Raw genomic sequence first — 72,089 nt, forward strand, 5'->3', positions numbered from 1 at the left:
ACCAATATATCATTATTTCTTAAGCGCCATTATAGCAGTTTTAGGTGGAATGCAAATAAATGCCAAAGTAATCCTCCTCCCTTGCCAGTAGCCCCTTAGCACTACAAATCTGCCATTATTATCTTTTTTATCTTCATCTATCACTATTGGAGCTTTTCTTGCAATTAATTTAAGTACTCCTCTTTTCCTTTTTTCCTAGGTATTCAGCTGAATAACCATTATGAAAACCTTTCTTTTTCAAATTCACATGTTAATTTATTTCTAAGTATGTCTCCTGTAACATAGCTATTTGCATTTTATATTTTTAATATAGTTCATTACTCTTTCTTTTTTGTATTTATCAGTGAGGTCATTTACATTTAAAGACAATATAGAAAGCATCATTGTATTAAAAAGTTATTATTCCCACCTTTTATATGTGACATCTTTTTTGATAAATATGTAGTTCCAGCTTTTGTGATACATGCATACACTGTTTGGTAAGTTGAACTTTTATACAGTTGTTTCTTTTCATATCCGTTGCAGCCTATATCACCTTATAAAATGTTTTTGTTTTATTGAAAGCCCTCAAACAAAAAACAAACACACCCACAATACCCCCTAAAACCTATTCAATGAATACTAACACAAAAAACTATGTACACCTTCAAATACTGAAGTTTTACCCTCATAATAGCAAAAAAGTCCCAAACTGACAGCCACACTTACAGACTTGAGTTAACCTAAAAGAAATGTTATCCATGCTAAATCGCATGGTGCAGCCTGTGCTTCAACTAAATGCTTATTGGTTTTGTTTTATCGTTATACCTCTCCCAGCTGGGAAAACCCCAAATGCATTCAGAGAGCATTAACTACCTTGGGAAAGCCCCTAAATGCTTTCAGAGAACATTATCTACCTTCGGAAAACCCCTGAATGCTTTCAGAGAACATTATCTACCTTTGGTAAAACCCTGAATGCCTTCAGAGAACATCATCTCCTAGCCAATTTCTCTCTCTCTCTCTCTCTCAGCTAATCACTCTCCACTAGACTGTAAGCAGTTTCTCTTTACCAGATTGCCTCCATGCAGACATGAGAACCAGGCAGCCAGTTTCTCTTTATCAGACGGTTTCCATGGAAACGTGAAGACCAGCTGCAGAATTGTTACTGAGCATACTTGTATTTGGTAGAAAAAAAGCCTCATAATATTCAATGTTCTTTTTCATTTACTTGCTCTCCCTTAAAACCTGTTACTCAATCTAAGATCTCAAACCCAAACCCAAAAGCACTCGCATGTACGGCAAGTGCACAGCTCAAAACAGTTAAACCAAATGAAAAAAAAACAAAAAAAAAGAGCCAGCACAAATCCTGTTCTGAAAATAAGTGTATTTAAAAGATACACATTATATTGGTAATGGAAACAAACTGCACAAACTGGTTTCAGCTTAACAGCCTTCCTCAGTGTGACAAAAATAAACAAGCACCATTACATTCAAATACAGCCCATTAATATATAAGGTAGTGAATAGGACAGAGACCAATCAGAACAATAAACAAATAAAGCAATCAAAAATGCTCATTTAAACTGGGAGGAAAAAGCCCTCCCAGTTTAACAATTCACTTTTTTTCTTTAATATTCAAAACCTGATGTAATCCAGCTAAATCATTTTTTTTTTGCACAATGCAATCAATAATAGTAAATCTAAAAAAACATGTCTGATGGTTATAGATATGCTTGTATAGGGCACTGATTTGTTTGTGTGTCCTGATATCGCTCAAGTGTTCACTGATTCTAAGCCTGAAAGGCGTATAAGTTTGTCCCACATAAAAAGCTTGACAGAAGCAGCTAGCTAGATAAATCACCCATGTTGAGCTGCAATTGCCAAACAATTTATATCATAAACATTAGAAGTATTTTTACTAGTGAAACAAGTAGTTTTATGTATATGTGAACAACTTGAGCAATGACCACAAGGATGGCAACCTACCAACTTGTGCCCAATGATGTTCCTTTGTATCAATGTTTTCTCATACCGGGCCCTTTTGTAGTGGCTAAACAGAATACCCAAAGATCTGCCCTTACGAAAGGAAAAAGAACATTTATCGCCCAAAATAGCCATAAAAGGACCCTCACCCTCTAAAATGTTCCAGTGTCTTGAAACTATATCCATAAATGATTTAGTGTTTTCAATCTAAGATCTTTAATCTAGTCATTCCGCTATGCAAGAATGAGAAAAAGCACATTTTTTTCTTTTATCATGCTTTTTAACCAGGCTTTTTTCCTTACATTGCATTATCTACATTTCTTAAAATTGAACAAGAAGAAAGAGAAAAGAAAGGAGAAAGAAAAGAAAAAAAAAGAACAGTAGCACCTGTTTCTGTACATTAACTTTTACTCTCTAAATCATTTTAGAATATTGCATGTTTCCTATTTTTTCTGCACTCCTGCCTTCTTGCTGTGTCTGCTAGTTGGTTTTGTTTACTTAGATAAAATGCTGCATTGTAGGGTGTTTCACAATTTAAGTTGGTTATTTTCCTGCACTTCAAGTTCAGTTTATGATTAAGAGCCTGGAAGGGTTAGTGCTGCTCTCTGGTAGCAGCCGAGGGTAACCTAATCAACTTTTGTGTTATAAATCATTTTTAGGAGCCTTTGACTATGCTACATTTTATTGTCCAGGGGGCATTTTACTGTTTTACTGGTTGTTTCGAGCCTTTACAAAGGTGTCACAGTTGAGCAAAGCTTAGCTCTGTGCAGCTGGTTTTAGTAGTGCCCTATACAAAAGCAGACACCTAGAGTTTAAATTTCTAATATACAACTGTTTCTCCAATTTACTAAATCCCTAGATGCAAACTGAGCATCTACTTTGTACACTGACCCCTCACCTCCCAGTTTTAGACAGTCTTTATAGTATCTTTACTTCTACAGTAATCAAGCAAATCAGCTGTGATCTACCCTTGTACTATCCCCTGTAGAGTAACAAACTAGGATCCAAAGCCATGGACATGCTTTCTTGCTATCATCACAGCTAGCCTGGTGGATATGAGCACCTTTAGGCAATTCAGTTGCCTGATGTTTACTGACAACCAGTTAATCCTCAAACACACACACACACATAAGGTATGAGAGAGATTTGGTTAGCCAATATCATTGGAGGTAAGGCTCTCACCTACAAGGACTTACACTATCAAACAGGTTCTTCGTATCACACACACACACACACACACACACACACACACACACACACACACACACACACACACACACACACACACACATACACTACCAACCTCACATAATACAGTTCAGTCAAATAAACCCACATATGCTAGGCTCTTAAATGTAGTATCCCCAAAGCACAAAGACAGTACAGTTGTGTAAGTAAACTTACTATAACAGCAGATTTTCAAATGGTCACTGCTGCAGCACCCTCACCTATTTGGGTTATAGCCTGCTATGGATATAACAGCCGTCTAGCTTCACTGCACCTTCCACATGCCAAAATCATTAGTATCCTCGAGCCAAGCTGACTAAAAATACAGGTCTGGGTGCCAAACCCTTCAGAGCGCACATGCCAACAGACAGAAGGAGGTTGAGCCCTGAAAGGATATTGCTATGAACAACAAAAAATAAATTTCCACACACCGGCATAACAAACACACCAAAAAACATGTGGGATAAAGACAGGGAGCAACTGCTGTAGCAGTGACCATTCAAACACTTACTGCTATGGTACATTTATTTACACAACTGTACTATCTTCATTATACTGATCACTGCTGCCGTAGCCATAGCTATATGGGAACATAATCCTAGCTTACTACATTTGAGAAGTGGAAGGGGAGATGGATCCAGGAGCCCCTGGAGAATGGTCCTAGCAAAGCCTGGTCTAGACCTAGGGAAGAAGTCAAGCTTGTAGGATCAAGTTGCTGAAGTTTACAACAGTTCTAGAATCCAGTCCTTTTCAAAAAGTTATAGCTGAAGCCAAGGCCCTGGTAGAATGGACCTTGAACTTACCTGGAATAGTTTTGTTGTGGTGAGAACAACAAAAGGTAATAGCCTAAGACAACCATTTGGCAGTAGTCTGTTTTGACACATGTTGTCCCTTCTTCTTACCCTGAGAAAAAACGAAAAACTGATCCGAAGATCTGAAATATTTAGTTCTGTCAAAATGGTACCTGAGTTGTCTGTGGAAATCCAAGGTATGAAGTATCCTTTCTCCCTTGTTTTTAGGTTCAGGAAATAAAATGAAGAGATGGATAGTTTGGCTTAAAGTACACTTGGATACTACTTTAGGCATAAAAGACAGATTAATTCTCAAAGAAACACTGTCTCTGTGGAAAATGAGATAGGGTTGACTTACCATAACAGCTTGCAACTCAGATACTCTTCTTGCAGAGGTCAGAGCAATCAGTAAAGCAGTTTTTCATATTAAGAACCTCATGTCAGCAAGACTATCTGATTCAAATGGACATGTACATCCTCCAAAGCTGACAGAACTGGAGGAATGATGAAGGTTATGGGAATTCCTTCTGTAACAGCTCTTAGTATTTTTTTGAGTGACTGAGAAACCTTAGTGTTCTCCCACTCTAAACACTGACATATGGAAATAGTCTCAGTGAAAGAAACCTCCCTATAGGAAGAATCAGAAACTGAGCTCACCACTGAGTCTGAATCAGAAATCTGAGAAAACCCTTTATCTGTCTTTGTATCTTCCCGTCTAGATTCAGAATCTTGAATATTTTGCATCCCTCTTTCCTTTACTGGAAACCACCTTATAAGAAGGGACAATAGCTTCAATTAAACCCTGAGCCAGACCCAGTAAACTACTTCAGTCTATGGAAATTTGAGGAGGGGCAGCTACATATTTAGATTTATGTTTCATTTTGATATGAAAAATGGGATGAATGGTGTTATTAATGGCAGCAGTAGCTTCCCCAAGGATAGAAACAACATTCTGACCAAAGAGGGATGCCTTTTCTGTTACCCCTCCCAAGACCAACATGAGTGGCTTTCCCTTACGAACTAAGGGGACCTCAAAATCCTCAGAGGATGTGGCTGGCTAACCACAGGACAATAGTGGTTTCAGGTGCTACATCAGAGGGATCTGGGGTAACCGATGAGTGATCTAACAGACCAGCTTTCACCAAAGCATTGTCACCAATCTGTAAATTAGGTGAATTTCTAACCTGCTGTGGTGGCAAAGGCTGGTCGCTTAACTTTTTCTTTTTGTGGCTGGAAAATGGACCGACCATAGGACTGAAAGTTCATTCCAAGGTCAAGCCAAAAACTGAGTCTCTTTCCTGGGAAAAACAAGCAGCATAAGCAAGTAAATATTTAAAGTCATTAAAATTCACTATGATGTATATTGATATTGCAGGAATTACTGCACTTGAGCTGAAAGACAGCTTGTCTTACATTCAGAGGGTTCCTTTGCCCTCTGTTGGAAGCAGAGAGCTAAATTCAACCAGTCCAAGGTGAGAACTACCAGTCAATATTTTTTTGTGTATTTATCTGATTGGCCTGAAGCTTTAATTTTAGAAAAGTCTTTCATCCTGCTGGTATATGCACAAAATTGGTTCCCAGTGCTTGCATATAAACAAATCTCTCTGGTTTCAAATCCTCTATAGGAAACTCTCTCCAAAGTCTTCCACTCTTCACAGCTGCTTGAAGAGCTGCTAGTTTGTGCAAAGGATGGTACCACTGCAGGTCATCTGATAGTATACTACTAAACACTCTCACTTTGACTTTTAAGTAACTCTCTCTTACTCCTTCACATCTACAAATTGTGTTTCCTTGCTTTACATAGCATAGGCTAGATTCAGACCTGCTGAATCTAGACTGTTTGATATCACTGTGCTCTTAAACCATCCATCTTACATTGAGAGGGCCTCCATGCACCCTTGTGGCAGGTGTGTGAAGCACAGGACCCATCTGAGTTGGGGATTGCTGCAGAAAGACTCAGTTTGGGGATTCCCCATTGGTATTTGTGTTAAAACTGTTTAAATTTGCCTATATATAAGCCTTGCTTTTGTGCGGGTTTGCGCTCAATTTACCAGAGCTGCTCAATGTTTGGAAACTTTAGACAGAGATCCGGAGTGCATCTGCACTGAAATCCCAGCCAGGCCATTTCCTTCCTTAGTATGACATTCAGAAAAATCCTGCCGCAATGGACAGGGAGTTTCCCATCATTACTCCTCCCAGTTTGATTGATATGGGCATCTTCGGGCAAAGTAGCAATTGTCTCATGTATACTGACAACCATTTACTCTTAAAGCAAACTAAGACCCTATGTGACAGATGCAAATACAGCGTGGAACTGGAGTCAATTCTCTCACGTAAAAACAAACTAGACATCAAAAGTTTACCAGCACACATGCTTCACCTCTCACGCAAACCTCACCTCTCACACAAAATAAGGTCATGACTCATAAACCCACATATGGGGAGGTACTCATTAAAAGTCTACAAAAAGAACAGAGACCTCCCAAAAGCACAACATCCACACTCACCACTAAGCAAAAAGAAACCACTACACATGTCAATACACACCTGTGTCTCAACAAATAAGCCTCTAAGGCAAAACACATCAAATGTCTTAGTCATAGGCGACTCCATAGTGAGACACACAGATGTCCCCTCACCAGACTAGACAAGGAGAAGATCACAGTCAGCTGCCTATCAGATGCCAGGATCCGATAAATCATGCATGCACTCAAGTCACCCAACAAGTACCATTATGACTCTGCCATAGTCCATGTTGTAATGAATGACTTGAGATATACCTCTCTGGATTATATGAAGAGAGACATGATGGAACTCTATGAGTATGTGTCCCAAACAGGTATATCCCTAGCCCTAAGCAGTATCCTCCCCTCACCCAGGATGATAACATAATATAAACAAAAAATGATTAACTTCAACAACTGGCACATCTTCTGGTGTCAGTCCAGGGGATCCAGCACCTGTCAGCCTGGAAGGATATGGTAGACAGACCTTGCTGCTTTGCTAGAGATGGTCTGCACCTGTCCCCCCTAAACATTCGGATAGTGGCAAAGGCCCTTGCCTCCCCCATAGTGCCTTTTTTAGGCAATGTCAAAACAATAAATTTTCCAATGTAATAAAATTGAATTGAGGTAAACTCAGGGTCATATTGATTAATGCTATAGGAGTTTAAACATGAAACTGCACTCCCTGGAAGCACTCCTCACCTTAAAGGATGCTGACGTCTGTGCAGTTACCGAGACATGGTTCAAAGCCACTGAGAACACCCCTGCCATGCAAGGCTACAATGCTTTCATACATTCAGACCTCAAAATGAGCATGAAGGAACCAAAGGTGGAGGTATATCCATCTTCATTAAAACCAAATACCCTTCAAGACAGGTCTAACAGCATGACTCTTTTGAACTACTCCATGTCCAATTAACTGTTGGGAAACTACCACACCACATCATTGCTTGCTATAGATCCCCCACCATGAACCTGGATAAACACACCACCAACCTCAATTTACTGGAATCCCTCCCCATATAGCCCAACAGCTTAGTCATGGGAGATTTCAACTATCCTTCCATAGACTGGAGGACATACAAAAGCAAACACATGCTCACCCAGAGGTTCCTGGACTTTAACACAAATGCTCTGGAAAAGATAGTCTGCACCCCTGCTAGGGGCTCTAATGTTCTGGGCATAGTACTCACCAACATCAGGGACCACTGTACTTCCTCATATTTTATGCCCTCCCTGGTTAGGTCAGACCACAAATCAGTCTCATTTGAAGTAACTACTGGAACTAACCCTCACAGGAACAAAAGGTATAAAAAACTTTACCAAAGCTTACTACACTGTACTAAGCAATGGTATAAAAAGCTTCATACCATCCGCAATTGCAGACATCAATGATCACTATGCAGAAGTGTATGCAAATGCCTTGTACAAACACTTAAGCAACTGCATGAACTCTGCTGTATCTGACCAGATCAAAACCAGGTCTTCCCATAGATACAAGCCATGGTAGTGGACTTCAAGTTTAAACAGCTTATATAACAAGAGGAAGAAGCTGTTGTCCAAAAGCAAGAGGGATATCACTCTGCAGAAGAAGAGTTCCTTCATAAATCTTAAATAAGAAAATCAGAAATCTTGTAAAGTCTTGTAAAACAAATTATGAAACTAAAATCACAACCCTAGCCAAGGATAACATAAGGCATTCTTTAACTACATCTGAAGTCTAAAATGGAATGCCCAGCTATGTGCCGAACTGGTTGTAGATGGGATCACTCATGCTACACTGGAAAATGTCACTAACTCCTAGTTGGCAGATTCAGTGCAAATTTCAACTCCCTATCCCCAGCTACCATATCCCAAAGCATACCTGAGACCAACTGTCTGTCTAGCATCTCTAGAGAATAGGTAATCTCTGTACTTGCCAAGGTCAAAACCACGGCCTCAGTGGGACCAGATAATATCCCAGGTTGTTTACTAAACAATCTAAAACAAGACTTAGTGGACCCACTTGGAATTCTCTTTAATCATAGCTTGAAATCTGGCTATGTTCCTGGATCATAGAGAACAGCAACAGCAATCCCCCTGCACAAAGGGGGCCATCAACTGACCCTGGAAATTACAGACCTGTAAGTCTAATCAGCCTCATCTGCAAGGCCATGGAAAGCATTATCGTGGACCTTATCAACAGGGACATAGGTGATCTCCAAATGCTGGACCCAACCCTGTTTGGCTTCATTAATGGTAAATCATGCGTATTAAACCTGGTGAACTTCTTTCAGAAAGTCACCAAAGCCATGGACGAAGGTAAGACACTGCACAATGCCTATCTCGACCTTGCCAAGGCTTTTCACACAGTTCCCCACTCTAGCATCATTGAGAAACTCTCCCAGACAGGGATTCACCCTTACATTACTAAATGGGTAGCCAATTGGCTCACTGGCAAAACACATTCTGTCAAAATTGGTCACTTCACCTCCAGTAGTAGACCTGTCAACAGGGTGTACCACAGGGGTCTGTGCTGGGGTCCTTACTGTTTGGAATCTATTTCTTAGAAGTCCAGGCCAAAGTAGATGGCCTTTGGCTCATGAAGTTCACTGATGATTGCAAACTGGGAGCAGTCATTGAATCCCTGAGTCCCCAATGATGTCAACATATTACAATAAGGGTTAACACAAACAAATAATTGGTGCCAAAGCCATGGTCTAAAACTAAATGCAAAAAATGCATTATTATTCTTTCTGGCAAAATGGAATTTCCTACAAATTACAATATTGTCAGCACCCCCCTGAGTTCCAACCCAGTGGTGCGAGACATGGAAACACAGGTTAATAGCAATCTAAACTTTGACCACCAATTTTCCACAGTGCTAAGGAAAGCCTTCTAAGTAGCACACCTCATAAGCAAGGGCAAAGCATCCAGGTGAAGTGATGTTATAACTCCACTGTACTTGACCCTCATCACATCACTAATAGAATATAAGGCACCCTTTTGCATGTATCTCACCAGACACCTGCAGCAGCTGGAGTGTCCTCAGAGGTTTCTCACTAAGAAAATACAGGGACTCCAAACCATGACTTACTTGGATAGAGTGAAAGCCCTGTCATTTTACTCTGCATCTTATAGGCTGCTGATTGCCTATCAGGCAATCTCCAACCCTGCCTTAATGGAAATGCTGCACATCCACAAGTCAAATAGAACAAGAGTCATTCACTCTAGGGATTTCAACCTAACTTGAGATATTAACAGAACATGTTGGAGAAACAGATATGTCTCTCAGAGACTGCTGCTTCTCTGGAATAGATTTCCTATTCATGTAAAATAGAGCTCCTCACTGATCCTATTCAAATGCAACCTAGATAACCATATGGGAGACCACAAATTTGGCCCTGGGGTGGCACCCATGTCCCACATGGACAGGGCTAACCAGTGTTGACCACAAACCCTTTCTGTGCATAAATTTGTTCTGTGAACTACCCAAAAAGGACAGAGATACTTGGGATTAACATGGCTAGGCTTGTAAATGCTCAAGGGCTGCTAACCTAGCAACCCCACTATGAACCTACAAACCTATGAACCTATCTCAGCAAAACACAACAAAAAGCACTTTAAAACACTTTGACATTCCCAAAAAGTAAAATGGATTTCAACTACTTTAAACAAACTTAAACTGCCAGGAAAAAATGTGCTCCCACTTAAAAGTGGTTATGTCTGTGGCAGTCCACTGAAATGCAAAATCCTTGCTTAAAAATAACTTTATAAGAATGAAAGTACATTAAAACAATACATTTTTGATGTGGAAGTTTTTTTCCCCCCAAAAAACTTATCTGCCCGGCAATGAAACAGCACAATCCGATTGTTGATCCTCAAAAGCCCACACAGGAGAGCTCTCTTTAATGGCAGAAAAGCTATTAAGGGATTTTAGTCAGCTCAACTTGAGCTAACTAATGATCTGGTTATGTGGAAGGTGCCCTGAAGCTTTGGGAGCTGGCTGGCTGTTAAATCCTTTGCAGGATATGACCCATATAACTAAGGCCACTGTAACAGTGATCTATATGATGAGCATTTACCAGACACTGCATGCACAAACTAAAGTCCTCAGCAACCTCAAGAATACTCCCAAAAACACCACCCAAGAAGACACATACCGCCGCAACCCATGGTGTCTCCACCTCTAGACCTATAAGGCACACTACTATACAGTCCAGTATTCTGGTCACAGGGCACTCCAAAGTGTGATCAACATAGAAGTCCCACTTACCAGGCTAAACAAGGAGAGAGTCACGGTCAGCTGCCTATCAGAGGCTAGGATCCATCTTATCACTTTTCCACTCAGGTCATTTAATTCCCCAAGTACAATTATTACTCTGCCATAGTCCACATGGCTGATAACGATCTAAGATGTACATTCCTGGACTATATGAAGAGAGACATTATAGTGCTCTCTGACTGTGTGTTCCAGGCTGGTATGAGCCTAGCATTAAGCATCATTCTACATTCACCAAGGATGAAGACACAATATGACCAGAAGATGATCAACTTTAACAATAGGCTTAGCTACTGGTGTCATTCCAGGGGGGTGCAATATTTGTCAGCATGGGAAGACATGGTTGACAGACCACATTTCTTTGCCAATGATATTCTGCACCTATCTCCTCTAGGCTTTCAAATATTACCTAAAATATTATCCTCCCCATGGTGGCTTTTTTAGGCAATGCTAAACTGGCAAACCTGACATAGTAAATGGAATCTAAAGGTCTTACTGCTTAATGCCAGGAGTCTTAGCAAGAAAACTCCACTACCTCTAAGCTGTCCACACTCTGAAGAATGCAGACATCTTTGCAATTACTAAGACATGGTTTAAAGCCATGGACTAAAGGTGGAGATGTCTCAATATTCATCAAAAACAAGTTCACCTCATGGCTGATCAAACATGATATGATGATTTTGATGATGATGGTGATCCACTTGAGCTTCTCAATTTACAAGTCACTATAGGCAAAGTCCCATACCATATCTTTGCAAGCTACAGGTTCCCCTCTATGGCCCAGGAAACCCATAACTCATACTTAAACATATTGGTGACACTCATTATTCAACTCAGTATCATGTTTATGGGTGACCTTAACTACCCACTATAAACTTCCATTCATCCATTACCCCTAACATGCAGGCTGAAAGATTCCTCAACTTTGTAAACACAAACATCCTATATCAGATACTCTAGACTCCCATTGGGGGTGCAAACATACTGGAATTGGTCCTCACAAACATAAGAGAATGCTGCAGCCCCCACCACTCTTTGGTCCATAAAACTGTCTCCTTCAAAATAAAAATAAAACCCATGACACCAGCTAACCTGTAGCAGCTAGGAACTATTCCTAGACAAACTTCATATTATTAACTGATAACCTGACAAAATTTCAACCCCCATGAAATCCTGAAACACAGCTGCCTATGCAATATTGTTCATAGAAACTCTCATCATTCATGTTAACAGAAACATTGAGGCACATGCTTCCACCAGAAATAAGCTCAGAACAAACTCAAAAAACAAGCCAGCCTGCTTAAATCCTAACATAAATAGGCTGAAAATCATAGCAAAAGTTAGGAAATGCAATGCACAACGGGATAAAACTTTCTCATCAATCTAAATAAAAAACTCAGAGGGCAAATTAAGTCTACCAAATGCAAGTTTGAGGCTTCCTTTAGCTATGTCCACAACCTCAAAGGCAGTGCACAGCAGTGTACAGAATAGTACAATTTTAAGCTTAAAATAATACCACTGAACCCTAGTGGATTTTTCCCTGAAGTTTTCTCCTGGCCACAGTACAGGCAGCACAGGTTTGAGGACCTTAACAGATACCCTGCAACTCTATCTGTCCGGAAGCCACCATTTTAAACTTAAAATAATACCACTGAAGTATGTGTCCCAGTAAATAACTACTACAAAAGCTAATCTTTTAATTAATGCTAGACTTTATAAGCACAACAAGAATTTACAGTGTTTTTTTTTGCTAGTCACCACAAAAAGCAGACGCCAGCAGCTCCTATCCTTTCTCTTTGGTTACCCACTATCCTCATACTGTTTCTGTGTATATTCTCTGTTCTGAACTTTACCCTTCCCTGAATTCATTTCTAGCCTCACTCAAAATTGTCTTTCCTACTGCACCTGCCCTATTTTACTGTCTTCAGACTCTTACATATTAATGTTTTTTATGTTTTGCCCTGCTTTTAGCTGCTAGTAATACCTCTCTCTCCCTCTGCAAAGCCACTCTCTATTGTAGCTTATTTTAACCATATAGTACTGGGTTTCCTTCAAGTAAATCTACTTGTGTAGCTTGAGGCCAGTGTCCTTTTGTAAGCTTACTTCTACTCATATTTTATTTATTTTTATTTTATTTCTGGTGACTATACCTTTAGAAACTTTATATCCTTGTCTCTCAAGCTAGTTTTTCACTATCTTTTCTGATTGTTTCTATGACTTCATCTTAACCAGGGTGTTAGCCCTGCTCCGTTTGCACTCGCTATGCTTGGGCTCACTTCACTCCCCTATCCTACCCCCATTCCCACCCACCCCTTTTCAATTACCTTTATACCTAACTGTCCCTCCCCTTCCTGTCCCACTAGCCACTACAATTCCACTTCCTGCCTATTGCCACAACCACCTTACTAATCTGTCAATCTTGTCAACACCACTTCATCTATACCACTGTCTCTCTACCTACTCTATCTGACCATATTTTATTCCATGTATTATTTTCTAATATCTTTTACACTACTCCTTATTCTCTCTGTCTCCACCTCTTACCACTCCAATCGCTCTGACCCACTCCTATGTTCACCGACTTCTCACTCATACAACGTATATCCAACTACATCTTTTACTATCTCCCCTAATCTCTTTACTACCTCTATCTCAAGTCTATATAAACTATCCATAATACAGGTTTTTAAACATTCCCACAAAGCTAAGTCAAAACTATACAAACTCCATCTAGCATCTACTACACACTATCTCCTCACTAAAAACCTACTTTGTTCTGGAGATATCCATCCCAACCCTGGCCCCTCTTCTCTCCCCAAAACTATCTCTACACTGCCCCCATCTTACTCCTTTAACAGTCACCAACCTCAGTCACAACAATCATCTCCATCCAAATACTTAACTATTTACTCATTGAATATTCAGAGTCTAGCAAATAAAGTCACTGAGCTGCACTCATGGATAGCTCTCAATACCCCTCACATCCTTTCCCTATCTGAAACCTGGCTCAAGCCACACATCTCAAATAGTGAAGTACTCCCACCAGGTTATAATATCTTCCGATCTGATAGACCTGTAAAAAAAAGGTGGTGGCATGGCCATCCTCTACTCAAACATTCTTAACCTCTCTTCATACCTTTCCCCAATTCCTGACTTCCTCCCAGCTGAAATCATCATCCTTAACTGCCATCTGAATCCCCACAAAAAACTTGCCTCTATCTACCTTCCTCCTGGTAACAATCTGCCCATTCTTGAAAACATCCTATCCTGGTTCTCCCACAACATACCATATGAGACACTTATCCTTGGTGATGTCAACATTGATTGGTCCAAACTCACAACTGACTCCCCCCAACTCAGTATCCACCTACACGGCTTCCACCAACTTATAACATCTCCCACTCGCTTCCATAAAAATTTGTCTTCCAGCTCCATCATAGACTGGATCCTTACAAATTCCCCCCACCAATACCACAATCCCACCACCTTACCTGACTCCCTCAGTGATCATCTCCCTACCACCATCTTAAGAAACTACTCCCATATTCCTAAACCCCACCTTATCAAAGACTGTCGAAAACTATCGACTTTCAATTCATCCCAATTTAACTCCATTCTCCACAACATAGATTGGTGCATTCTAAAACACCTCCCCCTAAACGATGCTGTAAGCACTTTCAATAGCATCTTCATGAATACTCTAAACTCCTTAGCTCCCTCTAGGAAGATCAGAATAAAATCAAACCATGCTCCCGGGCTCCCCAAAGAGACTAGGTCCCTTATGAAACAAAGAGATCATGCTTGGAAAACCTGGACTAAAACTAAACAACCACCTTTTCTTCAAAAATACAGGCAACTGAGGAACCTTGCAAAAAAACATACAACTAATGACAAAAAGTTATATTATAGCTCTGCTCAGCTTAACAACAAATCCAATCCTCAAAAATTTTGGTCAGCTCTCAACAACATCCTCTATCATGGAAAGCCCTCTAATCCCTCCCATACCCTAACTCTTCTTCTCAGGAAACAGGTACCCTCCTCAATAAACACTTTATCTCTTCCATCCAAAATCTGGTAACCTCTAAGCCAAACTCTACTTCGACACCCACCTCTCCAAGTCCCACTAACACAACTTTGTTTTTTCTAGAGCCAGTTCTCATTACTTACATCAAATCTCTACTACTCAAGCTAAAACCTTGCTCTCCTTCCACTGACAATCTATCTCTTACATTCCTCAAACTTGCTGCTGACTCAATTGCCTATCCTGCATCTATAATAATTAATCGATCTATTCTGGAATCAACTGTCCCCACCCTTTGGAAATCTTTCTTCACTATCCCTCTTCATAAAGGTGGAAACTCCACTGACCCCTCAAACTACTGACCCATTGTCATTCTGTCCCCCCTCTCCAAGATATTAGAAAAATTTATTCACTCACAGCTTCTCAATCACCTCCTCACACACCACTTACTTACCCCTACCCAACATGGATTTTGTCCTCACCACAGCACCACCACTGCCCTCCTCTCCTTCAATCATATCATTGCAGATGCCCTAGACAACAATAAACTCATTTCCTGTCTCTTCCTAGATCTCTTCAAAGCCTTCGATACTGTCTCATCCTCTACTACTATCCAAACTTGCAAATCTCCACCTATCCCCCTCCGCACTTGCCTGGTTTAATAGTTACCTATCTGGCAGGGAACAATCTGTCAAATGGCTCTCATTCTCCTCACCTTTCCTTCCCATCTCCACTGGTGTTCCCCAAGGCTCCATCTTGGGCCCCCTTTTGTTTAACATCTTCACCAATGATTTTTACACCTCATGCAAAGAATCCTCCCTTATTCAGTATGCCGATGACTCCACACTTATATCCATCTCAAATAACATTCCTGAACTACACTCCCTGACCCAACAGGCCCTACTATCCACTGAACAATGGCTCTCTCACAACCTATTGATCCTAAATCCCAAAAAGACCAAACTCCTACTTTTCCTTCCCCATTCTCTTTCGCATCACAAAACCTCCTTTTTTATTACATCTTCTAACAATACAAATATCCAACCTGACACCCACACAAAACTCCTAGGGGTCATTATCGATGTGAACTCAAGTTCAACCTACTCACACTCCAATGTATCAAAATAACAAACCAGAAACTAGGTCTGCTATATCAGAACAAAAAATTCCTAACCCCTGAATCTAGACTTACCCTGGGCCAGGCACTCCTCCTCCCTTCCCTCTTATACGCCACCCCAGTTCTTACCAATATCCAGGCCTCCACTCTAAACAAACTGCAACAGACTTACCATAAAATAGCCAGATTCATTACTAACTCCCCATACAACTCACACCACTGCATTTCTTTAAACTCTCTTCAATGGCTTGAACTTCCCCAGTTTCTGCTATCTTATCAATTTCATATGCTACACTCTATTCTTTATAAACCCTCCTTCTGTCCATCTCTATCTTCCTTAGTCTCCAACTACATCCCATCCCAGACCCTCCGTACTTCTAACCAACAATTACTTGATATCTACCAGCCAAAAAGGTCAGTAGGCAAACTACTCTACAAACACTCCCTTGCCCATGCTTGGAACAAACTTCCCCTTGACTTTCGTTCAATCTCCCACACCTCACACTTTAAAAATGAACTAAAAAGCTTATTTTCTCAATTCCAGAACCTGCCCTTGCCATGACCTACCTAGTCTTCCTTCCCTTTATGTACCCTCAAAAGGACCATACTTAGTACCTCATTACACCTCTCTCTCCAATGTGTCTACTATGCATTTGCACAATTTTATACAAACAAAAATGTTCATTGTTGACCTATTGAACTATATCAATGTAAAATTGTTACTTAGCTTCTTTTTAATGCAACTTTAACTTTATGCATGTATCCCAACATATGTGAATCATTTTGCTATAACTGCTATTATATCAATATTGTTTAAAATTGTACTTGTTTTAAAATGTATTACTAGAGCTTTTCTCCTCGGGTCTCCACTGAAAATGGGCCACAAGCCCAGTTGGACAAACCCAGTTAACAAATGTCAATAAATAAATAAATAAATAAATAAATAAATAAATAAATAAATAAATAGTAAATAGAGCCACCTACATGGAGTCAAAAGATACAGCAAATCCACCGGCTGGCAAATTCAGCTCCAGTTTTACCCCCTCTCCCCCAATTATCCGTCAATTAATACCATCAAACATAACCTCTCCAACTATCACTAGGGAACAGATCAATGGTACTGATAATATTCCAAAATGCCTCTCAGTTTAATTTCTCCAAGTCTTTTGGGTTTCTAATACCATGATGGGAATGGACCCCATTTTTAAACCAAAGTATGATTAAAGTTTGTGAAATCAGTATTGTTTTGATCTTTGACATTAGCCAGAAAAGTAATCTTTGCACCACATGCAATGTGCCCAGAACTGACTCCTTATGCAATTCATATCGAGTTACATGTATTGGTAGCATATCTAAATGCAACTGTAAATTCTTTTTATAAGACCTGTTGCTCCTAGTACTATTTGAACTGTCTGCATATCCTTCTTCCATATTGCCCTTGTTTCTGTCAGCAAATCCTGGTATTTTATGACTTTGTGCCTCTCTGCACATAAGACACTGTAATCACGGGGTGTAGCAATTTCAATTATCAACGCTACTTATGATTTCTTTTCATGGACTACTATATCTGGTTTTCTCACTTCTATTTTTTTGAACTGTTGGTAATGGATGACCCCACGTGATATAAACTTCATTCTACATAATGTTTTGTAGATCACGTTTCCAATGCTTCTCAGCTACTTCAATATTGTAACGTTTGCATAATCCCCAATGCAACAGTCTTGCCACAGTATTATGTCATTCGGTATATAGGCCCTCTGCCATTAGTTTTATCACATCCAGCAACAAGATGTTTGACTGCTTCCAGTTCTGTTTTATAGAACCTGCATTTGTGTTTCTCCCACATGTTCAGTGGACTATGTAAAACAACGTGTGAGTAGTCAACTAACCTGGGCAGCCAATATTAACCTTTAACATTTTGGTTTAAATTTACCTCTTCTTAAGCATTCTTGCATCAAATCTAGGAATTTTCTGTATTTGCAACTATATTTATGACTTTTCTACATTTCTTGCCTTTTCATCTGATCCTTTTTCTTACATTCTTTCTTTTGTTTTTTGGGACATTCATTTGCTGCTTGATTTGTGTCTACTACTGGTTTGAGTTCCATTCCCCCTTGACACTGATATACTTCTGCTGAACTGAGCAAGGGCGTCATCCTAGACTTGTTCTGTTCTTCATATTTTAAAACTTTCACTATGTTTGGATCTGGTGAGGTCAGCAGATATGTAAAAGGTCCTACGATTACAGATCGATACATGAAAAAATTTTCTAGAAGGTCCATACCTCCTTCAAAACAAGGAATATATATAATCTTGGTATGCACTGATTTTTATATACCATTTGATAAGCGTGAAGCATTTTTCTTGTTTTCCTGTCCTACTGAGCCAATATCTTTTGGGACCAGTCAGTCACCCCAAAACTGTAAGTTATAACAGGAAGAGCAAAGTGGTGTAGTTTTATAAATCATCCAAAAAAAAAAAAAAAAGAAGTTGAGAAGTCTTTACACATTGTTGTTTTCTGGGAGCCAAATAGCAAGAGCCAAACCTAATCTGCTAAGTAGACAGCTTAACGGATTCAGGGCAAGACAAAAGAGTGCCAATGTCAAAGAGACATCCTGGAATATCCCCCTTTGAATTTTTATCCCTGGAAGAATAAATTGTCCTTTATTATGGCTTAACTGCAAAGTGGTTTGCCACTGTTTAATGGTCATTGCAATGAAACTGATCAATGAAGGGTGTATCTTGTACATCTGTAAGCACTCATTTATCCATGAATGTGGGATGCTGTCAAATGTTTTTTTGTAACCTATCCATGCCATACTTTCTTCCCCTTTTTACAATTCTTCATTATGACTTTATTTAACAACAAATGGTCCTTTGTTCCATATGGCTTTCTTTTGTTACCCTTTTGTTCTATTGCCATGATTGAGTTTTTTTCTAAATGAGTATAAACTCTGTTGGCGTCAATTCCACTATATAGTTTATACATCGTCAAAAGGCAATTTATGGTCTATATTTTTTAGGATAGCTTGCAAGTTCACTGTTAAGGAGCAATATCAGTTTTCCTGTTGTTAACCAGTCTGGTGTCTGCTCAGGGTGTGCATATAAATAGTGCTTACTTAGGGCTAAATCTTCATGTAAAGAAGTTAATACTTTTAGCCAGACATTAGGTACTGCATCTGGGCCTGTGATTTTCCAGTTAGGTGTTTTTCTTAATTTTGTTTCAATTTCTCTGGCCGTTACTTCATCCAAATTCATATCCTATACATTTGAACTTGTTACTATTTCTTTTACTTCTATCCACTCAACATCTTTGTTATGTTCTATAGGGTCTTCAAAGACATTTCTCCAAAATGTGTCTTCTTTTTTGGTGGTGTTTCTATTCCTTTTGTTTTGTTTCCCAGTTCTCTATAAAAATTCATTGGGTCATTTTATTGTTTATTTTACATTTGCTGGCCAGGTTAGTCTGACTGAGCTGAGTAGCCCATTTTCAGCAGAGACCTGGGGAGAAAAGCTCCACATTAAATACAATTTGTTATGCAGAAAAATAATAGATAAAAAACAGTAAGTATTATACAATATATACATACAATGTGGGTATAGTTATACACAAGTAGTTGGCAAAGTGGTTCTGAATAAAAGGAAATAATACAAATGCAATACATTTTTTGATAAACAGCAAACAATTACAAAATATCTGTAGTCATTTAAGCATAAATGACTTCAGCAGAGGAGAATGAGAGAATGGAGAGGTGAAATGATAAGATTATAATTTTAGATAATTGCTCAGAATAAGGAGGCATGAGAGATCATGCAGATAGAGTGAGTCAGGGGGTCAGAGAGAGGACAGGTAGTTAACTGTCTTTGAGGCATAGGAAAGTAGCTTAAGGATAATGTCTGCAGTGGCAAGACCAGTGAGTTTTTAGGTATTCTCTGGTGGCTGTTTTAAATTGCTTAGGATGCTTGAGGGACCTGATTTCTAAGGGAAGTTTGTTCCAAAATATGATAGGATTGTAGCTGTATAGGGTGCATCCAATTTTGATCTTGGGTTTATATAGTTGTAGCAGGTTTTTGTCAGAGCTGCGCAGAGACCTAGTGGGGGAATATTGAGAAATGAGGTGAGTTAGGCTAGGACAGAAAGATTGCAGGTATAGAACTGAGTGAATTATATGTAGTTGAGAGAGAAGGACCTGATGGGGTAATTCCAACCAGTCTAGGTGATTTAGAGAAAGTCAAAGATGAGATTTATAAGTATGGTGTGCAGTGAATCTAGCCACCTTGTTATAGGTTGATTCAAGTTTAGCTAAGGAATGTGGAGTTCAGATTAGTAAGGATCTGACAGCTATACAGCAGGCTAGGTAGAAGGTATGCATGAGAGAGAGTTACTTTTGCATTGTCAAGAACTTTTTGTTGCGATATAGGAGGCCAAGTTTTTGGTGTGCTTTTTTAATACAGTTATACACACATAAATCAAACTTAAGTTGGTCATCAGTTGTTACTCCAAGAAGTTTTGTGCTGGATTTGACATTGATGGATGTGTTATTGCGGTACAGTATAGCAAATGTTGATTTAAGATTGGTGAGGTTTTTGGGGAGAAAAAGTAAGAGTTCAGTTTTCTTAGGGTTAGGAATTAGCTGGTTGTCACAGAGCCAAGTTTCTATGGAGTTAAAAGATGCTTGGGTAGCAGAGATAAGGCAGAGGGGGGTATCATCGATGGTGATGACTGTTGAGTCATCTGCATATTGTATAAAGGATGACTAGGGACAAGAAGTATGGAGTAGATTTGTGAAAATATTAAAAAGTAGTTGGCCAAGGACAGATCCTTGGGGAGCACCCCATTTTCACTGGGAGGGGAGAGGATAGAGCTGAGAGCCATTTTACAGATTGTAGATGATCAGAGAGATAGCTATAAAACCAGGTAACAGTAGAAGTAGAGAAATTAAGGTTAGACAGTTTGGCCAGTAGAAGGGGATGGGAGACCGTATCAAAGCCCTTGGAGACGTCAAGGAATAGGCAAGAGAAAAGTTTATTGTTATCTCGACGTAGAGAGATAGTATTTATGAAATATATTAGGGCAGTTGTAGTGCTATGTTTAGGGCAAAAGCCATGCTGGGTGGCTGTGAGCAAGTTTTCCTGTAGTAAATATTGCATGACTTGTTTATGTATACATTTTTCCAATATTTTGAGAGAGGAGAAAGGATCGCAATTGGTCTGAAGTTTGTGATGTTAGTGGAGTTACCTCCTTTATGTACAGGTAAGGTGTAGAATTTTTTTGTCGGGTCCATGCATCTATATAAATGCTCGTATAGTGCTTTGGTATAGTTTTGGATATTGGTGCCAGTTTCTACAGAGGGGGAGGGGCTGTTAAGCTGTTTATACCATCCCTCAGGAGGCTGTAATCAGCTTTGGAAAAAATTTTATGTCTGATCCTAGCTAGAGGGGGGATGGGAGAGATGGTGACTCTGAAAGTGACTGCTTTATGGTCGGATCTTACCAGGGAGGATGATACTATAGGGATGCTGCAGTGGTTACGCACATTGGTTAATACCATATCCAAGATATTATCACCTTAACAGTTCCAAGGCATTTGCATTGGCAAAATCAAGGAATCTCTGGGCATCTGTGTTCTGGCATGAGTAGTTCTTCCAATCTATGTTTGGGAAGTTAAAGCTACCCAGAATCAGGGTAAAGGGTTGAGTCTTGATAGATTCGAACAGATCCAAATAAGCAGATTGGGCATCTTGAGTCAGATTTGGGGGATGGTAGCTATCAGATTTGAATGAGGGTCTTGTCAGTGGTTAACTGCACCTGGAGTGTCCCCTGTGTGTCATACTGTTTGACCAGCCTGGAGGAGTTTATGTCTTTAATGTATATTGAAACTCCACCTCCTTTGGCTTTACTGCCCACAGTTTGGGGTCTGAATGTATGATAGGATGAGTAACCAGGTAAGGCTTGTGTGCTCTCCGTAGCTTTGAACCAGGTTTCTGTGACTGCACAGATGTCAATTTCCAGGGTTAGGAATGCTTGCAATGAATGCAGTTTCGTGTTTAGACTCCCAGCATTTAGCAGCATGTATTTTAATTTGTGTTTTGTTGAAATTTTTATGTTGGTAGTTTTAACCTCATCACTTATCCTAAAAAAGGCATTATAGGGGAGGCAAGAGCCTTTGCCAGAAGCCTGAAGCCCAGGTGAGGCAGATGCAGGCCATTTCTGTCAAAGCATTATGGTCTGTCGATCATATCTTCCCAAGTTGTCAGGTACTGGATCCCCCTGAAATGACACCAGAAACTATGCCAATTGTTAAAGTCAATCATTTTCTGTTTGTATCGAGACATCATTCTGGGGGACAGGAGAATGCTGCTTAAGGCTGGGGACATACCTGCCTGGGACACAGTCAGCAAGCTCAATCATGTCTCTCTTCATATAGTCCATAGAGGTACATTTCAAGTCAGCCACGCCAACATGGACTATGACAGAGTCATAACAGTACCTGTTGTTGAGAGGCTTAAGTGCGTATGTGATATGATGTGATATGGAGGATTCTGGTACCTGACAGACAACTAACTGTGACTTTCTCCTTATCCAGCCTGGTGAGAGGCACATCTGTGTGTCTCACAATGGAGTCTCCAAAGACTAATATGTTGGGTTTATGGTGAAGCCTTAATGGCTGTGAGACACAGGTGTGTGGAATATGCACGGTATGTAGTGTGGAGGGCTGTGGACATCCCATGTGTTTTTGCCTCGGAGGTCTGCTTTGTTTGGGTATGTTTATGTGGAGGACCTCGGAATATGTAGGTGTGTGTTGTGTAGGTGTGGGTGGAGTTTGAGGTGTAGTGATTGTGTTGACAACCTTTTCAGTGCTAGATATACTGGCTTGAGGGGGAGAGAGCTTGAACTCTAGGTTCCTAATGTAATTGCATCTCTCACAAATTGTGTTCCTAGGTAGTGGTATTAGATGGTTGTCTGTGTACATGAGGCAGCTGCTACATTGTCTCACGATGCCCATATCAAGCAGACTGGCAAGAGAAACTGTAGGAAATTGTACATCCATATTTGTCAGAATCTGAGGGAGAAAGGCCAGGGAGAGCTAAGGGGTGGTCCTAAAGCCCAAGTACTTAAACCAAAACTAAGAGCTTGGAATAACACTTAAGAATAACACTTAACAATTTAGACAGGCTATAAACAAGCAGTAATAAATGCAACAGGAAAAGATGCAGTTGAACATTTTAGAGAACAGGCAGCAAGTAGCAGGAAAAGGCAAAGCAAGATGAAGTAATGGAGTAGCAGGAAGAAACACAAATTAGAAAAATATAGGCAGCTGAATAAAGTGTCTTTTTTTAATAAAGTGGAAAGGGAGAGAGCAGGAACAGAAGATAATTCAAGGTTAAGGGACTAAGGGGTTTGGCCTTCCCAAATAATCTCTGTATTAAGTAGAATGAGCTAAAGAGATTGGACTAGGAGGAGTGTCCCAGATCAAATTTACAGTAGAGGTGGGCAACTGCGAAAGCCACCAACTTTAAGAACACAACAGCAACAGGGTAGGTGGGTGGGAGAAAAAAAATTCAACACAGATCAGAAAACAAAATTCAGCCATGAAATATATAAATAATTCAGTCAAATAAAAATAAAGACAGTGTAGAACAATGAACAGTTAAGGTGCCAAAAATATACTTATTAGCTCTGTATTTCCAGATTGTTTGAGAAGCACTCTCAGTCAGAACACAAGGAGATTCTAGCAATGATATGCAGGAATTTCATACAAAGGTAACATTTTTATACCAGCAAGACAAAAATCAAGCCTTGAAACAATCAGATAACACAAAAGCTGCTAGACCAGTTTTACCAACCTTAAGAACACAACAGCAACAGGGTGGGAGGGTGAAAAAAATTCAGCACAGATCAGAAAACCAAATTCTGCCAGCAAATATATAAATAAATATATATTTGATTCATTAAAACAGGTGTAGAATATGGCATCCGTTTCTTCAGGTGTTGTTTGGGGAGGGGTTAGGGAAAGAAGACTTTTGGGTAGAAGGGAGGTTAGTATAGAAGTCCCTTTCGTCTTTGTTAATGTGTTTTTTGACCAGATTTCTGAGTTTTTTTTGCAAATGGATAGGAAGCTTAGTCTTTACCAACATTTTCCACATCCTGTCTGGATACGGGTAGCATTAGTTAACCAAGGGGATATATTAGATTTGATCCTGACAGTGCGGAGAGGAGTGAGTAAGTTAAGGACATTTAGGAAGGTAGAGTTGAATGAGTGGACAGCTTCATCAAGGGGGAGAAGGGTTAGATGTGTCCAGTTTATTCTGGAGAGATGGGCTTTGAAGGTCTCTGGGCAGAAGGTGGAAAGTTTGCAACAGGTTATGCATTTGTGAGGCCTAGTGAAGTGTGGAGTGTATCTGAGAACTTTTACAGGGGAGAGATCATTTAGGGAGTCAGGCAGGGTCTCAGGATTATGGTATTTTTGGGGATCAGAGACTAAAATCCAGTCTAGGAGAGAGTTGGGGAGATGTGATTTGTTGGTATGGGTTGGTGTTGATAGTTGCACAAAACCATGTAAGTTGATGAATGAAGTGGTGTTTAGTGCCTGAAGAGTAAGCCAGTTAATATTTATATCCCCGAGAAGGATAGTTTCATTATGAATATTTTGAGAGAGGTAGGAGAGGATGTTTTCTAGCAGGGTAATGTTGTCTCCTGTGAGAATATAGATAGCTACAACAGTGATAGTGGTATAATTGTTAAGTTTAAAGTTAGTCATCAATGAATTGGTTATTTTGTATTTTTCCTTTATATTTATCTGCATATCTTCTAAGTTTTTCTGCATGTGCTGATATCATTTGTTTATTATTTGCAATAGTGCATAATAGATCCTGGTCAGTTCTAATACTGCACACTGATTTTATCATGTCTGTCTTTCTAAGTATTTTTGTTGATCTGTTCCCTGTTATATACTCTTCTAACAGTGACACTTCTTGTCTTAATTGCTTTATAGTTTTTTCTATTTGATACTTCCATGATAGCATTTGATTGCTTCCCTTCCTTTCCCTTATTTACCTGTATTTTTGTGGTAAGACTTTATCTGTTATTAATTTAGCTGCACACTAATATATCCTATGTTATCAGACTTCTAACATTGTGGGTCTTATTGGCTTTCTGTAATCTATTTCATTCATTGATCTTAATATATCAATCCATCTCTGTTAAATAAAGCAACTTTTCCCTTAGATCATTTTCCTTTAAACTGAGAGCATATTGCTTTTTCTCTGTTTCTTGTGGGCATTTTACAGAAAGTTCCAGAATACCTTCCTTTGACATATTCTGTTCAGCTGCATCCTGCATCTTACATTACATCCTAAATAGAATGAAACATGTCCTATCAGGACCACTGGAGTCCCTTTTCAACCATAACCTCCAGTCAGGCTATTTTGCCACATGAATGGAGAACCGCAATATTCATCCCTCTACACAAAGGCAGGCCATCTATGTATTCTAGAAACTACAGAACTATAAGTCTGACTAGTCTCATATGCAAAGCCATGGAAAGAATTATCATGGAAATGATAAGTAATGGTATATGAAACCTTCTGACACTGAATCTAATCCAGTTCAGTTTTGTCAAGGCAAGATCATTGCCTACTCAACCTGGGCAATTGATGAGGGCAAAATGGTGCATACAGCCTACCTGGTCAAGGTATTTAACACAATATCCTAATCAGGCATTGTAAACAAACTCATGGAATTAGGTGTAAAACCTTATGTTACATACTGGATAACCAGCTGGCTTTCAGCTAGGACCCTAGAAATTAGGATAAGGGAACAAAGAGACCAGTCTCTAGAGGAGTCCCTCAGTGTTCTATGCTGGGTTTGTACTTTTTGGCATCTAGATCTCAGAAATCAAGGTCAACATTAAAGGCCTCTGACTGACCAGGTTTGCTCATGGCTGCAAACTAGCAACAGTCATAAAACTCTCCCCAGGCCACTTATATCCTCCATGAAGAGCTAACACAAACAAATAACTGGTAGCAGAACCATGGTTTAAAACTCAATGCCAAGAAGTGTATAATAGTACCCTTTGGAAAGTTGGCTACCCCAGGAAACAACCTTATTAACAATGCATCTCTATGAGTAGACACAGTAGTCAAGGATTTGGGGATGCATGTAGACATTAACTTGCCTTTCGACCAACATGTTTCTAAGGTAATAAGAAAATCATTCTATATTGCTGAGCTTATAAACAAGACATCATTGTTCCATTGTATTTGTCCCTCATCGAACCCATCATTGCAAACAACAGTCTCCTCAGTATGTACCTGACCAAACACATGCTACAAAAGAATATCCACAGAGGCTTCTCACAAAAACACTACAAGGTATAAACATGTCCTATGAGGATCCCTTCAAACCCCTATCCCTGTACTTTGTCTCCTATAGATTGTTGAGAGGCAATCTATGCCTGGACCCACAAGACATCACTGTATCCCTGTCTGATGGATCTTTTGCATATCTGCAAAACAAATAATATTAGCACTACTTGGTGCAGAGATTTAAACCTTGTCTGTGACACAGATAGGATTTGCTGGAGGGACAGGTGTGTGTCTCAGAGACTACCCCTTTTCTGGAATAGGCTTCCCATCTAGGTGAAGCAGAGCTCTTCCCTAACCATATTTAAGAGTAAACAGGACCGGTAGATGAGAAATCAGAAATTCACCACTGGTCTGGCATTTATGTCTCTAATGGACAGAAGCAGCATGTAAATGTTTGACTAACCATGCTCTAGCTTAAATATAACCATTAACTTCTCTTCTGGTTGATAAAACTATGCCTCACCTGTGCATAAAAGCTGAAGGGACTAAAACATTTTAACAGCTTGTTTCTTACTATCCATATCCATATAACAAAGCTTCTAATTTCTCAGTTTTTGTATCATCTTTTGTTTAGTCTCTTCCCACATATCCTTAGTCGCCATACCATACATATTTTTAATACATACTCCTAAATACTTCATTTTATCATGTCCCCATAATGGATTAAGACCCTTGGCTTTATCTAATAATATGTTTTAAGTGGGAACAAGTAAATAAGAGAACACTGAATACAATGAAAAGTTTTCCTTTACAATAAATGTTTCAGGTTGTCTTCAGAAGCCTGCAGCTGAGTCTGATGATGTGAGTTAGTTCCAGCTGTGCCAGGAGGAGTAAGGCATTGGATATATAACATATGCCAGCATAGCTAGCTGGAGTTTTGTAAATAATTTTATGTCATTTGTATATCAAACTTATTTGTACAGATGCTTGTGTTAAGAATGTATTTGTAAAGCTGCTTGTGTTAAAGATGTATGACTAGTGGGTCCTGCTGGACAGAAATGTACATGTATGTCAGGCTGTATTGTGGTAAATACTGAAATGTATACATGTTAACAGAGGATGCTGGAAGGGAAGAGGTTAAGCTTAGCCCACCTTACATTTGAAAAGTAGTTTGAAATTAAATTACTTGGTATAAGCTATAAAGATTGTATCTCACAGGTTTGAATGCAGCCAGAGATGCAACATCTATGAAAACAAGGACTAGGAATCCTGCTGTATTGTCCTTAGTGGTGAACTAATTGCTATCCTGGAAGGGTGGAAGTCTTGAAATGGTTTTATAGTTTCTAGATGCTGTAACACATCTTAGCAAAGCTCTATGTATGTGCATTGTGACACATATGTGCGAGATCCTGTAATCCAGCACTGAGATGATGCTGTGATTGATACTAGATGAGACAGAAGTCTCAGGGCAGTATGTTTGTGAAACCTGACAAAAAAGACCACTCACCCACATCACCTTGCCTTGCTCTATTAAGTAAGTAGGAAACAGTAATTCTGTATATTAGGAAAATGTAGTGAGATTAGTTATGTATTGTTTTCTGTATCTGCGTGAACCTTTCCCTCTGTGTTATTTTTAATATTTCCTGTGATTGAAACTCTGGTGTTTATTGTAAATATGTTTAGTATTTTCATTTTTTTTGTTATTAACTGTTAGATATATTTAAACTTTTTATTGTGGCTGGTCTTTTAGAGACTATTTTAGCCTTTGAGAGTACTTATATTTATTTTGTGACACTGTGGCTGCTACTGAAAGCATTGCTGCATTGGTCAAACACTACCATTTATGTTAGTATTAATTTTACTTAGTATAATTGAGTATCATTGTAAGAGCCTTATAGTAGCTGGCTTTGGAGTGTGATGGTGGCAGTACTTACATTACAGTCTGGGTAGAGGGAACATAGCTAATAAATCTGTGTCAGCCTTATCCAGTTGTGTGTGTGTGTGTGTGTGTGTGTGTGTGTGTGTGTGTGTGTGTGTGCATCTGAAAATCAAATCTCAAAAAGTGTAAGTGTCAGCAACTTGGAGCAGAGACACACAGCACTGGTTTCACAGAGAGGGTGGTGGAGGACTTGGCTTGGAACACTCAGCTGAGGACTCAACTCTACAGCTGTGTCAGTGGGGAGACTTATTTCGGGCCTGGAGAGACAGAGAGAGAAGGGGGGGGGGTGAACATAGCCCAAGGAAGGAGTGTGTTCCCTGTGTGCTGTTAAGGGAAACTGTGCTTGGTGCAGAGAGCTGCATCTGAAAATACTGCGTGTATGCATTTTTTTTCTAAGTGGACATCCCTCACAGGTATCCATGGTGAGGACTGAGACTCCTTGATGACTGGCCTAGAGGAAGGATGTAACAGGTTCCTCATCCACCTCTTCTTTCATCATAGGTTATGTCTGGTGTAGTACAGCTTCTGAGGAGTTTTCTTCATTCAGAAACTGCTGGAATCTCTCCTTCTACCTGCCTTTGATGTCCGGTGGGTTGGTGAGCAAGTTGTTACTGGCATCCCTTATGGTTGGTAGGGTGCCTGACTATCTTCATTATCTTTCTGTCTTGCCATGCAACCTGATAGTTTCTTTGTGCCACTTAACTGAGTCACTTTCCAGATGCTTGAAGAGCACTTATGATGCCCTGTTTTTTGCTATTGCAACTCCTCTCTTAGCCAAAATAATGGCTTCTTTACATTAAAACATATTACTGTGAAGTGTTTTCAATTTTACTGCATGTTTAATTAAAGGTATTTAACCAGACACATAAATCATTTGGCACATGAGGTGCATAATGCCAGGTACCATCAGTGCTTAATATATCAGTTTTGAAAAATTAATGCACAACTCTGTCATAACAGGATAAAATTGACTGACTTATGATGCAAGCATAAATACGGATTTATACAATCTCAGTATCAGACTGTATCCATTTGCTATACAAGACTGCATTATTTAACTATTGTCCCCAACTACTCCTGGCCAATGATATATAAATAATGCATATGCATTTTTATTAGTGCCATTATTGCAAAATCAGTAGTTATGCACTATTATTTTGTTAAGAAACCAAATATCTAGAATCTAGAATAAATCAGTCTTTTTTTCCATTTTTTTACATGTACTCATACTGGTTGAGCATATTTATGTTTACAGTAACAAATATTATTTTACTGAAGCATAATATTCAATAATTGATACAAACACCACCACTTTCCATTGTTGTTTAGCTCAACAGTATGACATTTTGTAGGTTATCAGAGCTCAAGGAGAGAACAAAAACAGGAGAAATAATATTCAGGACATCAGTAAGAAGAAGTAATACAACCCAACAGAGTAACAATGAATCATCAGAATAGCTTTCCTTTTTTTCATATACTAACCCCAGGATTCACTAACCTTTCGTGTAAGACTAAGTTAGTCTTACACGGAAACTGCAGTCTAAGAGTAAGACGGCAGCGGGCCATGCATATTCATGAGGGTGCGCTTCCTCAACTCTAAGGCTAACACGTAGCGTGCACGAGTGCAGGGGGTGTGTCAGACTGCCAAGCAGTCCAAAAATCCACTCCCCTGCAAGTCTCTCAATCAAGAAATGTCAACTTACATGAGCGAGTCCGCTCAAATGTGTACATACCCAACACTACACTCCCCACATTCTAAACCCCTGTACAATTATAAAATGTAAAGCTTTTATTTTTTTTTAATATTCCCGATATAGCTGCCTGTATTTGTGCGTGTTTGCGCGGGTTTGCCCATTGCTTAGCTACAGTTATCAGCATAGACACCAAAGAGGATAACAAGAAAAAATATGCAAATTAAGGAAAATAGCGATAGTGCAGTGGTAGAGCCTTCGCACAAAGAGGAGGCATTCCATGTTCGAGTCCCACTTCAGTAGGAAATCTGTATATAAAAATAATTCCTGACATTTATCATTGAAATTTTTGTAAAAAGCATTGAAATGGCTTATGCAGTAGTGAATGAATTTTTATATATATATATATATATATATATATATATATATATATATATATATATATATATATAATAATGTGAAATGGTTATGCATACTGATGGATGCATAAGTAACATATTTTAAGCAATGTGAAACACTTCTAAGCAAAGTTAACCAGTATTAAGCATATTTAAATGCAATTGCTCGTAGCTGAGCACTGCATTAACTAGCGCAAACGCTTTGCATGTAGGTGCGCATCTCGCCAACTAGCGCAAACAGAGCATGGTGTGCACGACATTGCGCATCGCGCCAACTTGCGAAATGAGATTGCGCGGAGCTGCGCACCGCACCACACAAACCAGCGCAGCATTGAGCAACGTCGAGCAACATCGGGCAAAGCTGAGCAAAATCGGCTAAACACAGCCATACCTCCTAGCCGGTCTGGCCAGTAGTAAAATAAAAAGCAATGACAGGGCTCAAACCTGGGATACTGTGCACCATAATCACAGTACTGAACCACTAAGCCATGACAGCATTTCATGACCATGCACTTTCTACACACACATACATATCAGTGGAAGTTTACCCATTGCTAAGCAGGTGTGCTTTCAGCTGAGTTTTTTCAAAACCGGCCAATCACAGATAAGTGCGGGAAATGAGGCATATTTCAGCTCCATAGGTGGGAATACTTGCTATAACTGGTTGTAGCTCCCATCTGCTGTCAGCATGGCCGGTGTTGGAGAGGGCTCTCGATTTCGAGCGCAACATTGCGGCATTGAGGAGTCAAAAGTAATGGTTTGGCTCCTTATCCATAATCATGAGGAAAGACTCCTGCAGGGCCAGTTCCAGGTCACCCAATACAAAGCGTAAGCCTGGATCCGTCTAGCTCATGATCTCACCAGTGCCACAGGTGTCCCTCGGACTGGTGAGCAGGTCAGACACCACTACTCAGACCTGAAGAGACGCAAGGAGGACCAACTGAACCAGTGGATACAGGAGGCCAGTGGGATGGAAAATGCCCCACTACTGAGAAGATAGCCATGGAATGAAGTATGTAAGAATTGCTATTGTAGTCTATATTATGGATAGGTATGTCTCAATATCACTTAATTTACCTCACAGCTGCAGGTGTCCATGCTGTGAATCAGCAAGCTTATGCAGGTAGGCTGCTAAGGCTGCACCACCAGGCAGGTTAGTAATTATTCTGCATGTATTGTTATATAAAATAAGTGAGAGAGCCTGAAAAAAGTGTTGTAGCCCATTAATAAAGGTATAATAAGTCTTGAATAATTTCCCTGCATGTACTGTTATATAAAATAAGTGAGAGAGCCTGAAAAAAAGTGTTGTAACCCATTAATAAAGGTATAATAAGACTTGAATAAGTCTTCTGCATGCACTGTTATATCAAATAAATGAGAGAGCCTCTAGAAAAGTGTGTTATGTAATTAATAAAGGTATAATTCCTGGAGTGTGTCCGTGTCACTTTCTTTGATATGTTGTACTCTTGCATTATAGGAATAGTACTGTTGTATTAAGCGCTGTCAACCCACACTTGGGTAGGCCCATATAAAGTGGATGAAGGGAGTGCCAGTAACTGTTAAGCATATATATACAGCCCTCAACTGCTGGTTCATGGCTGGCATGTACAGGTTAATCTGGCACATGAGTAGCTTGTTATTCTGTTCCCCAGAAATGTCAGTGTGCTGCTAGAAATGTAGGGGCTGTTAAAATATAACTAATAATGTCGCCTGAACACATCTAGATATGTAGATATATAAATATAAATATAATATATAAATACATAGCAGTAACATCTGCATCCTGGACAGTTTGTATGTCAGATACAGGTCAGGTGTATAAAGAACTAGCAAAACCCATTTCACAATTTAACGGACATTGCCTAGTGTAATAATACATGTAGGGGATATATACCTGCAGTCAATAGGAATGTAGTGTAAACTATAAGTATATATAAGTTGTTAATGGAGGTATCTTTTTACACCCTACTGTATGTGCATAAACAATGCAATTTCACAGCTCAATGGGTATGTCTAATCTCAAAACATTTGTTGGGACATATGTCCTATTGGTTTATAAATATCTGCATTTACTTTGATGCATGTGCCCTGTTCAAATACCACAATCTTGGTGGCCTGTTGCCACCAATTAATCCTGCATGCTGTTGGAATGTCCACTGTTGTTCTATATATGTATGTGTTATGCTTGCAGTTCAACTGTTGGAACTCTGGTGTGTTGGATTAATGGGAATACTACTGCATGCTGTTACAACTAATTTGGAATGTTGTTGGCTGTTACCAACCCATATTGTCATTAAATTCTCCTAAACATAGAACGTATGGGAAGGCCGGTCCCAGCGGACCCACCTGTCCCACCTCAGCTGGCGATGGCACCTGGCACCAGCAGGTCTGGTGCCCAGCCCGGGACCTCCTCCTCCATTGGGTCTGTGCCACCATCGGGTGGAAGCACTGCAGGGGATGGGGCTTGTCCCCCGTGCAAGTGTGGGCGGAGGAGGGACACCTATCACCCTCCGAACAGTCCGGGCTGTGGTGCATAGGGAGATCCAGCGTTCTGTCATTGATCCTCTATGCCAGCTTGAGGCACGAGTAGCACGACTCATGGGTGAGCCTGCCCCTCTTATGCAGCCCTCAGCACAGCCACCCTCTGGGCTGTGAAGGTGCAGTGGTGACTACCCATGGGTGGGGATCTCAGTTCCACTGTTGCCATCTGTGGGCTCATGGGCTTGCAGTTTCCAAACATCCTTCCCCGTCAATGTTTTTCACCCCCACATGTGTCATATTCTGCCCCTGTATGCGTCTTGTTTGTCTTGTCTCTTTATCTCCCCAACCTACCTCCCCAAATATACCTACATCCCCTACCCCACATTCCACTCTCACCTGGAAAAAAAAAAAGGTCAATCTGCTTCAAAAAAAAATTACGCCCCATACATAGCTGCCCATTTTGCACACATGTCTGCTAGACATATAAAATGTAATTTAATTGTCAGTACAACATACTTTGTTCTTCTCACCCCTCTCTCAGGGGTCGAAGGTTTCATATTTCCCTCCAAAATGATTGCATGCACAGCTGTTGCTGTAAAAGAAATGGGCAACTATGGTCCTTCCCTACACCTGTCCTGCACATCCCGAGCTGTTTTCCCTACTGTCTTTCCCTCTTTGTGCCCCTTTTTCACCACTTTCCTATCTCCCCATTTTCTTTTCTTTCAAAGAACTGAGCGTGAGGGTTAGCGGGAGTAAGCACTTTTAAGCAGTAGTTAGCGGGTTTGCACGAGTGTGCACTTGTGTGCGCTTAGCTAAGTATTGCTAAGCTTCACACAAACCCACGCAAACCAGCTTACAACTGCTTAAAAGTGCCTTAGTCACCCTGCATGTGAGGGTCCTTGTTCTGCTCAGCAGCAAAACAAAACACCTCTGTCAGTTTCGAACCCCAGACCTTGGACACACTAGACTGCATGAAGTACCACTAAGCCACAGTAGATATACAGCAGGTTGTTGCTGAAATAGATATATCATGCATCAGAATGAGTGAATGTAAAGGAAAAATAGGAATGCCATAACACAAAACCTGTTCTGTGGAACTTTACCAGCAGTTGTTGTGGAATTGCATTACATGACTGTGATAAGAGAACCAGACATTCTAGCAGGAAATAATGTTACAGCAGCACTTTACAGCCCCCACACAGTATCATAGCAGGACAAACAGTGGCATATCTGATTAGGGCAGAGGACATACATCCCAACTGTGACTACATTTCAGGGATGTCCCTGATTTTGAAACATATGTTAGCTGTGTCCTTCTGAATCCCCTGAAAAGTACTGACGTTAGGTAGAAAGGTGGGGTATTACACCTAATGAATAATGACAATATGTAGGAGTTAGACACCGCTTGTACTTCAGAAAATGTGTAGTAATCCATATGCACTGGTTCTCTCGAAGTCTCCACTTATTGTCTCTAATATTTTGAAGGTGTACCTCACTTTTACCTACCTTTACCTCACTCTGTTCAAATATGTACCTGAGTGTTTCAGAGGCCTGGCCAAGGCAGAAACACACAGGCATATCAGCTTTTCTGCTGTTACACACTGTGCAAATAGCTTTGGAAGGAGTTCCACAAGCATACCCTTATGTAGGAGTACAACACTGAAATACCAAAGGATGTAGCCATGTACTAGTAGCAAACAACTGTAACAATGCCATTGTACCAGTGCCGAAAAGACCTGTGCGTTGCACAGACAGAGAATAACAGCCTAACGTCTGGCTATCATCTGGATAGGTCCACAGTTGGGAGCTATGCAGACAGGCTCTTGCCTTGCTAAACTAACAGGTATACAGCAGCCCTTTAAGTTCAGCAAGATAACATTCACAAAATAATACATAATGCTGTCTGTATGTCTGCATCCCCACCCAAATGTACAATATACCTGTGTGTTCAGGGTCTACCAAGGATGTAGGTAGGCATACTCAGTACTGGAATTGTCCAGTTTTCTTGAGCATCCTGTGCTAATGTCAACAATAAAAAAGCACAAACTGTGCAGAAGTGAGTACATTAATATTCACATTATAGCAGTTCACAAACAGTTCATCTGCCAAATGAATACATCTCAATAACTACTTTTGTATGGCAGTTAATTGTATAAGCAGAAAAGAAACTACATACTCCCATGTATCTTGTTTTAGCATTTGTAGGGGTGAGTACAATTCTACACTGACAACTGTGTACTGGAAGTGGCAACATTCAGGTCTGAGTGCAACATTTAAATCACTGGCTACACCCCTAGCTTCAGATATAAGAAGTATACCAACCTTTTGACTTAAACAATGGTGTCCACAGCAAACAAGCATGGGCCCCACTTTGGAAAGCTGAAAGGGCTACGCCTACCTGACTTAGCAATTTATAGCATTGGGATGCTATGACAGTGAGTACTGCAATTACCACACAACAGGCTGCATGCAATTACCAAATGGTGGCCACCAATTGGTGTAGAGGCCATCACATGCACATGTGCAGATACCTATAAAAGCAGGCTGTACTTGCTGCCCACACACGCAATCATTCCATTGCAGATATTGAGAGAGAGAGAGACAGAGACAGAGAGAGAGAGAGAGAGAGAGAGACACACACACACACACATTAACAGAAAAAAAAATCCAAAGACACACGGAACGTAATACTACCAACACATACAAAGGAAAGGTATGTAACTGATATGTATTTACTGGCATGTAGTAGATATTTTTGAAGAGTACTCTACATACTTTGAAACATCCATATGTGGCAGCAGTACGTATCTATGCACAGATGCCCTGCATAACTACTGCCATGGAAAAATCAGTGTGTAGCTGTGTGCAGTGGGACATAACTGTTACATATGTAGCTCAGCATTAAATGTCAAACATCTGATCCATGTTATCTGTGTTCTGTACAGTAATGCGGACAATGGCGGTTTGGGGGAGTAGCGCATACAGCTATATAAACATGGATGTGACAGAGTAACACATGCATGATAGTCATATTAACGTGTAGCTTAGCATTGGCAACTGCTGTACCAGGCTAGTATGCTAATCTACAATTTGCAGTTATATATACACCATCTAATATTACTGTGTGCTCACATGTGACACCTGTTCATGTTGCAGCAAGGCCCAACAGGTCAGCCGTGATGTCCAGGGATTTACAACAGTGTGGACCTTGTGTGTGTATGGCACACACATACGGAGAGATATATCTGTGTCAGATATATTAACATCTGTACATGTGCATAGAGCAAGAGACATACTGCAACTGTTTGTGAAGGGTGGACATATATATGTTGGTGAAGGTTGTTATGTGCATATTTGTATGTAGGTTGTAGTGTGTGGCAAACAAGACAGCATACAGTGCTGGTATATGACATGTGGTGGTTAAACGCTGTGGGTGTGATTTGTTAGGTTTGCAGTGCTGCAGCCAGTGAGGCCTGCTAAAGCTACATGGGCTGAGAACACCTTCAATGCATTTCGCATAAGACTGTGCAATATTATTACATAACTGTATACCTCACATCCTTTGCATAATTGATATTCCCACCATGAAAGGTGGACTGTATATGTGCCTATATGTATATCTATATGTACACCAATGGATGTTTATATGTATGTGTATATATATATATATATATATATATATATATATATATATATATATATATACACACACACACACACACACAGAGAGAGAGAGAGAGAGACAGAGTCATATTTACTGCGACAGATGCCTGGTGAAAAAGCCATGGCCTCAAGCTCAATGTCGAAAATGCATTGGCATCCCTTTTGGTAAAAACTCTGTACCCATGAACTACCACATAGGTGGTAGTCTACTTAACACCGAAAGTGTGATAAGAGACCATGGGACACAGGTGGACAGTAGTCTCCCCTTTGATAATCACAGTGCCACACTAGTCATGTAATCTGTCTACATGGCACACCTCATCACAAAAGGTGTGTCATCCAGGGAAAAAGAGGTCAGTGTTCCCCTCTACTCATCACTCATAAAACCCATTATAGAGTACAATGCCCCTTTTGGTATGTACCTCACAAGACATCTACAGCAACTGGAAAGGCCACAGACATACCTCACAAAGAGTATTACCGGCCTCAAACGGATGCCCTATGCAGCCCGTCTCACAAAACGACAGCTAGACTGTGTAGCATATCACCTAACCAGAGGTGACCTCTGCCTAACATACAAAGCTATATCAAACCCAGAGCTGTTGGACATGCTCCACGTAAACAGATCACAATCCCTATGAGCTACATGCTCTAGGGACCTAAACCTTGTCACCTCAATAAACAGAACATGCTGGAGGGATAGATTCCTTTCTCAGAGACATCCCATACTCTGGAACAAACTACCTATCAATAGCAAACAAAGCTCCTCATTAGCATTCGTCATGAATAATCTTGATGATTGGATGGGAGATAGGAAATACACCCCAGGAATCACCTCTGTGGCTCTGCTTGACAGGGGCACATGAAATTAAATTACTTGGGTGGCAAAGGCCAGGGTACTGTCTGGCTAGGCTTCTATAGGCCCTAGGGCCAATAGCCTATTACCTACCTATGAACCGATACACACCCACATGTACTTGTTGCAATAATTGCTATGTAAGGTTGACTGAGCGTGATGGTGAATGTGTTGGTAAATGTGTCAAAGTTGTGTATATGTGGGATAGCTTAGTGGGAAACTGTTTCTGTCATGGTATTTTGTGTCCTAGCTCTGATCCCAGCAAAAGATGTGTATGCTATTGCTAGGCAGAAAAAGCAGTATGGCATATGGTCTGACGTAGTCCCTTAGTGTTAACTGGGGTGTGCCATTGGAGGCTAAAGCAGTACATGTATGCTTATTGATTGGTACTGCTGGTGAATCCAAATCCTGTATGAACTGTAGTACTACCTGAAGCTGTAGGCCTAAACAGCACAGTATGGTGTATGTCCACATTGCTTGGAACCACTGTTTTGTGTGTTCCCTGTAGTCCTCACAGATTACATACCTCAGGCATAAGGTTTTGTAAGTACTGACACACAGTACTGTATGGTACACACGTAAAGCTCATCTGGGTTGCCATACCTCTGTGTCTTGTATGTATGTCTGATGTGTGTGTGTGTGGGTATGCCTGTAACATGCCCTTGGTCATATGTGTGTTACAGGATATAAGTGCGTATCTAGCAACATGTATAGTCTAGTACAGCAGTATGCCACCTATATTTATGAATGTGCACATATTTTAGGCAGGGGTTTGCCATCAACAACTAGTGTGGTATACTGGTAATACTGTAACTGGACTTTACAATCATTGCAATGGATGACATATTTCTTTATGCATTAGCTTGATATATACCTCCTGTGGCTAGGTGGTGCATTGTGTCACATACAGTGGGCCATGTACTGTTGTATAGTCTTACATAGTGGTTTCTCTTTGTTGCTGTGCAGAACATGGTTTAATATATAGCGCTTGCCAGGCACTGTCAGGCAGTTGTGGGTTGAGCACTGATATGTGGTATTGAAAGTGTGTATCCTCTGACAGCCAATAGGTTGCTATATATGGCAGTTCAGTGATATCTGTACTGTAGAATGTTAAGTGTGCCACATGACTTGCTCACACATATTGTTTCATTGTCTTCCAGGCTTCATGGCCCACCATCGCAACCCAAGCTATAGTCCTGCTGAGGATGACGTCATAACAACCAGTCTGGTTCAGCACTACAGACTGCTTTTCTCAAGAACCAGCCAGGACCAGCATGAGCGGACTGCACTGTGGCAAGATGTTATCCGTAGGGTAAATGACATAGGCATGCATAACTGGACATATGAGCAGGTACGCCATCACTGCAGTGATTTACTTAGACATGTCCAGCAGCATGCGTCTGATGTCCGTAACCAACAGCTTGCCACAGGTGTTGGGATTACCATCCATCCCCCCTCACCAGAGTGGAGGAGCTGCTCCTAAGCCTGGTGGCTCCTGGCCAACAACAGCAACAGCAGACATGTATCATCATGGAGGCCAGAGCCACCCAGCAAGTTCACATGGAGCGTGCAGGTAACATGACATAGCTGTAGACTACTGTTACCTCTATTGGTAAATCATGCATATGTGAGATGTGTACTGTGTAGTTAGAAGATGTGGAGCCTGGTGTTGTGCAATACTGATAATTTGGAACATAATCTGTAGGCCTGTGACTGTCAACTATTGTACTACTGTAAGACTGCAAACCCACAGTAGCAATGCCACAGTTGTTGCCACTGACAAACTGTCTCATATCCTTGTAGGTCCCTCTGGTGTGACGGCAAGGCAGCAGACCCATGCTGGTGAGTGTGTTCTACATTTAATATTGCAAATAAAATGTGCATGTCATAGGTGAGGTGTTGGCCATGTACACATGTAACACACCTACGCATAATGCATGCTGTTCATGTTTGCTGTGAGACTATGCACATCTCAGTAACGTGAGTAGCTGCCTCAAACACATGCAATACACAGAGCATCCCAAACAATTGTGGCTACACTGTAGTGGACATTGGATAGGCAGAGTCCATACACATGCACACAACATACACAACTTTGTCGTACGCAGTACATGTTAATATGCTACACATGGCGTATTCAGACACCCGCTGTAAGGTCACACTCCAGTATCCCAAATGTCATCCACCCAGCATGCATAATATTCCTGAGGGGTAGAGGCCTATCATGGGGTGGTGCGACACTATTCAACACACAACACATTCATGTTAGGCAATGCTCCCTATTAGGCACCTTACAAACCCATGTAACAACTGGCTGTAAAATGGTGAATGTAGCCATGGTACTGCAGTTCAGGTACAGTATGATAGGTGCCGGTCTGGCACACATTAGTAGCCTTGAGTGACCACATGATGCTGCATGATGATGGCTCATGGTACTACACCCCATCCAGTTACAGTAACCACAGTACTTCACATAGCATTCATTGCTATACACCTCAATGTTGTGTGTGTGCAAGCATATGCACCTATACACAATATGAATAGCAATCACCATTTGTACAAAGTGACACATATATGTCTTGTAATGCTATTGAGTGTATAGGTCACATGACACACATTGGGTATGTGTGATGTTTAATGTTGCAGTTGTGTTGTAGCATGCCATGTCATGGCTGGCACTGGCATGTCCACAATATGTTCTACACTCACCATAACTAATGTACAATGGCTATGTTGAGCAATGGTATGCCATCAGGTATACATGCACCACTGATCATGTGTGTATACATAGCATGCATGAGCTAAACCTGTGACCACAATTATCTGCTAAAGACACAGACACTCTAATCAGAAATGGATATCTATGTGACACACAGATACACATTCAGCCATGGTATGTATACCTGTCAGTGATGGTGCACAGGACATTAAAGAGCTTTTAATACTTGCACAGCAATGTTGTGTCCATGTATACATTGCATTCCAGGGTGAGGCCAATCACTGAACAACAACACACATGCATCAAAGCCATGTATACTGTTATTAGCAAGGACTGTCTACACTCGCACTGCATGCTGTTGAGCAACACACGTCCTGCATGCTGACACATGTGATATGACTGTTTGGCTTGTGATACTGTACCCCACCATCAACCGCTATTGAGTATGTTCTGGATTGCTGGTGGTGGTGGTGGTGTGTGTGTGTGTGTGTGTGTGTGTGGGGGGGGTCTGCTTTAGTGAGGAGTTTATTTGTGTGCATGTGTGCATGTGTTCATGTGTGCATGTGTTCATGTGTGCATGTGTGCATGTATTCATGTGTGCATGTGTTCATGTGTGCATGTGTTCATGTGTGCATGTGTTCTGACATCATGTACAGGTTGTAAAGTGTGTTTCCTGTCTTCCTCTCACAGGTGCTGAGGTTGGGCTGGTTCAGTGCAGCAGGGAACCTGATGTCACTAACACAAATAGTGATAATGAGGATAGGTGTGTTGAGGCACAGGCATGTTTGCCAGGGTCTGTCATTGGGCCACCAATCGACAGTACACAAGTGTCCACTCCATCCATGCACACAGTCATACTGCCTATACATCCATCATCACCAATGTCCTTAGCTGAGGGACAGTGTACAGTCGGCAATGGCCAGGACAGTGTGGTATCTATGACACATGCATCCAGACACAGCAGCCATAGCCAGATGTCTGGAACGGTACCACATAGGCAGATGTCCAGGGGTTTTCGTCGGAGCACTGCTGGTCATCATGCCCCTGGCAGACGTGCCACAGGTCTTACAACCTCACGCATGTTCCAGGCTGTCATGGAGGCACAGGCACGTATGGAACGGTACACCAGACAGGGACTAAGGGCACAGAGGGCACATAACACCACTTTAAATGACAGTATCCATGACCTAGCAGGTGCCATCCATAATTACACTGAGGTCATTGATAGAGGTTGGGGTGAGACATTAGATGTCCTCCGCAATGTCATGTCCATGTGTCAGGACAGTGCGGGGTGGTTGAGACGTAGACGTGGATGTATGCCAGCAACATCAGCAGCTGGCAGTTGCCATGGATGTCCCTCAAGTCACAGATGCTCCCATAGTGCCAGTACCAGCCACAGCAATGTTGGGGGTGGGCTGTCCATAGACCGTCCTAGAAGACCACATGCACAAGGCTCTGGCCAGTCCCAGCAGGGACCTGGGTCCAGTGTACATATGTCTACCTCTGAGGATAGTACCCAGTCTGGCTTAGTACCTGATACTGTCAGTAGAACCCCTGCCAGGCACAGGTATCATATCTGTGGCCAGTGACGGTGATCTGTAAAGCCTGGCAGGTACAGTCTGTGGCTGTCCAACAAATCCCCGTATATGGCAGCCACATGGTGGAACTGTGTGCATGCAGACACACACACACATAAACCAGACACTTAGGGCTAACACATACCCGCACACATTACATCAACATTGGCCCATACCTGTGCTCTTGGCCATCACACACACACACATACATGTCGATTGTATGGCTCAATGTAGGCCTCTGGCAAACCAACAACACACCCTGTGCATATGATGAAACCTGTGCCACCCCCTGTCATCTGTAACATTGATGCAGGAACAGGCTAACATGTTGCTGGTGCACAGGGTGACTTTATAGCAGTATAGCAATGTTAGCATGTTGTCAGCAGTAAACTGTAATGATATCCTTGAAAGTGTAGCTGAGCAGGCATGATGCATTAAAGCTATAATTGTCAATGTAATATTGTTTACACCAGTGTTAATTCCAATAGTGTATTGTCCGCCCATGTGCCACTTGGCTGATGTGTGTAGTATTGGCAGCATGTGTTAGAGAGTGGACAGTACATGTGGGATATGTGCAGCACAGATTTGCAGGTGTACATTGGTGAACATGGTGGAGGTGCACTGTCTGCATGTATGTGCATAGTGGACACATGGGCAGGGTGACATGCCCTGTATTACACAGTGTTAACACTCCATAGTTTCTGTTGGTGGCCAGTATGCATTGTACTACACACATTTTGGAACCTGAGTACGCATGTGTGTATGACATGGTTTGACACTGTGCTGTGGGGATACTGTTACTATCTGTCATTGGTTTGCATTCTGGTAGTATACATCACCTCAACAGCCTGACCATAAACATTTGTTAGATGATGTCTTGACAACTGACACACAGATGTAGGACACACAGTAACATTTGGATCCTTCGGGTACTATACTATGCCAGCAAGCAGTGTTATTCACCTGCACCCATTCCTGGGACCACCCCTGTTTGGCATATAGCTCTCTTAGGTATAAGCATACACAGTAGGGATATGTCCGTCCACGTTTGGAAATGCATACTGTGGGCTATAATGCATTCTCCAGATGACACGCACATCCTCCACAAGGGTATCATACAGACAGATACCCATTGTCAAACCCATGCTGTAAAGCTATAAGCCAGCTAAAGCACAGTCATCCACCTTCACAAAACATAGTATCCCCACAGTACCACATGGGTATTAGCCCCCAACATGTTGAGCGTGTACCGATGTATACATACAGCCAAGTGTTACATCATCTCTCCTTTGATAATCATATTTCTAAAGGTATTTGGAAATCCCTCGGTGGATCACATAAGCAATAAGGGGTCCGCATGCATATCCACAAAGGTTGTTGTACACCTATAATGAATAGCCATCATTGACAGACTTTGCTGCATTTGAACAGGTTTCAAATATACCTCAGGCATAAATCCTCACTCACACTATTCAATAGAAACCGTAATGAGTGTGTGTGACACAGATGACTTAGGCCAGGGATCATTGCAGTGGCTGGGCTTGTCACAAGCATACAGATGTGACCTCAGGTCTGTGGCAAAGATAACAGATGTGTTAATGGAGAATGCAGGGTTCCCCCCTATGAAATAATCGAGGTCACGTGTATGTATATGTAATTGCCACACAGCTACCTGACATATGTAATGCACATACTCTTGTCATTGTGATATGTCATACGGTAGTAAAAGCAAAACCCACAACACATTGACCAACAGTGCCACACATGTGAAGCACACACACACACACACACACACACACACAGTCACCAAGTGCAGGATTCCAACCCCTACCTAACTATGTTATGATACTACAACAGTATGCATTTACATGATGCGCTATACACATTACTGGAAGTACTTCTTTCCACAACTATATTTGTAGGATGGTGACATCATCTGACCTGACAAAGGTGAGAATACCACTTTGAATGTGTTGTAGTAGTCTCCAAAAAGGTTGCTCCTTTCCAAGGGGAGGCACACACACACTCTCATACAGTTGTTAGTTGCAGGATTCAAACCCCTACCTAACTAACTACGTTATGGTACTACAGTAGTACACATTCACATGACGAGCTTTACACATTACTGGGAGTTCTTTTTTCCACAGGTATATTTGTAGGATGGTGACATCATCCAACCTGACAAAGGTGAGAATACCACTTTGAATGTGTTGTAGTAGTCTCCGAAAAGGTTGCTCCGTTCTAAGGGGAGACACACACACACAGACTCTCATACAGTTGTCAGTTGCAGGATTCAAATCCCTATCTAAATATGTTATGGTATTACAGCAGGACGCATTTACATGACACGCTATACACATTACCGGGAGTTCTTCTTTCCACTGGTACATTTGTAGAATGGTGACATCATCCGACCTGACAAAGGTGAGAATACCACTTTGAATGTGTTGTAGTAGTCTCCAAAAAAAGCTGCTCATTTTCAAAGGGAGACACACACAGACTCTCATACAGTTGCAGGAATCAAACCCCTACCTAACTACATTATGGTAATACAGCAGTACGCATTTACATGACACGCTATATACATTACTGGGAGTTCTTCTTTCCACAGGTATATTTGTAGGATGGTGACATCATCCAACCTGACAAAGGTGAGAATACCACTTTGAATGTGTTGTAGTAGTCTCCAAAAAGGTTGCTCCTTTCCAAGGGGGGGCACACACATAGAGTCTCATACAGGTGAAGGATTCAAACCCCTACCTAACTACGTTATGGTATTACAGCAGTATGCATTTATATGATGTGCTATACACATTACTGGGAGCTCTTTTTTCCACAGGTATATTTGTAGGATGGTGACATTATCCGACCTGACAAAGGTGAGAATACCACTTTCAATGTGTTGTACTAGTCTCTAAAAAGGTTGCTCCTTTCTAAGGGGAGACGCACACACAAACTCTCATATAGTTGTCAGTTGCAGGATTCAAACCCCTACCTAACTACGTTATGGTAGTACACATTTACATGACACGTTATACACATTATTGGGAGTTCTTCTTTCCACAGGTATATTTGTAGGATGGTGACATCATCCGACCTGACAAAGGTGAGAATACCACTTTGAATGTGTTGTAGTAGTTTCTATAAAGGTTGCTCTTTTCCAAGGGGAGACACACACGCACAGACTCTCATACAGTTGTAAGATTCAAACTCATACCTAACTACGTTATGATACTACAGCAGTATGCATCTACAAGACGCGCTATACATATTACTGGGAGTTCTTCTTTCCACAGGTATATTTGTAGGATGGTGACATCATCCGACTTGACAAATGTGAGAATACCACTTTGAATGTATTGTAGTAGTCTCCAAAAAGGTTGCGCCTTTCCAAGGGGAGACACACAGATTCTCATATAGTTGTCAGTTGCAGGATTCAAACCCCTACCTAACTATGTTATGATACTACAGCAGTACGTATTTACACAATGCGCTATACACATTATTGGGTGTTCTTCTTTCCACAGGTATATTTGTAGGATGGTGACATAATCGGACTACACAAAGTGTGTACATTAGGTGACATTAGGTGGGCTACAGAGATGGTATTTCTAAACTCTTTGGCAATGTGATCATCAAAGGAGAGTGTACTATCTACCTGGGTCCACAGGTCCATAATTACATTCTCCATACATACTGGATTACCACCTATGTGGTAATTTGTCTGCACTTTGTTTTATCCAAAGGGATGTCTATGCATTGTTTGGCATTCTGCTTGAGGGCATTGTTTGACACCAGGTATCTGTCTCTGTAAGACCCTTCTGGAGGATGTCTGTGTCAGCCGTAGAGTCAATTATGGACCACCGTTGGCAGTCATCTGCAAACTCATTCAGCCATACTCCTCCCGTGCTTGCCTGTACTTCTGAGCAGTATCTACTGAATAGGTCGGGTCCCAGGACCCGGACCTGTGGGATGCCATTTGTGAGTGGCTTACAGTCAGACATGGCACACGCAACTCTGAACATGTGTGTTCGATCTGTGAGACAGTTGGCCACCCATCCTGTGACATAGGTGTTAATGTTCAGGCTGGTAAGCTTGTCCATGATGCCAGAGTGGGGAATGGTGTCAAAGGCCTTAGTGAGTTCCAGGTGGGCTGTGTGGCCTACATTGACCTCCAGGCTCCATCTATGTCCTTGGTAACTGTTTCAAGGACGTGAACTAGGTTTAGGGAGCAGGATCTGCCTTTAACTAAGCCAAGTTGGGTAGAGTCCAGTGTCGATTGTTTCCCAATGTGTCTGTTTATAGGTTCCATGATAATCTGCTCCATAGCTTTGCAGACCAGGCTGTGTAGGCCTATAGGGCAATAGTTTCCAGGTTCTGTTGTGGCAACACCTTTGTGGAGCTGGATGGTTGGATGGCTGTTGCTGTATGCCATTCTTTGGGTACATAGCCTGTGGTATGGTTGAGTCTGGACAGTGAATGTAGGTGAGGGTGTAGTTCCTTTTGGGGCTGGTGTAAGATGCAGCCTGGCACACCATCCAGACCTATTGAGGCTGTGTTCGTAGCTTTGGAGAGTGTTGTTTCTACCTGCATGTCCATGATGTTTGGGGCTGTGCATTCTTCTGGGATGGACACAGGCCCTTTTGGGGGTGATGGGGGGGGGTTGCACTGCACTTGTCCACCAGGATGTGGCCAATGTCAGTTGGTCCAGTGTATGTTTTGCCACTTTGCAGTGGCTGACAGCATATTTGTGAGTTGCCACCTACATGTTTGGTATAGCTAACGAAGGATTTGTGGTGGTGATTCTTACATTCCTTGGCATTTTGTCTTTAGAAGCAGGCCTTGCATTATTTTATGAGCAATCATTGTGTCTTCCTAATACTGATCAGTAATGCCTTTCCTTTTGTGAGGTTTACCCTATCATGTGTTAGTTTCCTCCTTCTGTTGTATAGCTTATTTATGGGCAACAACCACTGGCTTGGTGTCTTTCTTTTGGAGGTGTGCATCTTGGTTGTATTTGGGATGTCTCGATCCATGCATCCCTGTAGATGCTCATAGAATGCACTTGTAAATGATGCTGTGGATTGTATAATATTATCCTATAGCAAGGAGGCTTTGGAACTTTACACTTTGATCCTGAGAAGTGTGCATTTTGCTTTTTCAATGTCTTCACGGTGGTTTACTTGACTGGGGGGGGGGGCAGGATGTGGATGTCCACTGTGATTACTTTATGATCTGTATTACCAGCAAGGGGTTTATCTCTGTTGCGGAACACTGGTACCCCATGTTGTTGATGCTCCAGTCCAGTACATTGTTACCTCTAGTAGCCATGGTGGCCAGCTGTTCCAGGGCATTTGAGTGCTTACACTCTAGGAAGCATTGGGCAACAGACATTGTACACCAGTAATTATCTTGGTCAATGTTTGGTAGTTGTAATCCGCTCATCTAATGCTGTTTGGTAGGACCTTTATATTTTCCACTGTTCCCAGGAATACTGAGTGAGGTTCCTGAGACATGGTAGGTGATCTGTAGCAGCCTACAATGTGATAAGCAGCTTTTCCCAATGTGACTTGCACTTGCATGGTCTCTGAGAACTCATGCTGTACTACTGACCTGGAGGTGTGTGTATCCATAAGGTAAATGGATACACCCCTTCCTTCTGTATTTTACTCTAGGTTTTGGGTCCGAGGATCAGAGGGATTGTGAGTGTTTTATGTGGGGCATGTCCAACAGCTCTGTGTTTGACATAGCTTTGTATGTTATGCAGAGATCACCTCTGAGTAGGCAATATGCAAGACAGTACAGCTGGGGCATTTACAGACGGTCTGTGTATGGCATGTATGTCAGGCCACCAATGCTTCTTGTGAGGTATTTCTGCAGGCTTTCTAGTTGTTGTAGATGTCTTGTGAGGTACATAGCAGAAGGGGCATTGATGGTCACCCTCTTACACACATCTGTGCACATCCATCTTTGCCTTATTATACTGTGTTCCCCCTATATATATATATATATATATATATATATATATATATATATATATATATATATATATATATATATAGGTACATAGGTAGGTAATAGGCTATCTGCCTGAAGGCATATATTAGTATGGCCAGAGTGTGCAGCTATCCCCACCCATGGTGTTAGTTCCCTAGGCCTCTGTGTAGTAGAGCTGATGAAGTGCTGCCTGGTGTGACACTTCAGTTTCACATACACTCATCAAGCCTCCTCTGGAAGAGTGTCAGTGAGGGACTCGGCCTACTGTTGGTTGGGAGCCTGTTCCAAAGCAAGGGACGTCTGTGAGGTAGTACTGTATCCCTCCAACATGTTCTATTTAATGTTGTGATGATGATATCCCTAGAGCATGTGGTACAGTGAGCTTGGGTTTACTACAGATAACGCATGTACATCAGTTCTGCATTGAACATGGACCTGTCTGTTGGGCAGAGATCTCATGATTAGACAGTATGCAACAAAGTACAGATTGAGTTAAATTTAGTCATGTTGCATGGGGCAACTGTCTGAGGCCAGTAATCCTCTTGTTGAGGTACTTCAGTGCTCTTTCCAGCTGCTGAAGGTGCCTAGTCAGATGCATTGCAACTCTGATGTGGTACTCTCATACAGGTCTGATGACTGATGGGCACAGGGAACCTCCTTTGACCTACATGCAAAGACTTTGGCAGTTTGTGGGAACACATAGCATGTATTTCTAACCACTTTGTGAATGTGTTTCTGGAAGTGGAAATGACTATCCACATGTGTCCATATCAACTCCATATTTATGGTGTTGGCACCTATGTAGTATTTGTATGACTGTAGCTCAGGGCCATAATCCTGTCACCACATCTGTCTGACTGTGAACCTTTATAAGGATGTCTCTGTTGTCCCAAACATCGGGTATGACAACATTTGTGCAGTCAGCCACAACCTTTGCTAAACATAGCCCTCATGTGTTTGACTGTATATCTGAAGAGCATACACCAGACAGGTGGGGTTTCATGACTGAGCCATGGGGGACAGCAGTTGTTACCAGCTTGAACAGGTGACCACATTTCTTACCTTGTGGGATCTATCTGTGCCCCATTTGGCAATCCATCAGATGACATACATATTTATGCACGGGTTGTTGATATTGTGGATATGACATGTGTCTGGGATGTTTGCAACGGGCTTTACAAGGTCTATGTGGGACATGTGTAGCTCATTTCATTGCTGTATGTCCTGGATGACTGCTTTGAAAACAGTGTAGCAGGTTTGGGAACCATGATCTGCCTCTGAACAAACCAATATGGCTAGGGTTGGGTGTTTGTATGCTCCCAATACCTCTGTTTATGAGGTCCATCATGATGGACACCATGGCTTTGCAGATAAGGCTTAATAGGCTTACAAGACAATAGTTCCCATGGTCTGTTGTGCACGAACACTTGTGGAGTGTGCCAAACGTTGCTGTAACCCATTCAACAGTTTCATATCCTGTACAGAGGGTGAGGCTCAACAGACTGTTCAGGTGCAGGGTCTGTTTGTTCTGGAGTTCACTTATGACACAGCTATGGAAACAATGTAATCCCATAGACGCCGTGTTTTCAGGTTTGGAAGGAGCTGTTTACCCATTCTATATGTGATATCTGTGCTTTCACAATCTCCAGATATTATGATGGGGCCTTTTGTCAGTGAGAGGGGGGTATGTATGTATGAGCCTGTCTGACAGGATGTTGGCAATGTCAGTCATTTACATTTGGACCAACTCAGGACATATATGAGTGTACATTGCTATTTATGACGTAGCAGAAGGAAGCGTCATGGTTCTCTATGGACTGCTTCACAGATTATTTTGCCAGAACATGGATTGGATAATGTTTGGAGTGCACATTGTTTATTGATGATACTGATTGCAGGTTTATTGATCTTCTTTGCTTTTTCACTTTCTGTGAACAACTTAAGTACTTGTGGTACATAGTTTGATTATGACAGGGTTCCAATATGTGTCTGTTTTCATATAACTGTGTGCACAAGGAAGGACTGGTGAATAGTGACAGGTTCCTGGGGTAAAACATGCAACTGCCAGATATGTGTGGCCCACTGCTGTACTCAGACATGGCCTAAGTGTGTGAGCATGCCCAGTATGACCTTTCAGTATGTTGTTGCCTGACATTTGCTTCATTTATTTGTGTGTGAGCATGCCCAGTATGACCTTTCAGTATGTTGCTGACTGAAATCCACTACATTTGTTGATGTGTGTGAGCACGCCCAGTATAGACATTTATACTATATGTGTGTGGAAAATCAAGTTGTATTTTTACTACAGGGCTCACCTTTGTGTCATAAATCAACAGGGATCATGCTGTGTCTGCAGGACTTCCATGAGACACTTTGCATAGACTTATCAACATTTCTACATACAGGGGGGGTAACTATTCTTTGTACATTTCTACCCAGGGGCACACCTGATTGTTACTGTGGGTGTACATAGGATGAGGGGTTCACCTGACACTTACACACATTTGCTAGGTGTGCACTGCTATGTAAGGTACACCATTTCAGTCTGTGCTGTTGCCTATCGTACTGGCTTGAGGCATACTACTGTACTACAGATCTTAGCGTCCAATGTCACGTATATTAGATTGCGACTTCATAGCCTACCCAACCCACATCACACCGCCTGGCCTGCTGTTCTCTGTCTGCATAGGCCTGTGGGGGAGGTTACCCATATGCCTCTTTAGGGGCATGATACAGCATTTATTTGTGTTTGCATTAGTGTACAATTGTCCTGCTGTGTCTATGCCAATGAAATGCTGTCATGGCTTAGTGGTTCAGTACTGTGACTATAGTGCACAGTATCCTGGGTTCCAGCCCTGTCACTGCTTTTTATTTTCATGCTGGGCAGACCAGACTGCTTAAAGAACAGTAAAGCAAATATGAGCATGTTTACCTGACTTTGCTCAACTTTGCCCAACTTTGCCCAACCTTTCCCAACATTGCTCAACGTTGCTCAACGTTGCGCTAGTTAGTGCGGGCAATTTTGTTTACATATACTAAATAGTGGTAAAAGCTGCTTAGCACTGCTTTATATAGCTTAAAACATGGCAATCATGCCTCAGGTGGTGCTACAGGGCTACCTATGTCGGATGCACATAGTACACTCCCTATACATGTTTGAAAACAGGTAGTGTCAAGTCAGGCATCACTTTTATTTTATGTGCGAGTCAGAGAGAGGTATAATTTCCAGGGGTCCTACTGAGCCAGTGTATGTGCTATGCGTTGCCTCTTTGCCAAGGCCAAGGCATACTGGGCACTCCTCCTTCTGCCTACTGGGGCAGGCTCAGGTTATTCCTCCTCCGAGTCACGCTCTGTCTATGATGGCATTGGCAATGGTGGGGGGCTGTTTGGCCCTGCCCCGTGCTGTTCCTGCTGCAGCTGTTTTCGCAGGATCATATTGTGTAGCATGGCACATACCATGACAATTTGGGTACATGTAGTTGGTGAGTACTGCAAGGCTCCACCAGATGTGTCCAGGCACTGGAACTGTGACTTGAGCATCCCAAACACACGCTCGATTACATATCATGTTTGTGCTTGTGCCTCATTATGGAGTTCTTGTTCAGGTGTGTGTGTGCATTTCTGATGGGTGTCATCAGCCACGGCTCCAGTGCGTATCCAGCATCCCCCACTAGGTGACCATCAGGGATGTCCCCATTGGCAAATCTCTGGTACAGCTGCGTCAGATGCCAGATATGGGAATCGTGGTAGCTTCCACGGCAGCCAGCACACGCATTCAGTATTATGCCCTGGGCATCACACATGACCTGGCAGTTGATGGAGGGGAAGCCCTTGCGGTTCATGTAGGCCCTGCCCCGCTCACTGGGTGGTGCTTTGATGTGCATGTGCATGCAGTCTATTGCACCCACTACCTCAGGGTATTTCACTGTTTGCTGGGAAAGACGCATATTGCTGGCCAATGCCTCATGGGAATTGGGAAAATATACATGATCCACCGACATGTGCTGACATGGCATTCAGGAAATGGTGCAGTACCTTGGATGCTGATGCCTGTGAAATCCCCATCATATCACCAGTTGGTCTCTGGAAGGTACCTGTTGCTAGTATTCTTAGGCCGACACATACCTTGGTTTCCTCTGGGATGGGTTCCCCTCTGTTGGTTCTGTGTGTGAAGCATGGCCTGCACAGCTCAACAATTTGCTGCAGGAGGTCTCTGTCCATTCTATAGTGCTCCACTATCTCCAGCTCATGTAGCCCCTGGTAGGTTACCCTGGGGCTGTACACTCTTCTCCGTCTCCTCACTGTAGGTTGCTCAGCAGCATTCGCAATGGCACCGCCCTCAGCATCTTGCACATGTTGGCTTATGATAGCAATGGCAGCTCCTAACATTTTTTTGTCTGAGTTAAGCTTTTTAAGTTTTCACTCTTTGTATACAGCAGTGTTGCAGTGTTTTTGAGAAAAACATGGGGGATGTTGTTTGTAGAGTTTTAAGTGCTGGGCTGGGCTGGGCTAGTGTACTGCCTGTGTAATTGGCTGATTCTGCTTTATTTCACCTGGCAGCTCTGCTAGTTCTCCTTGGTTAACTTCCTACTACTTCTTTTCCTTCCTTTTCCCTTTTCTGTTTCCACAAGGGGCAGCGCTGCGCAAACAAGTGCAAACACACGCACACAAGCACACACGCACGCGCACACAAGCTTACATGGGCTTACAGGTGCACAAACGCGCGCACACTGTGTAAACACGTTTGCAAGAAGTTTCAGATATATCCACGGTGTACACCTTTGGTTTCTGGGTTTCAGCTAGGACAACAGTAGACACGCCTCTTCCAATCCTGAGCAACTCAGAGCAAACACAAGCCACTTTGCTCCAATAAGCTTACAGTCTTTCATACATACCCCCTCATGATGTCACCTATCTTCTACTCTACTACTCCCCTACTCCTACACTTACACTCTAGGGACATGGCTCACATGCCAGGGAAAATTGGGATTCACTATCCTTATCCTCATTTCCATAGGATTGCCTACTAATGCTTGGTTGCATCTCTCAAACGGAGCTTCCCCCCTTATCAACCACTAATCAGTAGCCATGTTGACTTCAGCCTGCCATTCACCTGCATGGCAGAATAAGCTTTTTATTAAAAATGCCTATTTTTGGCAATTTTTAAAATTATTTTCTGGTTTTTAAAGTGCCGCTCATTTGCGAGGTGCTGCGCTATGCTTAAACATTGGAGATTGGGGAAAAAAATAAAAATTCATTTTTATTAATTTTCAACCTATAAAAAATGCCAATGACCTTATATTTGGCCATTGGCATGCTTCCTCAACTGGATGCATCCTTTATTTGGAGTTGTCATAGCTCAGTTTAGCTATTGGCAGAACGGTACTCCATTACCAACAGAGTACATTTCTGTAAATAACACCGCTCTTCCACGGACAGGTTAGTGTTTCCTGGATCGCAAATTTACCTAATTTGCATACATTTCAGCAGCATATGAGGTAATTTGCATACCATAACACTGTCCGTGCAAGAGTAGTTTTAGGAGCTCTCATGCACACCCCTGCCGACTATTGCTGAATCACTCGGCAGACATATTGCCTGTCTGACATCTTACACTACTCTTAGACTCTGTGCAAGCCTTCGTGAATCTGGCCCTAAATTTGTTGTTTGTGAAGGTACTGAGTGAAGCACATACTGTATATTTAAATAGAACACACATTTTTAATCTTAGTGATGTATTACATGTATGTATGTATATTGTGTTAATATTTATCACTTACTAAATGGTATGCTCAACAGAGTTATGTATAGTTAGCACTTATAAACAAAATAAATGACTGATGTCAGTTTACATTGTAAAAAATTTCAGGATTCTGTTTTACAACTTAGCCTTTAAAATACAGATTATGCTGTATGCACTAACATGTCAGTTACTTGCTAAGAAGTTACATTTGCCTTGCATAAGTTTGGGCATTTATTTAAAGGCAGTCTATTAAAAACTTACGTATGTGTTTTATATCACCCCATTTTTTTCAACTGCTACAACTATTTTATACTAGGATTTACAATGAATATCCAAGCATTTTATTTATTTATTTTTATTTATTTAAAATTTAACTGGGATACTCCATCTGGATACATGTTCATTTTCAGTGGAGGCACGGGGAGAAAAGCTCCAAAGAGACAATTTACAAGACATACAGACAATACATTTAACTTATTACTCTTCACAGAACAAAGTATAACTTACTAGCTATGTTAGTTTCATACACAGTACTTTATCTGTCTTTGTTAGACATGGGTGTATATGTCCCATTTGCATGCTACCGTTATTGCTTGTTTGGCAGTACATATCATACCTCTCCACCTCTCAGCAGAAGAGATCTGGACAAATTCAGAAATAATGAGGGGTCAAAGGCCCCAAAATAGGGGCAGAGTTTCAATATTGCTTCTATAAACTTACAAAGTTGATAGAATGACAGAATTGACAGAATAGTGGTGAGAGACATACTCTCACAACTCTCCAAAATTCTGGAAAAATGTATACACATCAAGACTTACACTACCTTCTGCAAGAAAATCTACTCACAGCTACCTCACATGGCTTTCGTCCCATGCGCAGCACTACAACAGCTCTCCTCTCTTTCCTAAACTCTGTATTATTAGCTAGAGACAGTAACAAACTTATTTCCTGTCTTCATTGACCTCTCTAAAGCCTTTGATGAAATCTCTCATAGACTTCTCCTTAAACTAGCAAACTTGCACTTCTCTCCATCCACCATATCTTGGTTTAACAGCCATCTCTCTGATAGACTCCAATCAGTCAAATGGCTCTCAGCTTTCTCTCCTCTTCTTCCTGTTAAAATGGGTATTCCACAAGGCTCCATCCTTGGGCCCCTTCTTTTTAACATCTTTACCAACCTTCTCTACTCTTCCTGTCCTGGATCCTCACTGATACAATACGCAGATGATTCTACACTTATCACTATTGCTGAATCACCAACTCAACTAAAATCAAACACACAGTCCTCTTTTAACTTTGTAGAAAACTGGCTATCTGAAAGCCAACTTATCCTTAATCCAAAGAAAACCAAATTACTACTCTTTCTCCCTAAAAACCTTAACCACATAAAGTATTCCTTCTCCATACTGTCACAAAATAATACTCAAATACAGGTGGACACCAGTACAAAACTCGTAGGTGTTACTATTGATGACAGACTAACCTTTGATTTACATGTCAATAATTGCATCCGAAAAACACATCTCAAGCTAGGTGTCCTCTATAGAAACAAAAAATATCTTACCAAAACAGCAAAACTAACCCTTTCAAATGCCTACCTCTTACCCACTTTACTTTATAGCTCCCAAATTCTCACCAGCCTCAACACTGGACTACTAAACAAGGTAGAAACAACTTATAACAGGATTGCCAGATTTGCTGCCCAAAATTCTTACAAATCCCATCACTGTCTCTCACTAAAATAACTAAATTCGCTAGAATTACCTAATCTGCTTCGGTATAATCAGTTTCTGATTATTCATTCTATTCTCTACAAACCCTCTTTCTGTCCAAATATCTCATCTCTAATCTCTCATTACCTACCCACTAGATTACTCCGCAGTTCTGAACAAGGCCTACTAAAAATCTACAAACCAAGGACCAAAATGGGTCACCTAGTCTATAGCTTTAACCTTTCCAAGGCCTGGAATAGCCTACCACTAGATATAAGATCCCTTGAACATCCTAATCAATTCAAAACCGCTACAAAAAATACCTTCATGAAAAATGGACTTGCCAATGTAATTATCCCCCGTAAACACTCTCCTATAACCTTCTACTTCTCTTCTCTCTTCCCTCCCTTCAATAAACAAACTTACTACTTTATCTTCTCCTCTTGGTACATCATTGTACAAACATCACTAGTAAAATATTTCAGCTATGTAACTATTGCACTATTATGTATATAATATGTAATTATGAATGTACGGCACAGTGGTGCAGCGGTTAACGTTGTCGCCTCACAGCAAGAGGTTCTCCGGTTCGATTCTCGGCTGGGGTGCCTTCTGTGTGGAGTTTGCATGTTCTCCCTGTGTTCGCGTGGGTTTCCTCCGGGTACTCCGGTTTCCTCCCACATTCCAAAGACATGCATCTGGAGCATTTCTCCCCGGGCCTCCGCTGAAAACAGGCTCTGTGGAACCTAGTCGGACATTCCCGGTCAACAAATGTTAAATTAAATAAATAAATAAATGTATCCCTCTGATGAATGTATTTCTATGTATTTTACTTGCCACAGCTTAATGTATGACATTGTAACACAATAATGTGTGGTACTGATGAATGTAATGTGTGGCACTGTAATGCAGTAATCTGTGGTACTGATGAATGTATTTCTATATGTATTTAATATGTAAAATTTCTATTTTCTGTTGGAAATTTTCTCCTCGGGCCTCTGCTGAAAATGGGCACTTGTAGCCCAGTCGGACAAACCCGGTCAACAAATATAAAATAAATAAAATAAATAAATACATTTTGCATTATTATATATTTTTTGAAGGATATGAAATCTGAAACTCAAATATCTGTCATTAATATTATTTAATAACTTCAGTCCTCAATGATTTGCCAGAAAATCACAAATTTTATCAGGAACAGACCAGAAATGTTGTTGTTTGTCTTTCGGCTTTCCCCGGTTAGGGGTCGCCACAGTGGAACTCTGGTCCGCTAATGATTGGCAGTAGATTTTTACAGTGCCGTGTTGCCAGCTCGACGCCCAACCTTCAATGAATGCACGCCCATTCACGCATGTCTTTCGGAACATCACTCAACCGTGGGGAGTACATGCAGACTCCACACAGAAGGCACTCCCTGCACTCCAGCCGAGAAACGAACGGGAGAACCTCTTGCTGTGAGGCAACAACGCTACTGCTGCACCACCGCAGATTAGGAACAGACCAGAAATAAAAGGCAGTAATCTGGACATGCTGTGAAAATCTGGAGAGTTGAGAGGTATGGTACATACTTGTTATGCATTCTCTGCCTAGGTTACTGAAACAGTTTACTAGTAACAGAACTTTTATGTAACTTTTTTATACACTAGCTTGTAATAATTTTCAACACTGTCAGACTCTTATTTTTTAATTCTGTCATAAAAGTAATGTTTTGCTGCATACTACTAGAAAAGATTTGTTTTACAGTATAAAAACAACAGTTTGGTGTGCATTTCAGTGTAGATTAATAAAAGATGATGCAGCATGTTACAGCTATGATTTTTACAATAGACTGCTTACTCTATAAACTACTCTAAGTATTAAATGAATACATAAAATCAGCAAATTACTAAGTAGGCAGGCTATTTCTAAGCACGTCTGATAGAGTTTACATCTTTTAAAGTATGACCTACTCGGATTTGTTTAGAATTTAAAGGGATGTTCCGGGCAACCACTGAACAAGGGCTACTCAGCTCAGTCAGACAAACCCTATCAACAAATGTAAAATAAATAAATAAATAAATAAAATGTGTTCTGTGAAGATATTTGAATTAGCTGGTCTGGAACAGTTTGGTAGGGGATCTGTTGTAGTCTTTTTAAATAAAGAAGTTATGTACTCACCATAACGTTCCGTCTGAGTAGTTACACTTCATTTTCTGAAACCTGTGGGTATTCGGATCCATATCGGAGCCGAGCCGGCAGCATTTTATCAAGCATCTGCTCCAAGCTCCAAGCTCCTCCCCTTACCCACAATCCCTCACCTCTCCTACCTTCCCTCAGATCGACTTTGCCACTAACCAAACTATTAGCAACCCAATAATGTTAACCTAGAACAGGTTCAGGGGAAGGAGGGAGGGATGGTTGCAGAAAATGAAGTATAACTACTCAGATGGAAAGTTATGGTGTGTACATAACTTCTTTATCTGAAGTAGTTAACTTCATTTATCTGCAACCTGTGGGACAGAGTCCCCAGCTACCAAAAACTCCTGGGAGGCCCTCATGGAAGGATATTCCTGAGCACCGCAGAGCCAAACGATGCTCTCCCTCTAGAGATCAAATCCAACTTATAATGAAAGATGAATGTATGTGACCTTGCCCAGGTCGCTGCTGCACAGATATCATCCAGAGAAACCCTAGACCAAAAAGCAGCAGAAGTTGCCATAGATCTGGTGGAACAGGCTTTAATAGGACCAGGTGGGGATAGGCCTTTATCCCTATAGACTTGCAGTATACATTGTGTAATCCACCTGGCTAAGGAGACCTTGGAAATGGCCTTGCCCAAAAAGGGTCTGGAAAAGGACACGAATAATTGGTCAGACTTACGAAATTGCTTAGTCTTGTGTAGATAGAAACGAAGCTGTCTATGAACATCTAGCAAGTGCAGCTTATATTCACCCTTGTTCTGGAAATTTGGAAAGAACACAGGCAGATTAATCATCTGGTTAATGTTAGATTCAGAAGCCACTTTTGGTAAGAAAGAAGGGTTTTTGCGAAGCAAAACCCCGTCTTTATGAAAAATCAAGTAGGGGGGTACGGCAGACAAACTTGGATCTCAGAAATCCTTTTAGCTGAAGTAATGGCCACTAAAAAGGCTGTCTTCCAGGACAGAAATTTTAAGTCTACTGACACTGCTGGTTCAAAAGGGGGTGCTATCAATGCCTGCAGAACTAGAGTAATGTCTCAAGGGGGGATTGAATTCTTAACCGGGGGACGCAAGAGGAAAGTACCTTTTAGAAAGGCCTTGCACAATCTCAAGGAGGCCAGAGCATTCAAATTTTCGCCAATATGAAAATTAGATATGGCTGCCAGTTGTACTTTCACTGTGGAGGAACTAGTCCCTTGTTGAAAAATATATGACAAAAACTCCAAGACTCCAGGAACTGGGGCAGTAAATGGATCTATGTTTCTCTGAGAAACCCAGATAGAAAAGCATTTCCATTTGCTGTAGTAAACCTTCCTAGTGGAAGTTTTGAGGGATGCCACCAGAATAGTCTTTACCGAAGATGATAAACCAGGAGTCCTAGTGATCAGGGGAACTGGAGCAACCAAGCCGTCAGCTTGAAGCTGTCCAGGTCGGGCAGACTGATGCCCGAGGGATGGGATATGAGATCCGGGCAGGGATCTAAAATCCATGGAGAAGTTAGAGCATGAGACCAGAGAAAGGGGAACCACACTTGACACGGCCAGAATGGGGCAATGAGGATCACTTTGCACCCCAGTCGGTATGCTTTCTGAAGAAACTTCGGAATTAGAGGTAGTGGGGGATAGGCATACAGTAACCCAGGAGGCCAAGCATGGACTAGACCATCTCTGGGGGAGTCCCCTGGGGAGGGGATTAGAGTGAAGAACTCGCTGCACTTTGTGTTGGAAGGAGATGCGAAGAGATCGTAGCAAAGGTGATCCCACGCTAGGAAGATCTCCTCCGCTATTGACTGTTTCAGAGACCACTCATATGGCATTAGAATAGCCCGACTTAATCTGTCTGCTAAAATGTTGGAGCATCCCGGGATATGCGTTGTGATCAGAAACCGACTGGTGGAACTCATCCACTCCCACACTCTCATGGCCTCGCGGCAGAGAGGGTAAGATCTGGTCCCTCATTATTTGTTGATATACCAGACAATGGAAATGTTGTCTGACTGATCTGCAATCGTCCCCGGGGGGGGGGGGGGAGAACAGTGTGAAAGGCTTGCAACGTTAAAAGCACTGCCCTCATCTCAAGAACATTGATATGCAATCTGGTCTTGGTTTGGGACCACGTGCCTTGGACTGTCCTTCCCAAAAAGTGCCCCCCCCCACCCAAGCTGGGAGGCATCCGTGGTCACTGTGGGTTGGGCTGGGGATGTTAAGAATGCGCGACCTGCCAAGATTTCCGGTGACTGGAGCCACCAAAGAAGAGAAGTCTTGCAGGCTTTGCTGATCCATATAGGGTAGTCCATGGGGAGGTCTAACCAAGACCACTGAACTGCCAAGATCCACTGAAGCACCCTCATGTGAAGGTGCGTACATGGTAGAATTGAAATTGCTGCATGGAGAATGTCACTCGCCATTGGTGTCCTGGGGCCAAGGATCACTAACACATGGGCCCATATGTTCTGGATCCTGTCCTGAGTGAGAAAAACTTGTAATAGTAGAGTGACAACAATGCCCCTATGAATTCCAAGGTCTGTGTTGGATTTAGACGGGACCATGAGATGTTGATGGTGATCCCTAGATTGACTGCAAGATGCATGAAGGAGTCTCTGGCCATGCAAAGTAGACACTTGGTGGTAGCAGCGAGGAGCCATTCGTCTAGGTAAGGAAACACCTGAATTCCCTGAAGCCTCAGGTGAGCCACTACTACTGCCATAATCTTGGTAAACACCCTGGGGGCTGTGGTGAGACCAAAGGGTAGGGCTCTGAACTGGAAATGATTGGCTCCCAGCCGGAAGTGAAGAAATCTCCTGGAGCTTCTGCAAATCTTGATATGGTAGTAAGTGTCCTGGAGGTCTATCGAGCACATCCAGTCGCATCCTTGGAGATAAGGTAGGATGGACTGTAAGGTGACCATCAGGAATTTCTGCTTGGCTACTGACAGGTTAAGGGTAGACAGGTCCAATATGGGTCTGAGGTCCCCCATCTTTTTTTTTTGGCACTAAAAAGAACTTGGAGTAAAGGTCTAATCCAGACTGATCTGGGGGGACCGATTCGATGGCCCGATTGTAAAGCAGCTTTGAAATTTCATGTGCTGCAGCCTCCCTTTGAGTGGGTGAGACATCCAGGAGGTGCTTTGATTGTATAGGTGGGGTGACGAATGGGATGGAGTATCCTCTGGATATTATTTGGAGCACCCAACGGTTGGTCGTGATGGACTCCCAAGCCGTTAGGTGCAATGACAATCTTCCCCTGACTGTCTCCAGAGTAGGACAGTTGGGCAACCCCTCAGGGTTGCTGAGCAGGTCAGTCCGAGAAGGTCTCCCTCAACCCAAAGTTCCTCTGACCCCCTCTGCCTCTGGGGCGGCATCTGTCTTGTCCCCCTCTGCCTCTAGAGGATGAGTTATCCTGAGGGTCACTGGAAAACTGAGATTTTCTGAACCACATTTTCTTCTGCCCTCTCTGATTCCTAGTAAAGGATCTTTGAGGGCTAGAGAAGCAGACTCCGACAGCAGACAGAGTCTTCCCATCCTTCTCGCTCTGGACTAAGGTGTCACGAACTGTCTTCCCAAAAAGGGAGGAAGCATCAAAGGGAGCATTTGTGAAGGACACCTTGAAGGGATCCGTGAATTGACAGAGTCTGAGCCAGGCGTGCCACCTCATAGCTACGCCAGTCCCAGCCGCCCTAGCCGCTCCTTCCGTGGCATGTGGAAGAAGATGCATCGACGTGTTAGAAATGGATTTCAGAGTCGACATTTTCACCGAGAACAGCTGCTTGTCCTCTGGCAACAAGGACTCTTGGGGCGACATAGCAAATTCTGTGACAAGGGCTCGCTGGAGTCGAATGACGTGTGCCAAATAATTCAGCACCCGTATGGAAAACGTTGCTGAAGAAAAAACTTGCTTCCCAAAGCAGTCTACTGCCCTAGACTCTTTGTCCGGAGGGTAGACCGAAGAACTTTCCTGAGCCAGGTCTCTCTTGGTGGCAGCCACCACCACCATAGCGTCCACAGGGGATCACTTATACCAAGCCTGTCTGTCTGTGGGAGGAGAAAGGATCCTGTCTGGGCATTTGGGTATTGGCTCTGTGGTGTCAGGCTCCTTCCATGCCTGCGTGGTGATAAGATCTACTAATGGGTCTGCAGGATGGGACACCCAGGATGTAGATGGGCCCATGCCAAAGGCCTCCAAGAATACCGATTCATCCGTTGAGGGTTTTGGGGCTGACCAACCTCTCCTCTGGCGGAGGATTTCTATGATGTCTTCAAAGGAGACATCCTCAGGAGGTGACCTGGGGGAACCCTCACCTTCATCCAAGTCAGTATCTTCTGTGAGGGACTTGGGAGAGTCCATGTGCCTCATCTTACATGAATGCTTACGTGGGGCCTCCTCATTGGGACTCTCTGAAGAGGGCTCGTACGTCATGGGAGGTTCCACAATGGGATCCACCTGGGGGTCCTCTGGCACGGGCTGTCCCTGGGACAGGCTGATGAGAGTCATGACCAAATCTAAGGCAGTCTGGGTGGAGTCCAAAGCAATGGGCTGGGGTCTCAATCCCTGGGAAAGAACCCTGTCCACCACATTGAAGGCTGAAGGAGAGTGCACCTCCTTGGCAACCAACAAGGAAGAAGTTCTCCCCGGCTCCATCATGAGGATTTGGGTCGAGGCCAAGGTAGCCAGGGTTCCAAAGGAACAGCTCAGATCTGACAAAGTCGGAGCTGAAGACATCTCCATTCCCTCGGATCCAGCTCCCTGTTCTTACCCCCGAGAGTTGCTCGGATCCGACCAAGTCTGATCTGAGGAACTCAAGGTAATGGCAGGTGTCGAGGTTGGAGGAACCATCGGTGCCGAACCCTCATCTCTGAGGATCCTCAGATCCATAAACCCCGAGACCAATGGTCAGATCGGGGAAGGAGAGATAGGATGGAAGAAGGGTGTAGAGGTCCCCTCTCCAGCCAGAGACGGGCCTGGCAAAACTCTCATTTAGATTTGGGTCCGAATTAATCTACGCATCATCCTGTCCATGTCAAGCTCTGATAGATTCCGAGTTGACCACGAGGAGGCGACCGACTCAGATCTGGCCTATGAGATGACCTTGAAGAAGGCCTCCAATCCAAGGGCTTCGTCGGCTCCGGGAGAACCTCGGGGAATGGAGCTGAGGAGAAGTGGTCCTAACAACTTTCCCAGGTGGACTGGGAAAAGGCGCCCGCTCAGGAGATCACTTGTGGTGCCTCTCTACCCTTTTCTCTCTCTCTTATTTGTCCTTATCTGCAGCTTTTGCCCCTGCCTTAGCAGGCTTAGAGGGAGGTTGAGTCCCAGCCTGAGGAGGGGGTGATTGGCTACAGGAGCCGATGTTAAGGCCATCGTCTCTAAGGCAGAAACTGGTAGCAGGCCCTTGGCTACCAGTTTCGCCTTCCTTTCTTTAAGGGCTCTGGGATTAAACCTTGCACACACAGCACATGGCAAACTAAGATGTGGAACGCCAAGGCAAATAACACACAGAGTGTGGCTATCAGCCGGTGAAAGCGTGTGGCCACACTCTGTGCATTTCTTGAACATTGGTTTAGGCTGGTCAGCCATAATACACTCCACTGAGCCAAAACACTAACTGGACACATGCACAATCAGGGGTTGGCTAGGCCTACTCTATTCAAGAAAGAAACACAAACTTTCTAACTACTTTTTTTTTTTTTTTTTTTTAACAAACTGACGACAAGACGAAGGGAAGGAAGGGCTATCACAAACAACTACGCTCACACACTAACTAAAGAATCAAAAGTTCCACTTACGCTACCCAACTTGAAGCTATAGAGACCACGATGCATATGCATGAAGCGGCAAACGAGATCTGAGGGAAGGTAGTAGAGGTGAGGGATTATGGGTAAGGGGAGGAGCTTGGAGCAGATGCTTGATAAAATGTTGCCGGCTCGGATCCAATCTGGATCTGAATACCCACAGGTTGCAGATAAATGAAGTTAACTACTTCAGATCTATTGTTTTCATCTGAAATGCTTAAATAATTATTTGCTATACCTTTTACACAAACACAGTTACTAACTTTTATATAGAATTGCTATTATTTTTAACATATTTACTGAAGCAAGGCCTATTAAACTTCCTTTTGTTATCTATTATTACACAAATATTTTTTCCATACGCAAACTTTGTACATTAAACTTATGCCACTGATCATGTCTTAAACAGATCTCAGTATCACTTCTGTACTTGCAGCAAGCAACTCTGTCTTGGTTTCAGCTTTGTTAGAATGCAATTTAAACACTTTACATCTAATGCAATTTTCAAGGATATTACTAAGGGTTGCCACCATTTGTTGTGGCTAAAACTGGACCAAGGCCACACCCCTCATACCTCTCACAACCCTACCCATTTTCTCTCCTCTCCCACCCACTTTCCATCCATTTCGTGATGTCATTGTCACATCAAATGAGGAGGAACATCCTCTTTTTCCACTTCTGATGCCTTTTTTCCCTGATTTACAATTCTTTTCTGTAAAAAAAAAAAAAACATAGTAAATCTGCCGATAGTCTGTTTCTTTTATAGGTTCATAGGTGTGTACCTAGGCTAACGACCATAAGGGCCTTTTTAAGCCTAGCCATGCATCCCGAATTTCGGACAAGTTCTGACATCCTTGATAAGTGTAAGCATGCAACAGGGAGATAAACCATCTACAGGTTACCTGTGTACATTAGAGACATAGTTTTTTTTTTTTTTGAAAAAGAATACTTGAGTTTGTATAGTCTTTTCCAGACTACTAGACAATCAGTTTGATTTCTGGATAGTCCAGAAAAAACGGACAGGTGGCAATGCTAATATTACTGAGTTATAAATATTAAACAGTTGTCAATGAAACTGTATTTGGCAAGACTGAGACATTGGACTCAAAATGTTTGAATTATATTTTGGGCAAAGTCTTTATAAACTCACAAAATGTCACTTGTCATTAGCAAAAAGTTTCACTGAAATTGGAAATGGGGTTGTACTTATTTTTATGCAGTTGTGCCTGTGCAAACTGTTTCAAAACTCGGGTATTGTAGAAAAACTTACCAGCTTAAATGTAAACCCATATGTCACAAGATGGGTTGCAAACTGGCTTAAGGACAGAACCCACAGGGTTAGAGTTGCTGGCGCTACGTCAGACCCCAAGCCGGTCACAAGTGGTGTCCCACATGGCTCGGTCCTTGGCCCCCTATTGTTCGGCATCTACTTCTCAGAAGTACAGGCCAACATGGGAGGACTCTGGCTGACAAAGTTTGCAGACGACTGCAAACTGGGCGCCATAGTGGAAAGTGCATCGGACACGGATATCCTTCAGAAGGGACTCACGGAAACAGATAGCTAGTGCCAGAGCCATGGCCTGAAGTTAAACGCCAAAAAATGTATAGTCATACCCTTCGGGAAAAACAAGGTAACCCCAAGCTACCATATAGGTGGCAATCCACTAAGCACAGAAGAGGTTATCAGGGACCTGGGGACCCAGGTTGACAGTGGCCTTTCTTTTGACACTCACGTTGCTAAAGTGGTTAGAAAGACCTTCTACATTGCCCACCTGATCATGAAGGGATTCACATCCAGATCTAGTGAGGTCATTGTTCCCATGTACTCTTCACTTATCAGACCAATGATCGAGTACAATGCCCCATTCGGGATGTATCTCACCCGACATCTGCAGCAATTGGAGAGACCCCAAAAGTTCCTCACCAAAAGGATAAAGGGACTCCAAAATCTGTCATATGCTGCCAGATTGAAGAAACTCCAGCTCTATTCAGTTGCATACCATCTGCTCAGAGGTGACATGTGCCTGACATACAAGGCCATGTCCAACCTGGAATTAATGGACATGCTCCACCTCAAAAAATCCAAATCCACCAAAACCACTAGAGCAAGCGACTTAAACCTTAGCACGGATATAAATAGGATGTGCTGGAGGGATAGATTTATCACTCAGAGACTCCCTATGCTGTGGAATAAAATCCCGGTCCATGTGAGGCAGAGCACCTCGCTGGCTCTGTTCAAGAGAAATCTTGACCTGTGGATGGGAGATCGTAGGTTTACCCCGGGAATCATCTCTGTGTCACTGCTGGACAGAGGCACAACAAACTAATGGGCACAGTATTTTTTCATATAAGGGGTGGCGTAAGCCACAAAACTTTGGGCTAGGCTTATAAATGCCTTAGGGCAGATAGCCTAGTATGAACATATGAACCTATGAACCTATAAGTTATTGTCTAACTATCGCAGCATAATACAGGGATAATTCAGATCACTGAAGATATCATTTTAAGGCTGGTCAACCTTTTACTCTCAAATGATCATTATTGTACTACAATTTAAAGTACAAAATAACTACTTATTTCTGCAAGAGTACGTCTACCACCTTATTAAACACTTCTACTTTTAGTCTACAAAGTTTTGTCCTCCTTTGCAAACAAAATAAAAAGTAAATTACTCTTTTACATTCTTGGTGGTGGTGCTGCGGTAGCGTTGTTGCCTCACAGAAAGACATTGTCCTATTCGATTCTCAGCTAGAGCGTCTTCTGTGTGGAGACATGCATGAATGGGCGTACCTTCATTGAAGGTTATGCATCAGGGCCGGCAACTCGGCACATAAAAATCTACTGCCAATCATTAGCGGACCGGAGTTCCACTGTGGCGACCCCTAACCGTGAAAAGCCGAAAGACACAACAACAACAACTCTTTTACATTCTCTAAAAAAAATGATACTATTAAATTAATCAAAACTCATTTTGCTTTATTTACTTGTGAGAAATCTCTTTATGAACTGGCACCAGCCTCATGGAACAACTGTCTAATGAAATGAACACCTCATAAGTAAGGGCATTGCATCCATGTCAAGCAATGTTATAACTCCACTGTAGTTGACCCTCATCAAATCACTAATAGAGTATAAGGCACCCTTTTGCATGTATCTCACCAAATACCTGCAGCAGCTGAAGAAACCACAGAGGTTTCTCACTAAGAAAATACAGGGACTCCAAACCATGACCTATGTGGATAAGCTGAAAGCCCTGTCACTTTACTCTGTATCTTATAGGCTGCTGAGAGATGACTTGCACCTGGTCTATACGGCAATCTCCAACCCTGCCCTAATGGAAATGCTGCACATCTGAAAGTCAAATGGCACAAGAGTCATTTGCTTTAGGGATTTCAACCTAACTTGATATTAACGGAACATGCTGGAGAAAGAGATATGTCTCCCAGAGACTGCCGCTTCTCTTGAATAGACTTCCTATTCACATAAAACAGAGATCCTCACTGACCCTATTCAAATGCAACCTAGATAATTGGATGGGAGACTGCAAATTCGCCCCTGGGATGGCACCCATGCCCCCATGGACAGGGGTAGCCGGAGTTGATCACAGACCTGCTCTGTTCATAAATTCATTCTACAAACTACCCAAAAAAAAAAAAAACAAATGGGGACACTTGGGATTAACATGGCTAGGCTTGTAAAGCCCCTATGTTTGTCAGCCTAGTAACCTCCTATGAACCTATTTAAGAAAACAAATATACTTTTTCAGAGATTATGGTTAGTATAGTTTACAGACTGCTTTATCAGTCTATGACAATGTCTGTTGGTTATGGCTTGATTTTAGTCTGTGTGACTTGTAGACATTGTAACTTTTTTATCTACTGAAATGTGCATATTTTATGTAACAGTTTATAGTCTCTGATAAATGCATCATTCAGAAAAGTGTTTTATAACAGCTGCAACGTAGAAAAAACCTGTACAACAATGTTGTTGTTTGTCTTTAGGCTTTTCCCGGTTAGGGGTCGCCACAGCGGAACTCCAGTCCACTAATGATTGGCAGTTGGTTTTTATGGTGTCGAGTTGCCAGCCCAATGCCCAACCTTCAATGAAGGCATGCTCATTCAACGCATGTCTTTCGAATGCCCACTTGACCGCGGGGAGGACATGCAGACTGTACAACAATGAAATGCGTTCATTTGTTTAGTACTGAACAATCCCGATGGCATCCCTATGGTTTTACTATTAGTCATATTAGTCATAGCTATCAACTGCTTTGCTGAATAATTTTGGACAAAGTAAAAAATAATGGGAATAACAATGGCGAAAATCAGGGGCACTTTTTAAATACTTTTAATTTATTCATTTAAAAAACTCAATAGAATAACAGGTTTTGCATTAACGTGCACTATCTGAACAATCAGAAGTATGAAACTCTTAATATCTGACATCAGTGGTTGGCTGCAATTATCAGAGAATCACCAGAAAAAATAAATAAATCCATGACAAGGACAGCAAAAATATGAGTCAAAAGCATGGACCGTTGAGAGGCCTGTTATTAATAGTAATTGCAAACCATATTACATAAAACTGTATGCAATTCAACTGTAGTTAATACCCTCTCCATCACTGCAGTCAGTGGTAAAGTTCTCTGTCTATGCATATTTACCAGTAAGTAACTGAAAATATGAATGTTCTTTGCAGGATGAACATAAGATGTATTAGATTTATTGACCATTTTGAAATACTTAAGCGTAATTTATAAACGTGCATTCTTAGCTTCTGGGAAGCTTTTTTGACCTTGGGTAGTTCTGCTTAGCATAAACATATGATATTAAACATAACATTTTTGTTTTCCACAGTTGCTGTTGTTTGTCTTTTGGCTTTTCCCGGTTAGGGGTCGCCACAGTGGAACTCCGGTCCGCTAATCATTGGCAGTAGATTTTTACGGTGTTGAGTTGCCAGCGCAACGCCCAACCTTCAATGAAGGCATGCCCATTCACGCATGTCTTTCGGAATGCCACTTGACCGCGGGGAGGACATGCAGACTCCACACAGAAGACACCGCACTCCAGCCAAGAATCAAACGGGAGAACCTCTTGCTGTGAGGCAACAACGCTACCACTGCACCATTTTTGTTTTCCACAGTAATGTTATAAAATACCATGTAGTTAATCAAATACATATTTTTTATAATATGACACTATCAGTAAGTTTCAAATATTACTGTTTTTCCTCGACTGTTTTGTTTTACCCACTATAGGTCTATACTTTTATGAAACAGGACTGCCAACGAGGACATCCACACTACTACCTGCAGTGTCACATAATTTGTCTTATCATAATTTTCTTACAGACGCTAGTAAACATATCCTGAAAGCATTAAGAAACCAAAACTGCAATTATTTTGTTGTTCTCTTGGCATATGCACAACTTTTACAATCAAGAATATAATATAGCAAAACTCTAAATAGTGCATAACAAATATAAACCATCATATAACCTACAGGAATGATTATTTCACATGTTGCATTGATCTTTTAGCTTACAGCATGTGGCTTATAGCAAAACGTTAAGTATAGTTTTAAAATAATCAGTGACAAGTCATATTTGTATCAGTGACATGACATTTGTGCATCAGTGACATGACAGACTTGTATCTGTTTCAAACTTATATAATACTGCTGTGTCCCAGGATACATAGCAATGCTTATCTATATTATTTTTATTTTATAATTGTATTTTTGAAGTCTTATCAGTAATTTGAAGGAAGATAATTTAAATAACAGCAGGGTTGCTCTGACAGATGCAGCAGAATTATCACTGCAAATTCATTTCTTTTCAAAATGCATAACCATGATATTTTAGCCTGATGCCATTTAAAACTCAGGAAATTTTAACTTGCATACTGCACAAATCACACTTTATTCATACCTGGGCACAGTACAATGAGGACATCCACACTACTACCTGCAGTGTCACATGATTTATACATACATAATTTACACATTCATTTTAACACTGACTGACCGAATCAGCTAGCTTACTCCTGCTAGCCATATATTTGGTACCTTTAATCTACCCTTAACCTAGCTTACTTTACATATGTAATATGACCTGAATTTTGCATCTTTTTCTTTTTGCTATCTTTTCTCATCTCAATTTCTCTCAGACAGAGCAACACATGATGTTTATTCAGGAATAGCCATTACACAGTACCACTGCCACCCAAAGGACCCCCCCCCCCATACTTATAAAGAAAATTGTCTTGTTACCTGATTAAGAAGTCCAGATGGTGTCTGCATCCTCTGAGCCTTCATCCAGGCTACCAAATACTGTCGTGGAAATGATAATATTAAGAAATATCTCTCTGACATTATAAAAAAAGCAGATGACATTTACTGTCAGTTTGAATGAACACTTAACAAGCAGTCTGAAACTTTGACCTTTTATGGCCAATTGTAACTGGTTGAACTTGTATTATCTTAATATTTTCTGATTTTTACAAATATGTCACTTAATTTTAATTGGATATTCATAGGGCCAGATTCACGAAGGCTTGCACGGAGTCTAAGAGTAGTGTAAGCCGGCAGACAATATGTCTGCCGAGCGATCCAGCAACAGCCAGCAGGAGCGTGCATGAGAGCTCCTAAAACTACTCTTGCACGGACAGTATTATGTTATGCAAATTACCTCATTTGCTGCTGAAAGCTATGCAAATGAGGTAAATTTGTGATCCAGGAAACACTAACCTGTCCATGGAAGAGTAGAGTTATTTGCAGAAATGTACTCCGTTGGTAATGGAGTACTGTTCTGCAAATAGCAAAACGGAGCTATGACAGCTCCAAATAAAGGATGCATCCAGTTGAGAAAGCATGCCAATGGCCAAATATAAGGCCATTGGCATTTTTATCTGTTGAAAATTAATAAAAATCATTTCCTCCCGATCTCCGATGTTTAAGGTTAGCGCAACGCCGCACAAATGTGTGGCGCTTTAAAAACCAGAAAATTTAAAAAAGCCAAAAATAGGCATTCTTATTAAAAATATTCTTCTGCCATGCAGGTGAATGGCAGGCTGAAGACAACATGGCTACTGAGTAGTGGTTGCTAAGGGGGAAAGCTCAGTTTGAGAGATGTAACCAAGCATTAGTAGGCAATCCTATGCAAATGAGGATAAGGATAGTGAATCCCAATTTTCCCTGGCATGTGAGCCATGTCCCTAGAGTGTAAGTGTAGGAGTAGGGGAGTAGTAGAGTAGAAGATAGGTGACATCATGAGGCGGTATGTATGAAAGACTGTAAGGTTATTGGAGCAGAGTGGCTTGTGTTTGCTTTGAGTTACTCAGGATTGGAAGAGGCGTGTCTACAGTTGTCTTAACTGAAACCCAGAAACCGAAGGTGTACGCCGTGGATATCACTGAAATTTCTTGCAAACGTGCTTACACTGTGTGCGCGCATGTGCACGCCTGTAAACCCGTCTAAGCCTGTGTGCGAGCGTGTGCACCTGTGTAAGCCTGACTAAGCCTGTGTGTGCACGTGTGCACTCGTGTGCATGTGTTTGCGCTTGTTTGTGCAGTGCTGCCCACTGTGGAAACAGAAAGGTAAAAGGAAGGAAAAAAGTAGTAGGAAGTTAACCAAGGAGAACTAGCAGAGCTGCCAGGTGAAATCAATCAGAATCAGCCAATTACACAGACAGTACACTAGCCCAGCCCAGCACTTAAAACTCTGCAAACAACATTCCCCCATGTTTTTCTCAGAAACACTGCAACACTGCAGTATACAAAGAGAGTGAAAACTTAAAAAGCTTAACTCAGACAAAAAAATGTTAGGGGTTGCCATTGCTATTATAAGGCAACATGTGCAAGATGCTGAGGGTGGTGCCATTGCGAATGCTGCTGAGCAACCCACAGTGAGGAGATGGAGAAGAGTGTACAGACCCAGGGTAACCTACCAGGGGCTACATGAGCTGGAGATAGTGGAGCGCTATAGAGTGGACAGCGACCTCCTGCAGCAAATTGTTGAGCTGTGCAGGCTACGCCTCACACACAGAACCAACAGAGGGGAACCCATCCCAGTGGAAACCAAGGTATGTGTCGACCTAAGAATACTAGCAACAGGTACCTTCCAGAGACCAACTGGTGATATGATGGGGATTTCACAGGCATCAGCATCCAGGGTACTGCACTAGTTCCTGAATGCCATGTCAGCACATGTCGGTGATCATGTATATTTCCCCAATTCCCGTGAGGCATTGGCCAGCAATATGCATCTCTTCCAGAAAATAGCGGAATACCCTGAGGTACCACCATCTCCCCCAAGAAACTATCATCTTAGGTGATTTCAATATTGACTGGCAATCCTATTCTGGCAACAATCCAACCCATCATATACACCTTTATGGCTTCACCCAACTAGTCCAGTCACCAACAAGGATAAATAAAAACTCCAGCAAGCACACTACCCTGGATTGGATACTAGTCAGTAAGAACCCCCAGTCATATATAACAGGCTGCTTATCAGATAGCCTCAGTGATCACTCCCCAACATTCCTACTCAAAAAATACCTGTACCAAGCTAAACCTGTCATCTATCGTCAAATACATAAAAAAATAAACTGTAACCCACTCACATTCATCTCATCCGTCAAAGAATGTAACTGGCATGCTCTAAAGTACCTCAGTCTAGATGACGCAGTTGAATTTTTTAATACTACCTTCCTGAACATCCTTAATTACCATGCCCCCATAAGATTTTCCAGAACCAAAGCACAACCCTCTCCATGGCTACAGAAAACCACTAAGTCAGAAATGAAAAACAGGGATAAAGCCTGGGAGCACTGGTGCAAAACCAAAACCCCCGCAGCTAGACAAACATTCCTAGAACTACGCAATAGAGTCAAAAAGCTAATAAAATGGGACAAATTCCAATACTACCAGTCTGCCCTAGACTCCTCACAACACAGCCCCAAACAATTCTGGTCCTCCATAAACTCCATCCTCCACCCAGGTAAAGTCAGTACCCCTCCTCCTAACATCCCTCACTCCTCAGAAAGTATTGCTACCTCATTCAACACACACTTCACCCAAACCATACTATCACTAGCTAAACAACACAACCCCCCCTCCAACCCACACCTTCAACTAGTAATCTCCCCACTGCCTTCTCT

The sequence above is a fragment of the Protopterus annectens genome, chromosome 3.part0 (genome assembly GCF_019279795.1).
Source record: "Protopterus annectens isolate FY-2018-M chromosome 3.part0, PAN1.0, whole genome shotgun sequence".
Taxonomy (NCBI): domain Eukaryota; kingdom Metazoa; phylum Chordata; order Ceratodontiformes; family Protopteridae; genus Protopterus; species Protopterus annectens.